Source organism: Pseudochaenichthys georgianus, chromosome 9, assembly GCF_902827115.2.
Source record: "Pseudochaenichthys georgianus chromosome 9, fPseGeo1.2, whole genome shotgun sequence".
NCBI classification, from domain to species: domain Eukaryota; kingdom Metazoa; phylum Chordata; class Actinopteri; order Perciformes; family Channichthyidae; genus Pseudochaenichthys; species Pseudochaenichthys georgianus.
The window spans coordinates 47,505,621-47,564,022 of NC_047511.1; the positions used below are offsets into that span (position 1 = coordinate 47,505,621).

Here is a 58,402-nt window from a genome sequence, read left to right on the forward strand (position 1 = left end):
CCAGGTCGGATGCGTAAGACAAAAAACGAGACTTTCAAAGGAGGTATAATTTAATTTTGGTTTAGTATTAATAAGTAATGATGTTACGTATTGCGCCGAGGCTTCGGAGCGTGTGTCGAGTAATCCCCGAAGCTTTTTGTGAAGCTTGTATCGAGGCTTGTATCGTTTTGGGCCAGTGACGTCATCGATGACAAACGAAGCCTCGCTGCCTGTTGACACAACGTGACTGCTTCACGAAGTGATTCAGATCGATTGAACCGTTGAACCACAATGCTCATAATACCCATGGATGTATAACAAGAACCATATTACCCCTCCTGTACCCGGGCCCGGTGACACGATGGAATTAAGAGAGCTCAGACCCTCACTTATATAGAGGTCGGAACATGTCATAAGTATGCAAGCATAAATAAATGTAGAAATAAAAACATCAATAAAAACATCAATAAATACAGGAATACATATCTTGCAGTGTTTTCAGGGAACTTCAGTGTGTGTGCTGTGGCTCAGCTGGAAAGCAGTTGACTCATGACCGCAGGATCCCTGGTTCAACGACTGAACAATACGTATTTTTTTGTTGTTTATAAAAGCTACAGCAAAATGAGACAATGTAGTTAATAAATGTATTCTTTGATATGGTTTAGCCTTTCTCAGGCTACAACACGTTTATGAATATTATTAAGGAATACTTTTTATACTGACTTTCGTCTCGACAGTGTTCTTCAGTATTTTTGGTAAGAGGAATATTGAAATGATTGCCAACGGAGAGAGTATGGAGATAGCAGCAAAGTCTTTGTATGTATTTTCTTCTTGCTGTGACTTCAGAGCAGTTGGGTGTTTTTTATGCTGTTCCACTGTAACTGTAATTAAAGCATTGTCTCCAGAAATTATATGTTTAGGACTGGTGTCTCAGCATTTATAGATATGTTCTATTTCTATTTTTAAGGTAATTTCCCTGCAGCTCTGTGCTGCCATTTCTCTCTCTGGTGTCACAACTGTCCACTAGAGAGCGCTGCAGCTCCTGAGATGTAACACTGATGCTGCAGAAAGCTTTGTTACTGCTGTTGAATACATTCCAGTAAGTTCAAACATATTATTAATGCCACTATTCAAAGAAGATCTGTTTGTTTTATGGCACCCGTTATGCCATTTTAAATCAACACAGTGCCCTCTTCTGAAGGAATGAACGTCCCACATGTTGTTTCCCTTTGTGGACATTTTATGTTGTGCTTATCTTAAGAAGCTGTTTGATCTCATTATTCTTAAAACTGTGCAATGGTTTTTGTTGACATTTTGTCTAGAGAAAATAACGTGTATCTTTGATGCTGAAATGTGCTTTGCCTTAGTTTCAAGAAAATAAAAGGTATAAAAAAACAAACAGTGTGTGACGGGCTCCTTCCCTCTTAGTCTTCTTCCTCATTTATAAATAGATATCACGTGCACTTCATGACACCTACTGAACAATTTCATAACAGCTGTTTATATCCTAAAGCAGTGGTGGTGGATAGTAACTAAGTGCATTTACTCAGTTATTGAAACATTTTTAGGTCATTTACTTGAGTATTTACTTTTCCTGCTACTTTATACTTATAATCAAATAATTGTTCATGTATAATTATAGAGCTTTATTGGCCCCTAATGGAAATGTACAAGCTACCCTGCAGTATATAAAGGTACACTTGCTTCCTATTTATCAGAGGCAACATTTGAGCATTAATGGATTAAGATTTATGATTTTAAAGTATAACATAATATTACGTTTTTCAGGTACTTTTACTTTTACAAATATAAGTATCATTTGACGACTTAAGGATAAGTATTCAGCACTTTAACTTAAATAAAAACAGTGATACCACGGTGTGTAGAAATGATCAACACAATACAAATAAGTCCAGCATTTAAATGTGATAAACACATGAATGTATCAATGATTATAATCAAAAAATATCATATCATATCATTCTGAAATGGGTCAATCTGCATATTGAGTACTTTTACTTTTGGAACTTTAACTATACTTTTGTAATTTTACTTCAGTGACATCTTGAATGCAGGACTTTTACTGTAACAGAGTATGCCTACACTCTGGTACTTCTACTTTTACTGAAGTATAAGATCTGAGAACTTCTACTTTTACTCAGGTACAAGATCTGAGTACTTCTACTTTTACAATTTGCAATTTGGGGTTAAGTGTCTTGCCCAGGGACACAACGACATGCTGACTGCAGTGGGGTTTGAACCTCTAACCCCCTGATCCGAATACCAACGCCCAAGATCTGAGTACTTCTATGTGTACTAAAGTACAAGATCTGAGTACTTCTACTTTTACTCAAGTACAAGATCTGAGTATTTCTACTTTTACTCAAGTACAAGATCTGAGTACACTACTTTTACTCAAGTACACGATCTGAGTACTTATTCCACCTCTGCAGCTTAAAATAAGTCGATCAACCATGAGGATGCAAACTCCGAACAGCACGAATCCAGCAAGAACATTAGCTTCAGATATGCCAAACATTTGTAATTGCTATACAGATATTTGAGTTCTGTACCTATGACCTGTTTAGCTTCATGATATTTATTTATTTCCACTTTTTCCTTTATGAATATTTTCTATTAGTTATAATAGTTTTTTTGGAAAGGGTGATATTATTATTTATCCAGTAGTAGGCGGTAAGGCAACATCCGGATGCCAATCGTTCTTAAAACCCAAAAAGAAGAAATCCTTCCCTCTTTTATTTTGACGTCCTCAAACCGCACCGGAAGTGAAGTTCCCAGCCAGCGGCCGGTGTAGGTACCAGATGTGTTCGGGGTACCAGATGTGTTCGGGTGTATTTCCATTGCATCCGTCATCCGTCATATTTTACGGCAACTCAAGAGGGCCATGACGGTCAAATTCCGAACATTTAAACATAGCCGACACTTCATTCTTTACTTTCATTTCATTTCATTTCAAACCTTTATTTGATAAATCCCATTGAGATCATTGATCTCTTTTTCAAGGGAGACCTGCTCAAGTAGTTCCACATGAAACATAAAAACATAAACAGAACAACAAAAGGACATCATACAGCATCATTTACATAATTATCCACATAAGCAGGTACCAATAGCTTCCGATTGACTAGCATCCAACCGAGCTTTAAAAACATTTAGTGGCACCAGATTGTTCAGTTTCCATTTAATTTGCAGACTATTCCAAGACAGAGGAGCTGCGCATCTAAAAGCTGTCTTCCCTAAGACAGTCCTAGCAGTTGGCACATTTAATAAAACCACTGCATTCGATCTCAGGCAGTAGCCACTTACAGTTCTCCGAGAGATCAGGGAGCAGATATAAGATGGATGTTTCCCTAACAGGCAACAACTTCAAGTTTTGTTCCTTGCGTAGTTACAATATCTAAAACAGGCTCTGGTGTCTTTTTTGCTTTTGAAAAGAGCATTACCTTGGTTTTATCCACATTTTAAAGAAGCTTTAATTCAGAGAGCTGAGTCTGAATAGTGTTAAAAACAGCCTGTAATTTAACAACAGCCTCTTTAATGGAGGGACCTGCAAAATACATCACAGTATCATCCGCATAAAAATGTAAAGTAGCTTCATCCACATTATCACCTACGCTGTTAATATATATGGAGAATAAAAGTGGTCCTAAAACAGAACCTTATGGTACACCATTAGAAATGTTTAACCACTCAGAAGACAGTCCATCAAAATGAACACATTGGGACCTTTCAGAGAGGTAGTTCACAAACCACCCCACTGCAAGGCTGGATATGCCAATACTGAGTAGCCTCTGCTTTAAGATGCGATGATCAACGGTGTCAAACGCTTTGGAAAGGTCAATAAACAGAGCTGCACAACTCTGCTTATTATCTAAAATACTAGTAATGTCATTCACACTTTCATTGTGGCAGTGATGGTGCTGTGTTTCTTTCTGAATCCTGACTGATGTTTAGACAGGATATCATTTATAGACAAAAACTCCTTTACTTGTTCACTCACTAGGCGTTCAAGAACCTTAGCCAGAACTGACAATTTAGAGATTGGCCTATAGTTATTTAAAATAGTTTCCTCCCCTCCTTTCAGTAAAGGCAAGACATAAGCAGACTTCCATACTTTTGGAATTGCATTTGTGCTGAGTGAGAGGTTCAAAAGAGAAGTAAGAGGTGGAGCAATACAATCTGCAGCTATCTTTGAAAACAAAGGTTCTAAGTTGTCCGGGACAGCCGGTTTCCTAGGATCTAACTTGGATAATGCTTCATGAACAATACCAATAGTTAAAGGAGTAAAACTGAAAGGGTTTTCCAGACCACATTGTTCAGAGTCAAGGATTGGAGCGTTCACAGAAGCAGAAGTACAGTCAGTGACAGAATCAAACATAGAGCCACAAGACACAAAATGCTTATTAAAGCAATTTAGCATAGTATCCCTGTCTGATATAGTGCCAGATGCTGTGGAGAGGCACGGAGGTAGCTCATTTGGGATATCACCAGTGGAAATCGATTTTATGGCTTTCCAAAATTTCCTAGAATTATTCAGGTTTTCTGTGGTAACCGACAAATAGTACTTTGACTTAGCACTTTTTATTTGAGATGTGAAGCTATTTCTTAGCTGCCTAAAACGTAGCCATTCTACCTCTGAGCCTGATTTCCTAGGCTTAGCCCAAGCATTATTTCTCTCATGAAGGAGACTGGACAGCTTAGCAGAAAACCAGGGATTGTTTCGTCCCTTCACTCTAAATTTACGCAGAGGTGCATGTCTATCTATACTTTTCATAAAACCAAGATAAAAATAAGACCATGCAGTTTCTACATCAGCACACAGATTGATTTGACCCCAATCAAAATCAAACAGATCATGTAAAAAACCCTGCTCCACAAAGTGTGTTTTGTCTCTCTTTGTGATGATACGTGGTTTAACCTTTTGGACCTTAGTGTCCCTAATTGTGGCTACAACACAGTGGTCACTCACATCATTAGCAAATACTCCCACAGATGCGTATTTATGTGGAACATTTGTTAAAATTAGATCAATTAAGGAGGATTTATTTGGGGACTTAATATTTGGGTTAAACCTTAAAGAGGTACACAGGTTTTTAAAATCCTCTGACACAGACGTTAACCAGTCCCAATTAAAATCACCAAGCAGCACTATTTCCTTGTAGGAAAGTTGTGATAACAGTTTTGCCAATGACGATAAAGAGTCCTTGACAGCCGAAGGGGCCCCGTAGCAGCCCACCACCATGACCGGTTGACACTTTGTTACCTCAATATTCACAGCTAAAAATTCTAGCTGTTTACTAACAGATTTGGAAACCATATTGGTTACACAAAACTTATTTTTCACATAAATGGCAACGCCACCACCTTTTTTAGCCCGGTCAGTACGATATACACTGTAACCATTTATGTAGGCCAAAATGGATTTATCTAGCCACGATTCTGATAAGACAATGACATCAGCATCAGTCGAACTCGCCCAAATACGGACAAAATCTAATTTAGGTAACAGACTACGCACATTTAAATGAATTAAACCTAGCCCAGATCTAGATATAAGATCAGCAGGAGTAGCTATTTGACTTTGTCTGTTATTATATGTAGAAGATTATACTTTTTCTTCGTCATGTTGTTTCCATAGCAACAACTTCAAACAGGCATAGCCTACACTTCATTCTTTACTTTGTCCGTTATTATATGCAGAAGATATTAATTTTTTCTCCGTCATGTTGTTTCCATAGCAACAACTTCAAACAATAACAACTAACCGCTAGCCGCAAAGCTAGCATCACAGCCACTGCTCCGTTTTCGGAGACTTTGCACACGTTTTTCACAAACATGTTCACACGCTAGGAGTACTTACACTCGCTTCGTCTTGATCTGTAGATGTGATTTTATGTGTCGTGTGTCCCCCAACTCCTCTCCAAAGTTCAGATATTTAATAAAATACTCCAACCCAGTCTCACTGCATTTCGTGTTCACCAACACGATTTTTAATCTATTGATTCGTGTTCACCAACACGATTTGCCCCTTTTTTTCGTGTTGCACAGCACGATTTTAAAAGCAATGTATTTCTACTGCCTGCAGCACGTCTTTTTCTCCGGTCGGGTCGTGGGAGACCGGAAGCTCTGTGGTTCATAAAAACATGTTCTTACTCAATATCAAGCCACAATTATTGCTTTTATTTGAAATCGTATAATTTCGGACTTTTGTTGCCGTCTGTGAGGAAAATAAATGGGGCTCAGAGCCTCAGGATACTGAAATCTGTATTTTTAAATATTTTTTCCTTCTAATTTGTTATTCTTTTCAAAATAACACACTGTTATTTACTCACCAATAACACACAATTATCCTTGCTTTTATTTATTGGTTTAATTCCATAATCTCGGGCTTTTTTGGTGTCCGTCAGGAACTGAATTTCAATCGTTTCTCAATCGCGAGTAAAGCTGCTCCAGAGCCACTATTTCAAGCATAATGCGTCATCGACTGCCGCCGTCGCCGAAGTACTGTTCCAATTTCCAGTATACTTGGAAATCTACCGAGCCTGGCGTACTTCTTTTGGAGAAATTTCGAGGCTGCACATGTGTAGACTCCGCGGTCTTAAAAATCCCCACGATGCTTAGCACACCAATTTCCCCAAATCTGTGGCGGAAAATGTAAGGTTATATGATGCACACCTGCACACTTGCTAGCCTGTTCCACTCTTTGTTTTCCGAATGCCAGGAAGTATTATTGCCTCGCTTCTGAAGCAAGACGCTCGGAAGACATGTGCTACCAAGCAAGCGTACTCAAAATTGAGAAACACCCACTGTCACTACCCAATCTGCAGCTCTGCCCGATCTGCAGTGCGCATGTGTGAGATGTTCCGCCATATTGGACAACTCCGGACGGCAATCCAAGTAGGACACTTGACACAGTGGCTTTTTGGCAAAGCTAAAAAATAAAACTCGAGAGAGATGAGTTATTGTTATTACAATGTGACTTCACTATTATTTAAGAACTCTTTTTATTGGGTTCTTTTATTTGGGGTTAAGTACATTGTCAGAATAAGTGAGCAATGCATTTAACTTCTGTTAGGCAGCCATATGCCATAAATGTTTGCATACATTCACAGTAAATATGTATTCAGTATGATAGAGGTTACGGCAATAGTATATTTTGACATTGAAAAGGTTTACAACTATGTGGAGGGATGGGTTTCTCATCAAATTAAGTGAAATGGGTATTGGAGGGAGAATGTTTAAATGGACAGACGTGGTTCTACGGAGGCGCATAAGGGTGCATTGCACCATCAGTTGAGTCGTTATGCACCCTAATTTGAAAAATTAAAAGTGAATTTTCTTTTTTTTATTAAAAGTGAAAAATATTACATATATAATAACAATAATAATAATAATAGTAGTAATAATAATAATAATATAGTTGAAATAAAATAAAGTGTAAATGTGGTTAAATAACATTGACTGCTGCATTTATTTGGTCAATTTAAACGGTAAGTAACGTTATTATGTCAGGTGCGTGTGACCTGTGCCCCTGCGCGTTCGTCATTTACAAAGTGCTTACACAGCAGTCAATGATGGACATCAGAAAATGGTTAAAACAACCAGCCTTTATCATCAGCAGTAACACTGCATCTACTGCAGGTAATAGCAGTTCAGATCATGGGGACATTACGTTACCCGCGGCCACTGTCGTGAACACTACCGTCCTCCCGCCCGACTCGCCGGCTTTGCCTGCCTCGGCGGAGCAGCCGTCTTCGTTGCCCCAAACACCAGCACCCCTCGGCGGCCCGCAAGTGCAAGAGAACCTCGGCAAAACAGAGCCTTCCCAGGTATATTTAAAAAAGTACCCAATTCGCCTGTACAGTGGGGAAAGGCGCTCATTTAGCAGCTCATGGTTTCAAAACAGAGATTGGCTGGAATATTCCTGTAAAAAAGATGCCATCTTCTGCTATGCATGTAGACATTTCGGTCTTGAAAGGGGAGTGATTTGTAAAATATCCATAAAGAAATAGTAAATCTGCTTACAGTTATGTTGGGTGTTGAGAGATGTGTCCATAGATCTCTTCATTTTGCTCTCAAAGTGCACCAGATTGATGCTTTCAACTTCAATATTTGAAAACAAATCTTCCCGGGGGTGCCCCCCGGACCCCCCTAGAGGTGGTGAGGACCCACCTAGAGGGTGTTAGGTCCACTCCCCACTTGTAAAAATAGCACTTTACCACTGCACCCTGTCATGTCTAGGAAACTAATAGTGTACTAGTGGTACTCGTAGTGCCCCGAGGTGGTGTTGAAGGCGGTCTTCCACTCATCCCCCTCGCGAATACGTACCAAGTGGTACGCGTTACGCAAGTCCAGCTTCGTGAATATGGTTGCTCCCTGCAACAACTCAAATGCAGAAGAGATAAGAGGCAGTGGGTATCGATTCTTGATTGTAATGTTATTAAGACCCCGAAAGTCGATACAGGGCCTTAGGGTCTTGTCTTTCTTCTCTACAAAGAAGAACCCTGCGCCAGCAGGTGATGAGGACGGGCGAATAATCCCAGCCGCCAGAGCGTCATTGATATAAGTCTCCATGGAAACTCTTTCCGGAGCAGACAGGGAGTACAATCGACCCCTGGGAGGGCTGGTGCCGGGATGCAGGTCGATGGCACAGTCGTAGGGCCGGTGTGGTGGTAGGGAAGTAGCCCTCGACTTGCTGAATACTTCCTTGAAGTCCAGATATTCCGGTGGAACTCCTGTAACATCCAGAACTTGGCTGGGGTTCCCCGAGCGTTGAGGCGCGGCAGCCTGTTTCAGACAGATCTGATGACAAGAGGGGCTCCATCCCAAAATGGCTCCCGTCTCCCAGTCAATGTTAGGGTTGTGGCGGCGGAGCCATGGGTAACCCAGGATAAGCGGGATATGTGGAGACCGGAGAACATGAAACTGAATAGTCTCGTGATGGTTCCCAGACAGGAGCATGTGAACGGGTACAGTCTGATGAGTCACTGTCCCCAGCAGGTGACCGTCTAAGGCGTTGGCTGGAACTGGGCGAGATAAGGGAACCCGGTCTATACCCAACTGCAGTATAAGCTCTTCATCCATAATACTCGCGTCCGAACCAGAGTCAATAAAAACTGCAAGAGCCTGAGAGCTATCCGGCAATAGCAACCTGGCGTGGCTCAATGGTCTCTGAGTGGGAACAAATCCAGGGGTTTGGCTCACCAGTATGTTCCCCATTACTGCTGAGCCTTGCCTTTTACCGGGCAGTGAGAAACGAAATGGCCGGCCCGGCCGCAGTAGAGACACAGATTACGACGTCTGCGATGCTCACGTTCCTCCAAAGTGAGGTTGGTGCGACCCACTTGCATGGGCTCATCCCCCCCTGGTTGCGGCTCTGGAGTGAGGTGAGGAGTCGCAGCCAAACTCGGACGTCGGGGCGCCCAGGCATGTTGAACTTCCGCCGATCGTCGCTCCCGTCTCCGTGTCTGGATGCGCCGATCCATGCGGGAAGTCAGTTCAATCAACCCATCCAGTGAATTGGGCAAATCAAACGACACAAGCTCATCTTTAATGTAATCCGTGAATTGACCGTGAACGCCACACGAGCAGCCACACGAGCAGCTTCAGAAGCGAAAGTGTGTGGCTGCAGTGCAAACAGGATAGAACAGTTCGTAAGAAACGGGCTGCAGCCCTCCGGTTCCCCGGCGTAGCGCTCCGGAGTTCCCACCCGAGGCTCCGGGGTAAATCCCATCAGAGGTGATGCAGAAGCGGGTGTCGACGGCATAGGAAGAGGCGCTGGAGCGGCCACTCTTGCCACTAGCTGCTGCACAGTAGCCGTTAGCTGCTGTAGCTGCGCAGCTAAATAGGTTAGCGTCTGGTCATGTGAAGATGTAGCATGATGAGCCTCGGTGGCCAGGGCGGCTATCGAGGCTTCCTGCCTCTGGAGAGCGTCCTCAACTCTCTCGAAACGTTCTCTTGGTGAAGAGGAGTGCGCTGGGTCCATGTTCTGGCCAGATTGTTCTGTCACAGTCTTAAGGAGAACCCAAATGCAGCACTCGAGAAACCAAGGAGAATTGGTAATATCCTTTATTGGAGATTCCACTGGATCGGAGGAATACCAACCGGGCAGTATAACGCACCGGAGGACAGCGGGCAGAAGGTGAGTCAGGGACAGGCAGAGGGTCAGGGAGTAAGCGAGGCGGTCAGCGTGGATACAGGCAGGGTTGGATAACAGGCCAGGCAGGATAGTCGAGGGACAGGCAGGATCAGGAAACAGGCAGAGCAGGCAGGTCGGGGACAGGCAGGGTCGGAACCGGGTAGGCAATCTAGTGTTGAACGCGGGAGAGACAAGCATGAGGCAAAGTACAATCTGGCAAAGAGTGTGTGTCAGGTGCGAGTTTAAATACTGGCAGAAGCTAATGGGTGCAGAAGAGAAAGAGAGTGAGTTAACGAGTGGGTGTGGAAAACAGGTGAGACAGGTGAATGGAAAACTACTGGTGAATGATGGAGCAGACTATGACACTCACCTGCAGGCTGCTTCTCCTCCCACGACTCCCCCGGTTCCGGCGGCGACCGGTTCCGATCCCAACCGGTCTACTGAGCCGCACAGTACTTCCATGCGTCTGGCTCCACCCGAAAAATACTCCGGAGACTCGGAGGGCTGCCGGACGTTCATTGTGCAGTGTGAGTTACACTATCACCACCAACCGGCTGCTTTTCCCACGGACAATTCCAAAGTGGCTTTCATGATCTCCCATCTCTCCGGCCGAGCAGCAGCGTGGGCTACGGCAGAGTGGTCCCGAGGCTCCCCCATCTGCGGGTCTCTGGAAAACTTCATAGACACTATGAGAAAGATCTTCAATCAAACCACGCCGGGCAGGGAAGCAGCTCGGGCTCTGATTAAGCTGAAACAACATCAGCGGAGTGTGGCTGACTACGCCATCGAGTTCCGGACTATGGCAGCCGATAGCGGCTGGAACTCCGCTGCATTGTTTGACGCTTTTGTCAGCGGTCTCTCGGATTCCCTACAAGACCAGCTGGCGCCTCTCGATCTGCCCGCTGACTTGGACTCTGTCATATCCATGGCAATACGGATAGACAATCGTTTGACGGAGAGGAGAAGGAATAAATCCAAGGATGCGGTTGATCCGCCTCCCCAGAGGAGACGCTCGCCGCTGGATACTACTTCTTCTTGGAGGCCCCGTCACCCCTCACCTGCGTTCCGGACAACAGCGCCCCCTGGCTCCGTGGAGGAGCCAATGCAGTTGGGCCGCGCCAAGCTTTCGATGGCAGAACGTCAGCGTCGATTAAAGGAGGGTCTGTGCTTCTACTGCGGGCAGCGCGGACATCCACAAGCGGCTTGTCCGGTAAAAGAGGAGGCTCACCAATAAAGAGGAGTACGTTGGTGAGCCGGATCTCTTCCTCTGACTTTCCTCCTCGCACCCTGACCCGCATCCAGGTAAAAATCAGAGACAATGTGGTTACTCATGGTGCACTCATTGACTCAGGGGCAGACGAAAGTCTGATGGATTGGGGTTTAGTTAAAAGATTGGACATAAAAACTAAACCTCTACCCCAGCCTCTTGAAGCGAGTGCTCTCGATGGGCGGCTATTGTTTAAAGTGACTCACCAAACAGAGCCTTTAGAAATAAGATGTGATGATAACCATCACGAGACAATGTCATTTCACTTGTTTAATTCAGCCCAACATCCACTCATTTTGGGGTTTCCCTGGTTGAAACTTCATAACCCTCACATTGATTGGCAATCTGGGAGGGTGGAGGGGTGGGGAAAGAATTGCAGAGATCACTGTGTTAAGCAGGTAGCGGAGATTGACAGAAGAGGTAACACTGGGAGGGTTAGGCAGGGAACTATCCCAGAAATATATGTTCCTGATGTTCTTTCAGTCCCTTCCTGCTACCACGATTTAAGTGAAGTATTCAGTAAATCCAAGGCTCTGACTCTTCCGCCTCACCGCTCCTATGACTGTGCTATCGACCTGATTGCTGGGTCTACAATTCCTAAGGGTCGACTATATGCTATTTCAGGACCTGAGAAAGAGGCCATGAAGGACTATATTGATGTCTCCCTCAAAACAGGCCTTATTCGCCCTTCCTCATCACCAGCAGGAGCGGGGGTTTTTTTTTGTTGGGAAAAAGGATGGGTCTCTTAGGCCCTGTATTGACTACTCACCTCTCAATGACATTACGGTTAAAAACCGGTACCCCCTTCCTCTCATCTCGTCAGCCTTCGAGCAGCTTCAGGGAGCCAAGGTTTTCACCAAGTTAGACCTGCGTAACGCTTATCATTTAGTCAGGATCAGGGAGGGCGATGAATGGAAGACGGGTTTCAACACCCCTTCAGGCCACTATGAATACCGTGTAATGCCATTTGGATTATCAAATGCTCCTGCTGTGTTCCAGGCTATGATCAACGACGTGTTGAGGGAGTTTCTGAACCGTTTCGTTTTTGTATATCTTGACGACATACTGATCTACTCCCCTGACCTTGACACCCATAAACAACATGTCCGCCAGGTTCTACAAGAGCTGCTCAAGTTGTTTGTCAAAGCAGAAAAATGCGAATTCCATGCAGAGACAGTCACTTTCTTGGGCTTCATCATTTCGCCAGGTCAGGTTAGGATGGACCCAGAGAAGGTTAGCGCAGTAGCTTGTTGGCCTACCCCTGACTCTCGTAAGAAAGTGCAGCAGTTTTTAGGCTTTGAAAATTTTTACAGACGTTTTGTGCGGAGGTTCAGTGCTATTGCAGCCCCTCTTCATGTCCTCACGTCCCCTCAAGTGCCTTTTTTGTGGTCTCCTCAGGCTGAGGAGGCTTTTTCTCGGCTTAAAGGAATGTTCACCTCTGCTCCCATACTCACCTTGTCGGACACCACTCGTCAGTTTGTGGTAGAAGTGGATGCCTCCAACGAAGGGGTGGGAGCGGTCCTCTCCCAGCGACTACAGAAGGACAACAAACTTCACCCCTGCGCTTTCCTGTCCAGGAAGCTCTCCCCAGCAGAGAGAAATTACGAAGTGGGAAACCGTGAGTTGCTGGCCGTGAAGCTGGCACTGGAAGAGTGGAGGCATTGGTTGGAGGGAGCCGAGCATCCTTTCGTGGTTTGGACCGATCACAAAAACTTGGAGTATATAAGAAAGGCCAAAAGACTGAACTCCCGCCAGGCTAGGTGGACCTTGTTTTTCAACCGTTTTGACTTTGTTCTTTCCTTCAGGCCGGGGTCTCAGAATGTCAAGCCTGACGCTCTGTCCCGTCTGTTTGACCCTGTGCCTGCAGTCAAGGAGCCGGAACCCATCATCCAATTAAACCGGGTGGTAGGAGCGCTGACTTGGTCAGTAGAGAAGGAGGTAATACGAGCCAATGCTGGAGCTCCTGCACCAAGGGGTTGCCCGCCTAACCGGCTTTTCGTTCAGGAGACCGAGCGACCACAGGTGATCCACTGGGCTCACACTTCGCTGCTCACCTGTCACCCTGGAGTCAAGAGAACTATGTTCATCATAAAACAACGTTTCTGGTGGACATCCATGGAGAAGGAGGTGAAGGAGTATGTGGAGGCGTGCCCTGTCTGCGCTCGAAACAAGACCTCTTCCAGGGCGCGAATAGGACTATTACAACCACTCCATATTCCCAACAGACCCTGGTCAGAGATCTCCATGGACTTCGTCACTGGCCTGCCCCTCTCTAGAGGTAAAACCACAGTTCTTACGGTAGTGGACCGTTTTTCGAAAATGACACATTTCATTGCTCTGCCCAAGATGCCCTCAGCGAAGGAAACGGCTGAGGTCACGATGCATAATGTGTTTCGGCTTCATGGTTTCCCAAAGGATATTGTCTCCGACCGGGGCCCCCAGTTTGTGTTACGCTTCTGGAAGGAGTTCTGCTGCCTCATCGGTGCCACGGTCAGTCTCTCGTCAGGATACCATCCGGAGTCTAACGGCCAGACAGAGCGCCTAAATCAAGAACTGGAGACCTGTTTGCGCTGCTTGGTGTCCCAGAATCCATCCTCCTGGAGCGAGCACCTCACCTGGGTTGAGTATGCGCACAACATCCTCCCTACTTCTGCCACGGTCCTGTCCTCATTTCACTGTGTTTATGGCTACCAGCCGCCACTGTTCCCAGCCACGGAGAGGGAGGTCACGGTCCCATCTGCCCACGCGCTGGTCAGGCGTTGTCGGCGCATGTGGGCTGCGGCTAGGAAGATCCTCTGCAGGAATTCACAACTGGTGAAAAGAGCAGCAGACCGAAAACGCCGACGAGCTCCTGTATACCAGCCAGGCCAAAAAGTCTGGCTTTCTACACGAGACCTTCCCCTCCACGTACTCTCCCGTAAATTGGCTCCCCGGTTTGTGGGTCCTTTTCCCGTCACCAAGGTCATCAACCCGGTTTCATTGAGACTACGGCTTCCCAGGTCCATGAAGGTACATCCCACCTTCCATGTAGGGAAACTAAAACCCTTGAAGGAGAGCGCTATGGTTCCCACCGCCAAACCCCCCCCGCCCCCCCGGATGATTGATGGAGGTCCGGTTTACACCGTCAAGAAGATATTGGCTAGTCGGAAAAGGGGTAGAGGGCGACAGCTACTGGTTGACTGGAAGGGTTATGGTCCTGAGGAGCGGATATGGATTCCTTCCCGCTTCGTCATAGATAAGAGCCTCATTGAGGATTTTGACCGCCTCAACTCAGAGGAGCCTGGGCCGTCAGGAGCCGTCCCTAGAAGGGGGGGTACTGTCATGTCTAGGAAACTAATAGTGAAAGTTTATTCTTTATGTTAGTTTTGTCATGTCCCTTTGCCCTGTGCCTTATGTTTATTCCCTTAATTAATCATCCCTCTCATTTCAGGCCTCCACGCTCCCCGCCCCTTTCTGTCTCCTGCGTCCTTGATTGTTTTCCCCGCCCTGATTGTTTCCACCTGTGTCCCCTTTACCTGTGTATATATTGTGGTAGCTTCCTCCTGTTCATTGTCAGTTCGTTGTCTTACTATGACCCACGTTCCTGATTACCTCACGGACTTCCCACGGATCTACCTCATTGATCACTTGCTAGTTTTCCTCGAAAGAGTATATTTGTTTTCCTTGTTTTGATTACTGTGCTAAATTCCAGTAAAGTCTTTATTTTTGAAAACACTATCTGAGTCGTGCAATTGAGTTCATGCCTCAGAGTCTCTCCGTGACACACCCTCTATAATCTCAGATGCACCCTGAGTAATTTTGTTCTGGAACCGGGCCTGAACTGGATCATGGCTTTTATATCAGATAGGAAATTCAGAGTTCAAGTAGGGGCAGAGGTTTTGAAAGAGTTCAGTATGGAAAATAATATTCCCCAAGGGAGTTCAATCAGCCCGATATTATTTAACATTATGATAAACGATATATTCAGTCATTTGGACGGATGCTTCAAATCTGCGCTGTATGCAGATGACGGGGCCATATGGATAAGGGGAAGAAATGGTCCATATGTGTTTGAGAAGATATGCAAAGCTATAAAGAAAGTGGAGAAGTGGTCATACAAATGAAGCTCAGCGTAAGTTCAACCAGGAAGACCTTCTTTACTCATCGATCTCAAAAAGAACGTCTGATCAATGATCGGTGTACACAGCAGAAATGCTAGCAGTAACAATAGGATTACAGTGGGTTGAAGAGGTCAGACCAGATAGGGTGGTGATATGCACAGATTCATTATTCATATTAACCCTTTTCTTGCGTTTCGGGTCAAAAGTGACCGAATGACTTTTGTTTTAATCATAAATATTGTGTTTTTCATCCAATTGCCTCAATACTTTATGGTATCCTCCACACTAGGCCTCTGAACATACACACTTGATGATCACCACTTGCATTGAATTTTGAGTGATTTTTTCAACAGTGAATCACACGCACATATTACGGGAACCTCTCTCTTTCTCGCGCTGTATAATACAAGGTATCATACCTTCTCACAGGTGCGAGCTCTGTGCCCCTCGAGAAACACAAACATCTCACTTTCTCTCGCTAAATGCGCCTCCCTTACTGTCTCTCAAGCAGTTATAATTGTGCCTTGCTGACATTTTACTCATTGACACAATGAGCAGGCGACCAATTAGGCGATTTTCTGAACGAGGGGCTTTGGACACATTTTTTAACCAGATGAAGAGGAGATTGAGGAAGATGTCTCAGAATTGGAAGACAACAGCGATCCAGACTATGAGCCTACAACAGACCAGGAAGAGCCACCTGAGGGAGAGGCCCCTGAGAGAGAGGAGAAACACTAGCCAGGCCTGCCAGAAGTGCCATGCCTACGTCTGCAAGGAACATTCCACCACAATTTTGCATTGCCAACTATGTGCGTGAACATACGTGAGCACGCACGCACGCACGCACGCACGCACGCACGCACGCACGCACGCACGCACACACACACACACACACACACACACACACACACACACACACACACACACACACACACACACACACATTCTGTTTCTCTTTCAATACATGTTCATTGAGGAAAACAGTATCAGTGTCTTATTTTATATTCATCACAGTGAATGCTGAACTTGATGGGCCTACCGGTGGGTCCGGACCATGACATGAAACACTGGCTTGTTTGTATCAAATCAATACATTCCAATACATCATTGGAACGGGAAGAGTCTCTGCTACAACACTAACTAAAGCATTTCCATCTCCAATAAACACAGCTTACATGGCAAGCATTTCTATAATATAAAGTAACGTAAAATAAGAACTATCTTTGACCTTACTGCAAAAGATAATATGAAATTCACCTCTGGTGTCATTATGTCAGTCACCCCTTGATTCTACTTGCTTTGACTGTTCAAATGAGATATCAACAATCAGAATTGGATAAGGGGTTCCAGAGATATCACTGTGCAAAACACACCGGTCAATTTTGACCGAAAATAGCATGGGAAGGGGGGTATGACCTAACGCAAGAGAAGGGTTAAAAAGCATACAGTCAACAACAACTGTCAGAGAAGACATTCTCATATAACTTAATCATAGCCTGTTAAGACTTCATTGTATTGTCATACTGATATTCTGTATAAACTGTGAAGTCCACTGAGACAAATGTAACATTTGTGATATTGGGCTATATAAATAAACATTGATTAATTGACTTCACAGAAGCGGATCTTCAGTTCTGCTGGGTGCTTGCACATGAGGGGGTGAAAGGGAACGAGTGTGCTGATAAATTAGCAAAAACTGCACTTCAAAAGGAAATAACATTACCAGTTAAACTTGGAAAAGGAGAAGGAAAAGCAGTAATTAAGAAAAAAGGGGTGGAGATCTGGCAGAAAAGGTGGGAGAAAGACCAGAAAGGCAAAGAGTATCATAAAGTTCAAAAGAAAATCACAATTAATATTTATAAAGAAAGAAATTGAAGGGAGGAAATCATGATAGCTAGACTCAGACTAAATCACACAGCATTGAATGGTACGCTGTATGTCATGGGGAAAAGTGACTAGTGTGGGAAATGTCGAGTAAAAGAAAAGTATAACATATCTTATTACTAGTGATGTTACGTGTTGCGCCGAGGCTTCGGAGCGTGTGTCAAGTAATCCCCGAAGCTTTTTGTGAAGCATGTACCGAGGCTTGTATCGTTTTGGGCCAGTGACGTCATCGATGACAAACGAAGCCTCGCTGCCTGTCGACACAACGTGACTGCTTCAGGAAGCGATTCAGATCGGTTGAACCGTTGAACCACAACACTCATAATACCCATGGATGTATACTAAGAATCACATTATCCTTCCTGTCCCGGGCCCGGTGACACGATGGAATCAAGAGAGACCCTCACTCATATAGAGGTTGGAACATGTCAATAAGTAGCCTATAAATGGATGCAAGCATAAATAAATGTAGGAATAAAAACATAAACAAATAAATGAATAAATACAGGAATACATATGTGTCAGTGTTTTCAGGAAGATTTAATGTGTGTGCTGTGGCTCAGCTGGAAAGCAGTTGACTCGTGACCGCAGGGTCCCTGGTTCAATGACTGCACAATACGTATTTTTTGTTGTTTATAAAAGCTACAGCTAAATGAGATAATGTAGTTAATACATGTATTCTTTGATATGGTTTAGCTTTTCTCAGGCTACAACATGGTTAAGTTTATGAATATTATTAAGGAATACAAATCCCTCTTTGCAATGTTTACCAGCCTCCTTAGGCTTTTCAATCACAATCATTCAACTGGAATAAATACAATATTGTTAATAGGATTTTATGTTCGTTGTTTAGAGGTATTCTAAGGCTTTACTCATTGGGAACTCGGTATGAGATAGAGCACACTGTTGAGATGTCCAACCTGCCTGTTTTACACACTTTGACCAACAGGGGGTTTGTGTTCAAATGAAGCCCATGATGAAGCCTCATGAGATGAACCCTTTTGCGAACCAATTGGCTGGAAAGCTTCAAAGCTTCATAAGGCTTCATCTCGCCATCACTACTTATTACATTGTGACATCTATAAAGCGGAAAGAGGAAAACTAAAGGATAAAGTTATGGAGGCAGAGAGGGAATGGAATGTGTTTGGTTTTCTGGGAAAAGAAGGGGAAGGAGTGAGAGCTACCAGAAAGGCACTGTTTACCTTTCTGAGGGAAACTGGGGTAGGAAAAATAATTTAACATTAGGTTAGAATAGACCATGGATAATAGTTTAAAAAAAATAAAATTATTTAATGGTTTCTTATTTAGATTTTTCGCAATTTTGTTGTATTAAAGATTGAAATACATGATGATTCACACTCATGTACAGTAGGTGGCGGTATGCAACTAAAAGCTGTTTGCGATCCGCCATTAAAAAAGAGAAGAATAAGAATAATCTCTTTCTAACCTGGATCGAGGAGGCGTCTCGTCGCTACGGTTCTCTCTCTCTGTGGTCCCGATAAAGTGTGTGTGAGCTCCAGCACTACAGATCCATCATCTGTGTGTCTGGATAAACCTCCGAATGGACTCGGTGCTCTTTTTTCTGGAGCGTTTACCTCGGACTATAGGAACTAGTTTAGCATGCTAGCTGGAAACAGGTTAGCAACACTAGTCAGATTGAGAGTTTGATGGAGAGAGAAACGTGTGTTTAACGGAGTTTGCAGGAAAAGGTGATCTATTAAACATGAGTAAAGTCCAAATGCTGCTGTCGTTGAAGAAGCAGCGACTCACTGCTGCTGCTGAAGAGATATTTGCTCTGTTTGAAAAAACGATAGCAGAGCTCGAGGAGGAGCTGTCTCTTTCCAAAGAGGAGAACGAGAGACTCCAGAAACTACTGGACGCTGTTTTACAGCCTCAGCTTCGGATACACAGAGCAGGTATGTTCCCTTTACTCTTCATTAACACTTTAAACCAGGGGTGTCCAAACTACGGCCCGGGGGCCAAATGCGGCCCGCTGGCCATTTTGAATTGGCCCTCAGCTAATTCAAAATGTATAATTTTAAATATGGCCCACAAATAAAAGTTGTGCTTTTCTTATATTGTACTTCTTAAATATATATGTACACATATATTACACAGTATTATTCATGTGTTAATTAGCCCACTTAAAACAAATTATTCAGTCAATTAATGTTGATAACATTTTCTAACAAATCTTAGTTGTGTGGGGACATATTATGGGACATAATTCACCGTGGTATTATTGTGTGTTGCAACATGGACCAGTGAGTGAAGGTACCGTGTGTAGGTTTTCATACTAGCTTGACATGTATTAGCAAGCAGATGTAAGTACACGAAAAGGTAAGTACCTTGTCTTCATACTAATATAATATAAAGTGTGGAGTTCCATACTGAACACACCGCCTCTGACTCCCTTTCATCGGCTCTACACTGGTGACCCTGACATTTTCGTGATAGATTCCGAAGACTTAATGAACATGGCTGATCGCGATGTTTATGTTAAACCGCCGGAGTTTTGGGAGCATGCCGCTGCAGCGTGGTTCACACACGTGGAGGAACACTTTGCTTGCGGACAGGTCCTTGACGGGGACCTGAAATATTTTCACGTGGTAGCAGCGCTGGGGAGCTCCACCTCGTCCAGGTTGGTTGGATTTATTGCAGATCCCCAAGCCATGGCAAATATGAGGCGATTAAGGCCCTTCTCCTTAAGACATTTAGCTTGGGGCACGCCAGATTCTTGACATTCAAGGCCTAGGAGACAGCATGCCATCTCAGCTCATGGAGAAAATGCTGAATCTGCGGTGGGGAGGAGGATCCCCAGATTTTGTTTAAAGGAATGGTATGCTCATGACACTCATTTTTAAATAATTATCATCCGATAAAACAGACCAGTCTCTGCCAGTCTCTTTTTTTTTTTTTTTAATCCGATGACATTATCAGTGATTTTAAACTGATTATATACCGAAATAACATCAACACTGTGGGCGCCGCCATTTTCCGGACGTGACGTAAACCATGCGTTTGGTTTTCGAAGACACGTTGATCTCCATGTTATTTACTGTAGTTTCTCTCTTCAAATATGCCTCACTGTATCGCGAAATATTGCCACAATTCTGATAGGAACAATCCACGGAATGCTTAGTTCCATCTGTTGCCAAAAGGTAAGCGTAAGAAGTACATTCGGAGGCAGTGGTTAGCGAAATGTGGCCGGCCCGAACCGAAAGATTCACAGGCTCATGTATGCAGCGAACATTTCAAATTTCCGGACGACTACTCTGAGAGTATGATAAAACATAACATGGGATTTATGGAACAACCATTACTTAATGGAGATGCAGTACCATCGGTCTTTCTGGTGTCATCACCGACCAGGACACCAGTTCGGCCAGTTGAGAAATCGCCCTCTGCAAGTGTGAAGCGACGGAGGAGCAGAAGTAGTGCTCGGAGTAAGAATAAGGTATGTTATAGCGCATTTCCATTGCAGCGGCTAGCCCCGTTTTAACGTCCTTTAGCGTCCAGGCCAGGACAGTTTTTGGTGGCCTTTCCATATAGCGTAGTACCGGCTAGTGTGTATTTTCCCCCAGTTTTTTCCGGCCCCATAAAATCGTGATTCTATGGCCAGGGACAACGAAGCTGAATATGCTAAACTAGAGAGGGAATTGCTAGCAAGGGTGGTACTACATGCATACATATAGTATCTTATATCATCTTACTATTATACACACATGCATTTCCAAACATTTGGACTACCTATGTTGCAAATGTATTATCTCTTCAATTTACACACGGCATCTATTGCACGTCTGTCCGTCCTGGGAGAGGGATCCCTCCTCTGTTGCTCTCCCTGAGGTTTCTCCCATGTTCCCTTTAAACTGGGTTTTCTTCGGAAGTTTTTCCTTGTACGATGTGAGGGTCTTAGGACAGAGGGTGTCGTATTGTCATACTGATATGTATGGCTGAATTCCCCGATCCAATCTCTTCACATTGGTCAAAACTTGTTCCTCTGCTGACGAGTCCGAACTGAAATACCCCGCCATGTTTCCGTGTGTTGACAAAGTGAACGCATGGATGACGTCACGACCATCACGTGACTACTGAAAATGGCAAACATGGCGGCGGCCAGACGGAATATACAGGTCTTGATAAAAAAGAGCTATAAAATCATTATTTACCGGGGAATATCGCTGATTTCTTCAGGGTATGGTTTAAACATAACGTTTCACTAAACGCGTGGACCATTCCTTTAAGGAGACGTTCCTGCGCCACTTGCCTTCCCGGGTTCAGACAGCGCTATAGCCAACACGTCCATTACTGAACCCCGCGCCTTGGCTGAAGAGGCCGACCGTTTTTTCCTGGCTACCCAGCAGACTTGTGCAGAGGCGCTAGCTGTAGCGCTCAGTGCCCCCTCACCAGTTAAGAAAGCTTGTGGGGGGCTGGACGCGACGGTGCCAAGCCGGTGTGGGGACACAGGAGTGTTTTTACCACGTGCGGTTCGGGGCCAGGGCGAAGAAGTGCATCGCTCCCTGCAGTTACAAACCTCCGGGAAACGGGAGAGCCGGTGCTCAGTAGTGGCCCTGAGCGTTGGCGGCACGAGCAGGCTTCTCTTCGCTAGCGACAGTATCTTAGGAAGCTTGTTTCTTTGTGACACGGGCGCTCAGCGGAGTGTGGTTCCTGCGTCGAGGGAGGACGTCGCTCGAGGGGGACACGGACCGCGGTTGACGACGGCTAATGGCGGCCCCATCCGCACGTACGGCGTGAGGCCTATGTGTTTGTGCAGTGTTTCCCCTACCATTGTCTTGGCGAGGCGCCGCGCCCCGCCCCGCCTGAAATTCAAGGTGTTTTTCAATTTTAATTTTTTTATTCAAAACAAATATATATAAAGCAACTGAAGTAATCTATCTGCGGTCACTTTTCACATTGAACATGTGCTCTTTTATTAAATAAACTAAACACCTATGTTATTTATCCAATGTATGTGCATGTTTCATGGTCCACTGCTTTGCGTATTCACATTCTCCCTCCGCTCTCTTTCTATTTCCGCTCCCCCCCCCCCCCACACACACGAATGCACACGCTCACAATCAGAGACAAGAGCGTAGGAAAGGAGGAGAACAACAAAGTGTAAAAAAGTAAAACAAATCTGCATTATTGCCCCGAGCTCTGCTGTCTGGCCGTGTGTGTCCCCCAGTTTCACATTTGTTTATTATTTTTTTTTTTTAACCTCAAGCCGTTATCGTCATGGGAGAAGGACACACACAGCCTGCCCGGGTGGACGCGCGCGAACGCGACAACGAACGTGACCACTAACGGGACAAAGAACGTAGCATGCGCATTCTAAAAATAGCTCACAGATGGTGAGCAGGTACAGCGGTTTTGAACTACAGTATTGAATTTGACAGAAAACAACAAGGAAGCACCAGCAGAAGAATAGTCTAATGAGTTGGGTGAAAAAAAGACGGGAGATGTGAGTTGGTTTATTCAGTAAATTAGCTCAGGATAATTGGACGTTCTGTCTACACCTCTTGATGTGAGGCTAATGCAGGATTTGCTAGCTTGATGCTACCGGCATTTAGCGGCAGTGACTCAACAAATTGCCTCTTAAAATGTATCGTCAGCAATGTATGACAAGCAGACTGTTTGTTTAATGTAAGACTCACACCAATAGCTTAATATGATCATAACACGATTGCTTTCATATCAGAGATCAGATGAGGTGGAGCTGCCTCCAGCAATATAGGATGAGGCAGAGAGAAGCAGCAGCAGCACAGGGTTGCAGCAGGTATGTTATATGCTGTAGTCAGTCAGGTGATTTAAATGTATCAATGAAAGGAAGAAGTGTAGGCTACATCAGTGGTTCCCAAACTTGTTGTGCCCAAGGCACACCAAAGGACAAGTAAAAATCTCAAGGCACACCTATTGTGCAAAATAGCCCTTATAACACGTGTTATCACTCATATCATGTAAAATATCTGTAAATGTGCATAATTATTTACTAATGCCAAATCAAATGTGACAAAGACAACTATATTACTCATGAAATATTTATTAACAAAATATTTCAGAAATTAATTTGAAACGTTATCAAATTAGGCTTCATCAAAGCAGCAACACACTCATTTAAACCAGACAGGTCACAACATTAAAAATGAGACAAAGGAAATTCAGCACAGAGAACTGTCAATGCAAGGAAGCTGCATTGTCCATGGTCCTGAACTACAAATTATAAATGTAACATTTCAGCAGAGATGGGGTCGTTACTAAAAAAAAAGTAATATTACATATTACTTTAAAAAAAAAAAAGTAATATATTACACTACTTCGTTACTCTCTACATAAAGTAACTCGTTACTTTACTCGCAGGGCCGGCCCGCCCCTCCCTGCAGGCAGATCACGCAGACTGCTAAAGTTTCAAATGTTCTCTTTAGTTCAGTTTCCATTGTCGCATAAGACTGATCCAGATCCTGAATGTTTTCCTATCTGACAATGGCTGTTCTCTGTCTCCTGCTATCTGTATATTTTGCGCAGTCTATCTCTGCTCACTCTGTTGCGTCGGCGTGTTCTCCTGTGTGTTGGCCATGTGTTGCACTGGAACCAGACACCGCAAAGACTTCAGCCGAGCACGTACGAACTGCGCATGCGTGAGTGGCAATAACTCTCCTTACCAGCAGGCGGCGGTAGTGTGTATTCGTCATTCAAAACAGGCAACAACCGGAAGACAGAGAAGAAGAACAGACTGTGATATAAACAAACAACAAATAGCGTGTGCGGTAGCTCCACCTTAGCATGTGTTCTTTGCAGGTGCTTGTTGAGGTTTGACATGGTGTTTACAGCAGTGGATAACAGCTTCTGGCCTGGACACAGTTTGCACCTCACCGTCACATTCCTGTCTATTCTTCAGATGAACTCAAAATAATGGGCATACCTCCACCCCTCGAGAGTTATCGCTGACTCAGCCATGTTTATGTAGCACTGCATGTGGAGATGTGGACGCGCAAGTTGCGCAGATTACGTACATATAAACCTACAAAGTACTGATATAGTAAATTAAAAAATAATTATTTTTGTGTAGTTGTATATTGCAATAATAACGTATGGTTGTCACAAAATCCCACGGCACACCCGGACTTGCCTCACGGCACACCAGTGTGCCGCGGCACACCGTTTGGGAACCGACTGGGCTACATGATAAGAAGGGAATAGGCAAGGCAAGGCAGGCAAGGCACGTTTATTTATATAGCACTTTTCAACGCAAGGCAATTCAAAGTGCTTTACAAAAAATGAAAGACATTAAGCATTGAAAAAGAAAAGCTAATAAAAATAAACATTAAAAGGAAAAATACATGGATAAAAGTTACAGTGCAGTACAGTAATAGTTCAATTAAAAGCAGCGACAAAAAGAAAAGTCTTCAGCCTGGATTTAAAAATAGTAAGAGTTGCAGTGGACCTGCAGGTTTCTGGGAGTTTGTTCCAGATATTTGGAGCATAATAACTGAACGCTGCTTTACCATGTTTAGTTCTGACTCTGGGGACAGAAAGCTGACCAGTCCCTGAAGATCTGAGAGATCTGGATGGTTCATAATTTAGCAGGAGGTCAGTAATGTATTTTGGGCCTAAACCATTCAGTGCTTTATAAACCAGCAGCAATATTTTGAAATATATTCTTTGACACACAGGAAGCCAGTGTAAAGACTTCAGAACTGGAGTGATGTGATCCACTTTCTTAGTGTTAGTGAGGACTCGAGCAGCGGCGTTCTGAATCAGCTGCAGCTTTCTAATAGATGTTTTAGTGAGACCTGTGAAGACACCATTGCAGTAGTCCAGTCTACTGAAGATAAAGACATGGATACGTTTTTCCAAATCCTGCTGTGACATTAGTCTTTTAATCCTAGATATATTCTTTAGGTGATAGTAGGCTGATTTAGTAACTGTTTTAATGTGACTGTTGAAACTCAGGTCAGAGTCCATGACTACACCTAGATTTATGGCTTTATCTGTTGGTTTGAACATTGCAGACTGAAGCTCAGCGCTAAGTTTTAAACGTTCTGCCTTGGCTCCAAAAACCATTACCTCAGTTTTATCTTTGTTTAATTGGAGAAAGTTCTGACACATCCAGTCATTGATTTGTTCAATGCACTTACTCAGTGTTTGAATTGGAGCATAGTCTCCAGGTGAAATTGTTACGTACATTTGTGTGTCATCTGCATAGCTATGGTAACTTATTTTGTTGTTCTTCATTATCTGAGCCAGTGGTAGCATGTAGATGTTAAAGAGAAGAGGCCCCAAGATGGAGCCTTGAGGAACCCCACATGTCATATTTGTCCACTCAGATGTGTATTTACCTATATAAACAAAGTTGTTTCTGTCCTTTAAGTAGGATTCAAACCAATTTAGAACTGTTTCCGAAAGTCCCACCCAGTTTTCCAGTCGGTCTAGTAATATGTTGTGGTCAACAGTGTCAAACGCAGCACTGAGATCTAATAATACTAACACTGAAGTTCTGCCACTGTCTGTGTTTAAGTGAATGTCATTAAAGACCTTTACAAGAGCAGTCTCAGTGCTGTGATTTGGACGAAAGCCTGACTGGAACACATCAAAACAGTTATTTAAATGCAAGAAATTACTCAACTGTTGAAAAAGAACTTTTTCAATGATTTTACCTAGAAATGGGAGGTTTGATATGGGCCTGTAATTGTTCATTACTGAAGCATCTAGATTATTCTTTTTTAAGAGCGGTTTAATGACTGCAGTTTTCAGGGCCTGTGGAAAAACACCTGAGTGAAGAGATTCGTTTACTATATGAAGTAGTTCTGAGGCCATGCAAGGCAAAACATCTTTGAAAAATCCTGTTGGGATAATATCAAGGCAGCAGGAGGAGTATTTCAGAAGTTGTATAATGTCCTCTAGGTTTTTATCATTAATCTGATGGAATTGTGTCATGATGTCTGAATTGATGTTAAGTGGACACAGAGACAACACATTTGCTGTTCCTGATGCAGAGGCACTGACTGCTTGTCTGATTTTCTGAATTTTGTCAGTGAAAAAGGCAAAGTCATTGCACGCCCTGGTAGATAGAAATTCAGAGGCTACTGACACTGGGGGGTTAGTTAGTCTGTCGACGGTAGCAAACAAGGCACGTGCGTTGTTTTTGTTTTTGGTAATGATGTCAGAGAAGAACGATTGTCGTGCGTTTTTCAATTCCATATTATAAAGGCCAAGTCTCTCTTTATAAATGTCAAAGTGAACCTGGAGATTTGTTTTTCGCCACCTGCGTTCAGCTTTTCGCCATTCTCTTTTTTCTGTTTTCACGGTCATGGCCTTTCTCCATGGAGATATTTTCTTCCCAGTCACTTCCTTTACCTTAGTTGGAGCAATGGCATCTATAACATTTTACATTTTTGATTTAAAATGATCTACTAGCTCATTTACTGAGGTGTTAGCAGGGGCAAGTGTGGAAGAAAAATTCTGAGTAAACATTTCCCTAGTATTTTCAGTTAAATATCGCTTTGTGGTTATCTCTTTTTGAACATTTGTGTGAACAGAAATAGAGCTCTCAAAGAAAACACAGGAATGGTCAGAGAGCGCAACATCAGTCACCACAACCTTAGAGATATTCAGACCCTTTGAGATAATTAAGTCCAGAGTGTGCCCCTTGTGGGCTCCATCACATGCTGAGTCAGTCCATAGCTATCAAGAACACAACACAGTTCTTTAGCCCCTCTATCCTGGGGGTTGTCAACATGGATGTTAAAATCACCAACAATGATTAGACGGTCAAAGTCAATACACACTATAGACGGCAGTTCAGTAAAGTCATCAAAAAAGCTTGCACAGTATTTGGGTGGTCTATAGATATTTAGGAACAGAGCTCGAGAGGAGCATTTCAGCTGAAGGGCCACATATTCAAAATAATCAAAGTTTCCATACGATGTCCTCCTGCATTGAAGGGAATCATTGAACAGAATAGCAACTCCACCCCCTTTCTTATGCATTATTTCCTGACTCATAAAACTAAAGTTGGGAGGGGTTGATTCGATAAGAACAGCTGCACTGTTATTTTGTTCAATCCAAGTTTCTGTTAAAAACATAAAATCAAGATTGTGCTCAGTGATAAAATCATTGATTAAAAATGTTTTTCCTGCCAAAGACCTGACATTTAATAAAGCTAGTTTAAGTTTGTTAAACACACTATCAGTCATGTTTTTTGTAACAAGCTGTGGCTGACATGGAATCACTGCTAAATTAGATAAACTCACACAAACGTTTGGGCGCTTCCTGTTTCTAAGATGATTCACCTGGACCCCACACATATCAGTGAGCGTTTGTTGTGTTTTGTACACACACACATCCTTATCAGGCTTCGGAGACTGCTTTCTTGAAGGGAGGGGAGGTGGTTGATGTAGGCACGGTGATGGAGACGGGGGATATGGTGCGGGGGTAGAGGACATGCTGCCAGGGTGGGGAGGTGGTTGACGTAGGCGCGGTGATGAAGACGGAGGAGATGGTGCGCGTCTCCGCGGTGATTTTGGTGGGCGTCGTTGAGAAGCGGGGGAAAAGGACATGGTGCCAGCCCTGCGTATCGCCTTAGTTTGGTCTTTGAACTCCAGGAACGGAGTATCCTCAAAGGCGTTGACAGGGGGGGGGGAGTGACGGGCGGTGGAGACTCCTCCGTGTGTCTCATATGTCTCCCATAATCAGAACATTCCGCAGGCGGGTGTAGTGATAATTCTTCAGGGTTGTCTGAGCGATGTGTTGTGTCTTTCTCCTGTTTTGATTCCTCTTGCCGCTTGTCCTTGCCAGAGGGAACAGATTGATGACGCAGGCGCAGAGTCACCTACAATCAGAGTTTCAGGCCCAGTCGTTAGCTTTCCCTCTAGCCTTTTACTTTTGGAGTAGCTATTGGTCCTTACCCTGCTATGTGAAGAGGACGGGTTATCCAGGTCATCAGAAAGAGATCTCTGGCTCTCGGTCAGCGGAGCGTATCTGTTCTGGATTGGCACACTTGGTGGTTTAGGAGGATTTTTTGTAGTTCTCCCTTTAGCAGCTGTCCACAGCTGTTTCCTAGTATGAATAGGGGTTTAAGAGGCGCTCTTCCTGGGTGATAACAATGCAGGCCAGCCGGTCGCATCACAGATTTCTGAGCACTGGGCTCTGCCTGTTATCCGTCCTCCCAAATCCCATGAAAATGATTTACTCTTAGGCTTTGCTCCCAGAGAGTTCCAGGGAGGACTACCACTTGTAGATTTATTACGCGGTACACAGCCCTCCTGTTCCTTGGAATCCTTGTAGCTGCTAACTAGCTGTGCGTTAGCATACCTTTTTCTACATCTCTACATCTTTAGAGAACATCTACATCTAACTCACAGGTTTATCATTACTTTGAGAAAAAATATTATTAATTTAACCCTTTTTAGAAGGGAAGATATGGTCATTTGTTCTGGGAATGTTATTTTCGAGCCTGAAACCTGAAAAACAGGCTTGGGACCTAACAGGTTAACAGGTTGAATACCAACAAACTATGTGCTATATGTGCAATATATATTTATGCCGTTAATAACTGTGCAATATATACCTGGCTGCTAAACTCTAAAAACTGTTACAGGATGTGTATTTTGTAAATTGTCTTAATTTTTTTATTATTTTTAAAATTATATTCTTAATTATATTATAACTTTTTGTTTTTACTTTAATACTTTTGACAAATAATCAAGAAACATCATAAATAAAACACTGACAGGGAAAATGTTATAGCAGTATAATTTCTTTTACATAAGAAGGTGTTAATACCTGCGTACTTTTACTTAAATAAGGTTTGAATGCAGGATTTTTATTTGTAATAGAGTATTACCATTCTATAGGCGTAGTGTATCTGTTAAAGATGCCAAATACAATTCATTGTTTACATTACAGCTAGTGCTAAACCAGAAGAAAACCCCCTTTTTCATTTTTAACTGGAAGTGGAAAGGGGTTGGGCTACATGTGATGAATTGAGACAACAAAAATATACAATAGGTGGGACTAAGAAAGATAATATCAAAGTGTAAAAACAAAAGCATTAATTAGGGCTGCAACATGTCTCCCATTGTAATGGTGATTACATTTTAAAATGCTAACACTTAACAGTTTTTTTCTGACTGCGTTTCCTGTTTGCTGCAGATGTCAAGCTGCTTGAGGTGGTTAAAGTAGAGGTTCTCCCTGACCAGCAGGAGTGGAGCACCAGTCTGGACCAGGAGGAACCAGATCCCCTCCCACACATTAAGCAGGAACAGGAGGAACTCAGGATCAGTCAGGAGGGAGAGCAGCTTCAGGAGCTGGAGGAGGCTGATATCACCAAGTCCACTTTCACTCCTGACCCTGTGAAGAGTAAAGATGATAAAGAGAAACCTCAGTCCTCACAGCCTTGTCAAAGACAAACGGAACACATGGAAACAGAAGCTGGTGGAGATGACTGTCGAGAACCAAAACCAGCCAGGAACTCAGATCCAGAGAGTAGTTTACAACCAAAGACTGAGGACGACACTGGAGACTCTTCTAAACCTGAACCTGACACTGAAGACAGTGCTGATTGGAAAAAGACCAGAGAACCTGCGTCAGGCACAAACTCACTGAAAAATAAACATGAATCTGTCAGTGATTCAAGCCGTAATATTGAAAATAAACCATTCAGCTGCTCAGTCTGTAAGAAAGCTTTTTCACAGAGTCGGAATGTAAAGGCACACATGAGAATCCACACAGGAGAGAAACCATTTAGCTGCTCAGTTTGTGAGAAAGCTTTTTTACGGAGTGAACATTTAAAGGCACACATGAGAATCCACACTGGAGAGAAACCATTTAGCTGCTTAGTTTGTGAGAAAGCTTTTTTACGGAGTGGACATTTAAAGGCACACATGAGAATCCACACAGGAGAGAAACCATTTAGCTGCAAAGTTTGTGAAAAAGCTTTTTCACGGATTGAACATTTAAACACACACATGAGAATCCACACAGGAGAGAAACCACACAGCTGCTCAGTCTGTAAGAAAGCTTTTTCACAGAATATAGACTTAAAGAGACACATGAGAATCCACACAGGAGAGAAACCACACAGCTGCTCAGTCTGTAAGAAAGCTTTTTCACAGAATATAGACTTAAAGAGACACATGAGAATCCACACAGGGGAGAAACCACACAGCTGCTCAGTCTGTAAGAAAGCTTTTTCACAGAATACAGATTTAAAGAGACACATGAAAATCCACACAGGAGAGAAACCCTTTAGCTGCTCAGTTTGTACCAAATCTTTTGCATTGTGTGGACATTTAAAAAAACACATGCAAATCCACACTGGAGAGAAAGCACACAGCTGCTCAGTCTGTAAGAAAGCTTTTTCACAGAGTGGACATTTAAAGACGCACATGAGAGTCCACACAGGAGATAAAATATAGCCTCCAATCATCAGCTCAGCTGAACACATGGAAACAGAAGCTGATGGAGGACAATGAATAAGTCTTATGACAGTTCACACATGAGAAAAATCTGTCTGACTGGATTAACAATGTTGCACAATATTCCTATGCGACTTAAATGAACTCCATCTTTATAAACATAAGTGGACAATATATGTTTGTCATACTGATTTTCTGATACGTTAACTACTGACTGTTGATGAACCATTTTTATTTTGGATTGAGGGCTCCAAGTTTCCATATAGATATAGGATGATATTTTGTTCTTTTTTTCTAAATGTTTTGTATCATTGCTATCCTGTTAATGATCCCTGTTTCACATAAATGTACCTGTTATCTGATTGTTTTTGCTTCTGTAACAGTAAGGGAATACATTTTCCTATTTTGTATCCTGATGACCTAATGCCGTTACATGTAATACGTTACTCCCTAAGCCTGATTTCACCCACCTGCAACCGATTCGCTAATAATCACAAATGTTCATTTATTTGATCCCTTGACTCGACTATGTCTTGTTTAACCTGTTAAGCCCGAGAGACCCCGGTTCCGGGGGCCTCCTGCAATATCTTGCAGAAAACAGTGTCTGAGGGCATGTTCATTTGATAAACTATGAATGTTTTATATCCATGTAATGGAAAGAAACTCATCTAACTGATGATTTAAATGTTTTTGTTTTTTTTAAAAACACACTGCTAAAGCAGAGCCTCTGAATTAGCAAAGACCGAAAAATGCTAACAGATGACTGCACCGAAATTCACTCACAAAACCTTATTATTTATCTTTGCTGCACATCTCAACCCATCTTTTCACATCGTGAGGGGACACAGAATCGATGGGTACCCTCATTATCACTCAAGTATAGGAATTCTCGGAGATAATGACAAGAACACACATCAGAACATATGGACCTAGTTAGCCAAAAATGGCAAAATGGCTCACCTGTGTGGTAGTGTGGTCAAAAGTGGTCTTCAATGGCATTAAAACGATGCTGAAATTAATCCGGAGGTTATTCCAATGTGTCTGTGTCACTTTGACTGATTTCTGATTTCTTAATGCAAACGTTTTGTAAAGTGATGCTCGACCAAAAACGTGCTGTTGGAGTGTGCTCTCTGCAGGACGGTGTCTGTACTCAAAGATTGTTTATGAAATGAGAGCTTCACTCTGTTTTTGTTGTCCAAACAACGGTAACAGAGCGATACGTCTTCTTTCCAGCAGATGACATAAATGTTACATAATCCAGTTCAACTGTTATCCACATTGTAATGATTCAAAACAGCAACGTGTAAGATATAGCTATTTCAACAGAATATGAAGAGGTTACAGTCTTGAGGCCATGTCCAATATGTTTATGTTTTGTTTGATTAAATCTACTGAAATGAGCATTTAATGATTAAATTATTCTTAATTACTTTCATTACATCATGGGTTGGCATTGCAATATTAGAACGCATAAAACCCAACTTTATTTCTTCTAAGTTGTGGGTGTTCATTGTTTAGAAGTCCGCTGTGTTTCATCCAAGCTTCCACTTCGTGCTCCAATAATGCTGAAAGTATATGTTGTATGCTTTACCTGCTCCAGTAACAAAAGTGTAATTCACTGGACATCGACAAGAGATAGTGGATGGATCCAGAGGAGAACCAGAAGATAGCCCGTATAGAGCCTTTAGGTTCTGAAAATGATCAGGGATAGAGCTAGAAGATAGCCAGTATAAAGCCAATAAAGACCAGTAGAAAGACAGGAAGGAGCCAAAATAGTTTGTATTTTTTATTTTGTAATATTCAAGCTCTTCTCTTAAGATATTAGAACTTCCTATCACAACATGTATCCTTTTATTCCAATTAAAAAACTTTACTTTTTTGCTGCCAATTGTTGAGATTGTTTCACAGCTTTATCTTAAATATTTAGACTTTTTTCTTTACATATAGATGACATAGGATGAACAGCATGATCCACTCTGCTGGATTCTGCTCTAAATGAATGCAAACATCTCGCTTTATCGAAACTCCTGCAGTTGTATTGTTCTGGATTCATAGTGAAGTGTATTAGATGTTCTGCACTGTTATTGTTATGTATTTAATATAAAGTGAAATACCCATAACAAAATTCAGAAAAGCAAAGGGACTCAGTTAAGAAAAAAGGTTCTGAACCAGTGAGAGTTCTCCATTTGCACATAAACATGGTCAAATATTTAGAGTTGTGACCAGATGGTGTCGCCCTCTGCACACATTTAACGCTTTGCATTTTATTGATTTATTTTGCCTTTTATACCACACTGCAAGTCATGACATATATTAATGAGACGACTGGAAGTTACACTGCAGATTTAAAGACTTATAAACACAGCTCAAGTTTTTCACAGCGAGAAATATTCAAGCAGAAAAATCAGTGCCTGTTTAATCAAAGGCAAAGCAATCATCTCAGACAACATTTGTGAAGCGGATAAAATCAACTCAGCGTACAAGACACATACATCCTGTGATGTTTGGTCATAATCCAGTCTCTATGTTCACATAGAGAAGGATATCACAGAGCTTTTCCAGCTGCAGGACTACACCCTGCCCTCCGTCCTGGAGTCCTTCACCAGATGGGTAAGACTCTCCTGACCTTCATCTGTCTTTCCTGTTTTCTGGCATCACAAGTCATATAAACATGAATATAACTATGAAACAATAAAATCACTATATTGCAAATCCAGTATGCCAAAAAACAAGAGGGATCCGTAATATCTGTAGAATAATGTATTTGTGTCGCAACCTTTCGAAAACTTTAATTGTGTCAGCTATGTTATTTAGTTTTAATCCTGTGTTACTCATTAAGTAAAGTTAAAATATATCTAAATGTTGTTTCTAGAGTACACATTAACAGAACCGAAGTCCCGTTTAACACCAGGTTTTTATCATACGTTTCAACCTCATCATATTTCTCTCAGCCAGGTTTGATTTTGGGGATGCAAGTCCTATTTTAGCCAAATAACTAGTAACTAGTTTAGTTTGACTGAACTTCTGGTCTCTGTTTCAGTCTGACACATGTTCCTTGTCTCCGCAGACCACGGTGCGTCTGTATCCGTTCCAGATCCGCAGTATCGCTCTCTCCTCCTTCGTCTCCATCATGGGACCCTTCGGAGGATTCTTCACCAGCGGCTTCAAGAGAGCCTTCAAGATCAAAGTAGAGATTTCTGACATGTTTGATTACTTCAAAACACTCCAACTATCCCTTTTAATGTCTGTTGTCTTTGCTCCACTTTTATTATATTCTTAGCAGCAGTCTGATCACATGTACTGTTGTTTGTTCTTCCAAGATTTTGCCAACACGATCCCGGGTCACGGTGGCATTATGGACCGGTTCGACTGCCAGTACCTCATGGTCACATTTGTTAATGTCTACATTGCCAGCTTCATCAGGTAAACATGCATCTATGGTTTGTTAATATGTTACAGTGACAGTGAAGGAATCCATCATCAAAGTTAATGGTTATTTGTTTTATTTCCGACTGTTAGAGAAATTATTTTATTTCTCCAAGAAAACAAACTATTGGTTGAACATTAAATTAGCTAACTTGCAACCCTGTCTCCTAAAAATTACGTTCCCACAGAACTAAACTGCATTCTCAATTACTTTTAGCTAGAAACTTATTTTCTCGCATGTTACGTTCGTTATGAACGTATATTAAATACGTTTATTTTCTACATATCTTTGCCATTTATTGTCTTGCTTATGATAATGATAATAATCATTTATAAATATCATTTTAGAGCACACGTTTGAAATCAGTAGGCGAGGCTGTAATTTCGCCAGCTGTTACTCTCATGAGCGAGGCAGAAAATAATAGTTTTTAACATGCCAAAAAGCTGCTGTGTCGTTTATTGCACCTCAAACATTAAAACAAATCCAGAGTTACGTGTTCCTGTATTTCCTCTAAGAACAAAGGACAGTAAAAGAAGATCTCTGTGGCTTCATGCTTGATTGCCGTTCAAATTACAGCGTTGGTTTCCCCAAAAGTGGGGAATATATTATATATTATTCAAAACCATTCCATTTATTTTAACGTAAATTACATGCCAGTGCTTTATCTTTTTATTTATTTGTTTTTATTTAAAATCGTATAATGTCGGACTTTTTTTGCCGTCTGTGAGGAAAATAAATGGGGCTCAGAGCCTCAAAATACTGAAATCTGTATTTTTTTAAATCTTTTTTTCCTTCTAATTTGTTATTCTTTTCTAAATAACACACTGTTATTTACTCAACAATAACAGACAATTATCCTTGTTTTTATTTATTCGTTTAATTCTATAATCTTGGGCTTTTTAGACGTAAATAAAGTCACTGGACACAGACGTAGGCCTATAAGGGACATTTCGAGAGATACTCATCACTGTCACTACCCGATCTGCAGCTCTGCCCGATCTGCAGTGTGAATGTGCAAGATGGTCCACCATATTAGAGAACTCCGGACGGCAACCCAAGAAGGACACTTGACACAGTGGCTTTTGGCAAAGCTGAAAAATAAGTTATTGTTATTACAATGTCACTTCACTATTATTTAACAACTCTTTTATTGGGTTCTTTTATTTGGGGTTAAGTACATTATCAGAATAAGTGAGAAATGGATTTAACTTCTGTTAGACAGCTATATGCCATACATTTGTGCATACATTCACAGTAAATATTTATTCAGTATGATAGCTATCTAACAGAAGTTAAATCCATTTATCACTTATTCTGACAATGTACTTAACCCCAAATAAAATAACCCAATACAAAGAGTTGTTAAATAATAGTGAAGTCACATTGTAATAACAATAACTCATCTCTCTCGCGTTTTATTTTTAAGCTTTGCCAAAAGCCACTGTGTCAATGTTGTCCTACTTAGGCTGCCGTCTGGAGTTCTATTTCGTCCCTACTGACCGCCAGAGTCGGTGCTTTAGCACTGGATATGTCCATCACGCGCATGCGCAGCTCGAGTACCAATAACAACAAAGTCACCTGTGACCCACGTGACACCGGCTATATCAGCCGGTATTGTCAGAGGATCTGTTCCTTTCATCTTCTCGCTGCGCGAGGGTACCGTGGCTACGTTTTTGTAGCCTACAGCGTTCAAGTTTGAACGTTTGATCGGAGGGATTTCTCTGCAAACAGCTGTCCGCGTGAAGCTTCGCGACTGACAGTCGGAGCTACGGGTCGTTAAACGCGTCCTCCAGGAGCTGCGGCCGGCTGTGCAGAGCCTCGACAGACAGGTTTGTGTCAGCTTGTTGCTGGTGATGGCTGTGTTTCCACACCCGCTCCCAGCCAAGTTGTCCTGATTACCGTCTTATTGTTTGTGGCTTAGACTTTCTGGTGACGACAGTGTTCCCGCTTCCTCTCCCATAAAGTTGCCCTTATGCTCTTTTGAAAGTTCTGCTTGTGGCGTTGTGCCCGAGCTATCATTAGCATTTGAGTCCCAGCTTTGGCTGCGTCCCTCATTCAATTTAGTATGGAAGCCCAGAGGGTCATACTTTAAACCCGTTTTTCGTTTAGATGCAGAAAGTAAGGTAAGTACTTTCTATTTCTTAGAAGCTATTATCTGGTCTTAACATTTGTGTTCTGACTGGTCGCATGATTGTTAGCAGCAGCCGCTTGGCTAACACCTTGCTGTTGAGCTTAACTATTAACTCAGGGCAGTGCTCCCGCTCCCTGTAGCATAGGGTTTGATTGCAGTAGCGCTAGATCGTTGTATTACTGCTCCTAGTACTAGACTCCTAGCACTAGGATGATATGCAGAGAACATCTTCACGGCGGGTGCTGTGTGCTCGGCATGTGCGGTTACTACTGTAACCAGGCACGGTTCTATGCGGGCTGTTCTCTTTCTTAGAAGCTAATTATCTGGTCTTAACATTGTGTTCTGACTTGGTTGATTGATTGTTAGCAGCAGCCGCTTGGCTAACACCTTGCATGTACGGTTAAGCTTCATTATTTAACTCAGCCGGTGAGGGCAGTGCTCTCGCTGCCGCTCCCGGTAAACGCATGGTATGGTTGCAGTAGCGCTATATCGTTGTATTTACTGCTCCTAGTACTAGACTCCTAGCACTAGGACGATATGCAGAGAACAATCTTCACTGTGTGTGCCGTGTGCTCTGCATGTATGGCCATTAAGGAGGATTTCATCCTCCCAATATTATATTGTCTAGTGGGCAGCCGTTGGCTGACACTTTTAGGCACCGGCCACAGTTACTAACGTTCTAAGCCGTAAGTACTGGCCATAATTACTACTGTAACTACGGTTCCAAGCTGTGTAAGTACTGACCATAGTTAATACTGTAACTACGGGGTTAAGCCGTAAGTACTGGCCATAGTTACTACTGTAACTACGGTTCCAAGCCGTGCACGTACTGGCCATAGGCAATACCGTAACTACGGCTCTATGCTGTGTAAGTACTGGCCATAGTTACTACTGTAACTACGGTTCTAAACCATGTAAGTACTGGCCATAGTTACTACTGTAACTACGGCTCTATGCTGTGCAAGTACTGGCCAGAGTTACTACTGTAACTACGGTTAGATGCCGTGTGAGCCCTGGCCATGGTTACTGCTGTAACTACGGCTCTGTGCTATTCTCTTCTTTAGAAGCTAGTTATCTGGTCTTAAACATGTGTGTTATTTGACTTGATCTCGCTTGATCGTTAGCAGCAGCCGCTCGGCTAACGTCTTGCGTATACTGTTAAGCTTCTTTATTTTACCCAGCTAGGTGAAGGCAGTGCTCTCACTCCCGCTCCCTCTACCGGTAATGCGGATGTAGCTACATCCCTTTTTCTGTTCGGCGAGTAGTAGCACCGCTCTACTCTTCCCGTTCAGCAGGTAGCTGGTGAAGGCTGTGTTCCCGCACCCGCTCCCGGTTACACTGCATCTGGCATTCGACTCTAACTCAACCAGTGAAGGCAGTTCTCACCCCCGCTCCTGGTAGACGCCAAACTGCCTTGTTTTTCTGTTAAGCAGGTAGCTGGTGAAGGCTGTGTTCCCGCACCCGCTCCCGGTTACACTGCATCTGGCATTCGTCTCTAACTCAACCAGTGAAGGCAGTTCTCGCCCCCGCTCCTGGTAGACGCCAAACTGCCTTGTTTTTCTGTTAAGCAGGTAGCTGGTGAAGGCTGTGTTCCCGCTCCCGGTTACGCTGCATCTGGCATTCGTCTCTAACTCAACCAGTGAAGGCAGTGTTTTCGCCCCCGCTCCTGGTAGACGCTAAACTGCCTTGTTTATTCCGTTAAGCAGGTAGCTGGTGAAGGCTGTGTTCCCGCACCCGCTCCCGGTTACGCTGCGTCTGGCATTCGTCTCTAACTCAACCAGTGAAGGCAGTGTTCTCGCCCCCGCTCCTGGTAGACGCTAAACTGCCTGGTTTCCGTTAAGCAGGTAGCTGGTGAAGGCTGTGTTCCCGCTCCCGGTTACGCTGTATCTGGCACTCGCCTCTAGCTCAGCCAGTGAAGGCAGTGTTCTCGCCCCCGCTCTTGGTAAACTGCCTTATTTACTAATCCAGCTAGGTGAAGGCAGTGATCTCGCTCCCGCTCCCTCTGCCGGTAACGTGGGTGTAATTACATCCCTATTTCTGTTGGGCGAGTAGCGGCGCGGCTCTACTCTTTCCGTTAAGCAGGTAGCTGGTGAAGGCTGTGTTCCTGCACCCGCTCCCGGTTACGCTGCATCTGGCATTCGTCTCTAACTCAACCAGTGAAGGTAGTGTTCTCGCCCCCGCTCCTGGTAGACGCGGAACTGCCCTGTTTTTCCGTTAAGCAGGTTGCGGGTGAAGGCTGTGTTCCCGCTCCCGGTTATGCTGCATCTGGCATTCGTCTCTAACTCAGCCGGCAGTGTTCTCGCCCCCCGCTCCTGGTAGACGCTGAACTGCCGTGTTTATTAATCCAGCCAGGTGAAGGCAGTGCTCTCGCTCCCGCTCCCTCTGCCGGTAACGTGGGTGTAATTACATCCCTCTTTCTGTTCGGTGAGTAGCAGCAACGCTCTACTCTTTCCATTAAGCAGGTAGCTGGTGAAGACTGTGTTCCCGCACCCGCTCCCGGCTACGCTGCATCTGGCTACCTACAGAATGGTTCATTCATGTAGCGCCTGTATGGCTTCTCTTGAGCCCGAGGACGGCCACGACCGCTGCCCCTCCTGCCTCGGCCGCTTCTGGCGGTCAGTGGGGACGAAATTCGAGCATCTGAGGGAGGTTCTCACGGTAAACGCCTGCATGAGCTGTAGCTGCATGCCTCGGGTGCTCAGAGTAGCTCGAATCACTGAGGTGGAACGTCTGGCAGCAGCCAACAGACACCTCTCCTTGTCACGTCCTCCTCCAGATCAATTCGGCCGTTCCCGGTGACTTGAGGGAGCGATGGCTATGGGTGCTCCCCCCAATAGAAGGACTAGAAACAGGCTGTCCTCTAAAGTGGATCGGCTAGCTGCCGATAGGGGCATGATGAAGTCACCTCTTGGCCCTTCAGCCTGGGCCTGGTGTAGGGGCTGCTAGCGGGCCGCCTGTCCACCCCCCCCCCCCCTCCTTCGGTTGGCACCCCTCCTTCGGCTGACGCACCTCCTTCGGTTGACGGAGAGTCCTCCGTAGCGTACCAGTCGAGCCAGGGGAGCTGTTTAGATCAGCTGCCCTAGGCAGACCAGGCAGCAGCACTCGGGTCCTCGCAGACCTGTGCCCACTCCCAGCAGGCCCAGGGGCCGCTCTAGCAGCCGCACTCAGCCGTCGGATTACAGGGGTGGTCTGCAGAGGTCTTAGCGGCCCACTCAACCGCCTCCCAATGACTTTCGTGCCCCATGTCGCCCGCCTTCCAGGCGGCCTCGTGCCCCAGAGCCTTACCGGAACCCCCCAAGAGGCTCCAGGGTCCGGGGGGCTGGGCTCTGAAATCCCGGGGGTGGTCGGCGGCTGCTTTCCCAGCAGCAGCTCAGTTTCTGGGCAGTCTGTACTTCCGTCCCTTGGGTGGTTTTCACCTTAACCCAGGGGTACGGACCGCAGCTCCGGCCCCTAGCCTTCGGCTGGGTCTAATTGACAGTCGTCAGCGATTCGGCAGGGGCCCTACCTCTGGGTCAAAAGTTGTCCGTCCTTTTGTCCAAGGACACAATCAACCCAGTAAGACCCTCTGCTTAGCCAGGGGGTTCTACTCGGCATACTTTCTCGTGAGCAAGAAAGTCGGCGGATTTCGCCCGATCTTGGACCTCAGAGGAATCAACAGATTCCTGAAGGTGCTGCCATTCTATATGCTAACTACTGCATACGCACAGGTGGAGTGGTTCTCAACCGAGGGATGCCTACTTCCACGTGGGCCGGGCAAGAGGGTGCCTTATATTCAGTTCCTCCGGCCCTTGGGCAGACTGGCAGCTGCCTCGGCTCCCGCCAGGAGACCATCACCATAGGTGCATGTCTCTCAGGGTGGGGTGCAGTGCGGCAGGGCAGGACCGTTCAGGGTCAGCGGTCTGCCCAGCAGAGTGCGCGCCGGGTCAACGTGCTAGAGCTTCGGGCCGTGCAGCTTGCACTCATGCACTTTCTACCCCAACTGGGGGTCAAGAATGTGCGTGTTCCTTGGGGACAGCATGTACATTGTTGCTTAGACAACAGTCCCTTCTAGATAGTGGACGTTCTCACTCCACTCTGAATTTATGTGGCTGTGATTCTGCCCGACATGTTCGGGTCGACGGCGCCATGGCGGGGTTCCACAGGTCGGTGTCCCTCTTTATGAGAGGGGCTTTACGGCAACGTCCCCCTTGCACCCCGAGGGCTCCGGCTTGGGACCTGCCCTTGCTGCCGGATGCCCTATCATCTCCTCCCTTCGAGCCCCTGGCCCAGGTGGGGCTTAGGTGGCTGCCCACGAAGGCAGAATTTCTGCTTGCCATAGCCTCAGGGAAGCGAGTCGGGGAGTTGCATGTCCTCTCCATAAATAATACATGCCCGAGATGAGACTCTCAGGCGTTGCCCTTTGGGCAAATGTGGCATTCCCGCCCGGGGTCCTTCCACAAACTCACTTCAATCAGCCTGCCCAGCTGGCACGCTTTGACATTCAGGAGTACGGCACATCGAAGTTGCTGTGCCCTGGGGGTGCCCAAAGGGCGTATATCAAGGCTACTGCCTGTATACGGCAGGAGGAGCAACTCTGATTTTGCCCAGGCGGCACTAAAGGAGGTTAGGCCCTCTAACCAGTGGCTGCCCCACTGGGTTGTCGATACCATCTCACAGGCTTACGGGGCCAGTGGCCGCCCCCTGCCATCAGGCTGAGATGCCACTCTACAAGGAGCATCTCAACATATTGGGCTGCCCTGAGAGGGGTGCCCCTGGAGACCATCTGCGCTGCGGCGTCGTGGGCGTCTTCTGGCACATTCTCCAGTTGTCATCAGGTCAATGTCGCCACTCCCCATTCTTTGGGCGTGGTCCTTTTGCCGAGCTCCGCTGCTTCCAGTGGTGAGCAAGGGCTTGGATTCTTCATGACATTGTTGGTATAAGTCATCCAGTGCTAAAGCACCGCCTCTGGCGGTCAGTAGGGACGAAATAGAACGATAGTTACGGCTGTAACTACGGTTCTATGAGTCCCGGATGACCATCAGAGTTTCCTGTCACTCAGAATTCTTGTGTGCTCGCGAGAAGATTCGGGGAACAGATCCTCTGACAATACCGGCTGATATAGCCGGTGTCACGTGGGTCACAGGTGACTTTGTTGTTATTGGTACTCGAGCTGCGCATGCGCGCGATGGACATATCCAGTGCTAAAGCACCGCCTCTGGCGGTCACCCGGGACTCATAGAACCGTAGTTACAGCCGTAACTATCGTTGTCCAATATGACGGACCATCTCGCACATGCGCACTGCTGATCGGACAGAGCTGCAGACCGGGTAGTGACAGTGACAACCACAAACCACCCATGCAAACCACCCACTGAACAGATTACCCAAGATCCTCAGCTTGAAGCTCGTTGATTGGATGTTTTAGCCGCAATGCATGTTGGGATATGATGTTAATGCGATATGATATCCGAAAACTTAAAAAAAAAAAAAAAAAAACTTTATTCCGAGTGTCTTTTCTCTTTGGAAGTTATCACATAACGGCATTGTAATACACGGTTTGGCTTCATTAAATATTACACATCTGCCGTGGGTCTCTATTTATAGAGCCCTGATGAGAAGACTTCTGGACAAACTTGAAGAACTGCCGCCAAAACTGAAAACGTGACGTGGATCATAAATATATCAACAATTAAACAACATCTTGCATTTCTTTTCACAAAATGCGTCTCCTTGCAGTATCAATACTAATTCACCTGACTTTTATATTTGATCCAATTGGTAGATAGGGTGTATTTACACCATAACGGTGCACAGCTGATAGAAAAGGACTTGTAGTTTTTAAAGATATTACTGATTTTCTTTGAATATAAGAATGTAAATACTGAGTTGAGAGAACAGTCAGGGGTTTTGGGTGATGGGAGACACATCTATGTAATCACATTTTCAATAGCTTACCATTAAATGACGGATATACCTTTCTGTCTGTGATGTTTTAGAAATCAGATATTAATGTGTAGAAGTAAAACATGAGAAATAGTATAGCAATATCCTGTAACATTATGTAAAATCATGATTAAAACTAGTAAACTACACATCTTCCTATGTTATACATTCATAAGTGTCCTACACTAATAATACAAAGTTATTATTAGTATGCTGTGTGTACCTTGTGTGCAGCGCCTAGTGGTTAAAGCATGTTATTGAATTATTTTTGTTGAATAATGTTATTTGATGAAAAAAATATTAAGAATACATACTTTCATAGGGGGAAAGTAGAAGGTCAATGATAGAAATATAGCATATCAAAAATCAAGAAGATACTGTAACTGATCTCTACAATAAAACAGTTTAGTGCAGGATGTACAAAGATATTAATAGGAGGAGGTGCAAAACAGACAAACTAATTAACCTTTATTAATACATTTAAGAATACTTTAGGTTAAGGTCTTCTTTCAAATAAGAAAAAAGCTTTGGGGGTATCTATCTACAGATAGATATATTAAGCCTGACAAAGTACTTAACGTCTAATAGATTACTTTCCTGCAATGTTAACTATGTTGAAGCACTAATTTTAACTGATATTATACACATTAATTATACTCTTATGTATGTAGATAGTATAAGAAATGTGCAGAATTGGACAGTTTAATGATGGAGGTATACACACATATTGATAGATGTCTTGTTGTCACACTGTTGCATGACTACACCGTAGTTGTGTATATGATATGTTAATAAACCTTAGAAAATCTTGAAATCTTGAAAGGGATGTGCAAAATAGCAATTATATACAGTTTTTAATTAACTATTAGTAGAGAATAACGAGTAATTAATATACTTTATAGAGATCTGCAGATAAATGTTTAGTCTTCTCAAGCACCAACTATCAAATATCTCTCCTGACTGTTGGCACTTTCCCTGAATTTTACTCAGGTGTAACTAAAGTCTGCTTTAAAGGTTGTTTATATTTCACATCATTAATCAGAATTCGCAAAGTAACTCAAATAAATGTAGTGGAGTACAAATACCAGGTTAACCTCTGAATTGTAGTGGAGTAGAATTACAAAGTAACAATGAGCTGTCATGTGGGTATATATTAATGTTGCCCATTATGGATACAAGCGATTTTCACCCATTTAGTAATTACATGTTTTAAATTTGTACACACCAATGTGTTTCCTATCACCTAAACCTCCAGGGCTGTACACAGTTTAATACTGTCAACTTCTAATTTTGGGAAAAACAAAAACGTCTTTTAAAACTACAATTCCCAGTAGAGACGTGCCATAGAGAACGTGTTGCGAAACACAATAGCCAGCATGTGTAGTTCTCGGGACGCGTTCGAGTCCAGTTTTGAATAGTCTGCCGTGGTTTCGTTCCATTTCAAAGAGCTTGACGCTCGGTGTAACCTTGGCGCACTGCCACTCCAACATCCAATCCCAGAGCTTGAAGATTAATCACGGGGTTTGTCAACGGGACTGTAGTCCCAAACGATAGCTGGGGATTATGGGTAGTGTAGTGTCTTTGGCCATCCTAAACTGAATTTTTTTTCGGATATCATATCGCATTAACAACACCACATATGGCGTCACAGAGATCTTCTGTTACTGTCCTTTCTTCTTAGAAGAAGTACAGAAACACGTAACTCTGGATTTGTTTTAATATTTGAGGTGCAATAAACGACACAGCAGCTTTTTGGCATGTTGAAACTATTATTTTCTGCCTAGCTCATGAGAGTAACAGCTGGTGAAATTACAGCCTCGCCTACTGATTTCAAATGTGTGCTCTAAAATGATATTTATAAATGACTATTATCATTATTATAAGCAAGACAATAAATGGCAAAGATATGTAGAAAATAAACGTCTTTAAGATACGTACATAAGAAACGTAACGTGGGAGAAAATACGTTTCTAGCTAAACGTAATTGAGAATGCAGTTTAATTCTGTGGGAACGTAATCTTTAGGAGACAGGGTTGTAACTTGCTAATAACCATTACAGAGTTATCTCTTCTTGAGTTGTGTTATGTCTTCCTCTGACACTGAATACATATAAAAACATGAAAGTAAAATTTGAAAACTGAATTTAGTTTGACACTTTTCAGTATTGGTCAATATCGCTGGAGGGTGCCTTTGAGACTTCATGATTACTGAAAAAAAGGATTTTAAATGTAACGTCATATTGAGTTTACTATGTAGATCAGGCTCTAAAAATGCTATGCAGTCAAGCTCCAGCACTTTTTTATAAATGAACTCAAAGCAGATATAGCACGTGGTTCCAGCTTGAAGCCTCAGAATGTCACGATCTGTTTTTATGGTGTTTTGTCTTGTCTAGATCTGTCTTTGGTTTTCTGTCTGCGTTGTGTTTTGTCTTTAGATCTGTCTGTGGTTCCCTGTCGTTAGTTTCCCTGGTGTGTCTGATTACCCGATTGTGTTCACCTGTGGCCCCTGTGTTTTCTCCTCGCTCCTCACCTGTGTCTTGTTTGTGTGATTAGTCTTGTGTGTATTTAAGTTCTGGTTTTTCTGTCTGTCTTTGTCGGTTCGTCTTGTGTCATGACTAGTTCGTCGGTGAGTGTTCTGTTTTGTCTTTGTTATATCCTAGCCTTGAAATAAAGGAGTTTTTTCAGTTTATATCTGCATTTGGGTCCTGCTTCCAACACACACAGTAATATTATTAACCGACCAAACATGGACCCAGCATATGCTCCATGGGAGGTAGAACTACAGCAGTTTACCTTCTATCTGGCTTGCTGCTTTGATTGGTGGAAGGGAGCATCCAGTGTTCGGCAGAAGAGGGCCGCTCTGGTAGAGGTGCACCGGTTGGCAGCAGAGAAACTATGTTTCGTTGAGTTCTTACGTGACTGGATTTTGGAATTCCTTGAAACAGGTGATTCCCGGCCTGCTAGCACCAGGCATGCTAGCTCCATGTCTCCCAATTCCCAACCTGGCACCATACGCCTTGGTGGGTTCCGCCTGAAGTCAACCTGTGCTTCTGCCCCAGTTCCTGCTCCTGTCCAGGAGTTGTATTCCGGAACTCGTCTGGCCCACGAGGTCCACGGAGTATTCAGGCGGCTGCTAAGAGGAGATGTTGCAAGGCCAGGCTAGCAGTCTGAGCCCCAGCAGCCATGGTTCCGACTACAGAACCGGCCCACACAGCCATGGTTCCGGCCCCAGCAGCCATTGTTCCGGCCCCAGTTCTGGCCCCAGCAGCCATGGTTCCGGCCCCAGTTCTGGCCCCAGCAGCCATGGTTCCGGCCCTAGTACAGGCCCCAGCAGCCATGGCTCCATGCACCAGTACCGGCCCAAGCAGCTTTGCTTCCATACTCCATTACCTGTCTTACACAGCCAGGGGCCAGGCTTACGATCTGGCCCCAGCAGCCATGGTTCCGGCCCCAGTTCTAGCCCCAGCAGCCATGGTTCCAGCCACAGTTCTGGCCCCAGCAGCCATGGTTCCAGCCCCAGTTCTGGCCCCAGCAGCAATGGTTCCAGCCCCAGTTCTGGCCCCAGCAGCCATGGGTCCGGCCCCAGTTCTAGCCCCAGCAGCCATGGTTCCAGCCCCAGTCCTGGCCCCAGCAGCCATGGTTCCCGCCTCAGTCCTGGCCCCAGCAGCCATGGTTTCGACTCCAGCCCCTCGTCTCCGGCCGACGCCAGCTCCCCGTGTTCCGTCGGAGTACCGGCCGACGCCAGCTCCCCGTGTCCTGACGGCATACCGGCCGACTCCAGCACCTCGTCTCCTGTTGGCTGTCTGTCCGACGCCAGCTGTCCGTGTCCTGTCGGCATACCGGCCGACTCCAGCACCTCGTCTCCTGTTGGCTCCCCGTCCGACGCCAGCTCCCCGTGTCCTTTCGGCGTACCAGCCGACACAAGTCCCCTCTCAAGTCCTCTCTCAAGTTCCCTCTCCAGTCTCCTCTCCTGGGCCTTCTCAAGTCTCCTCTCGAGCTACCTCTCAAGCCTCCTCTCAAGTCACCTCTCAAGTCTCCTTCCGAGTCACCTCTCAAGTCTCCTTCCGAGTCACCTCTCAAGTCTCCTTCCAAGTCACCTCTCGAGTCATCTCTCAAGTCTCCTCTCGAGTTACCTCTCGAGTTCCCTCTCGAGTCCCCTCTCGAGTCCCCGTTCAAGACACTTCTCAAGTCCCCTCTCGAGTCCCCTCTCCAGTCTCCTCTCGAGTTCCCTCTCCAGTCCCCTCTCGAGTCTCCGATCTAGTTCCCTCTTGAGATTCCTCTCAAGCCCTCTCTTGAGTTCCCACTCAAGTGCCGTTGGAAGTTCCGCTGGGGGTTCCGCTGGGGGTCTTGCCAGCTCCTTGTCCTGTCTCGTTGGAGGTCCCGCCGTCTACTCTCCTGCCGAGGGTCCTGCCAACCCTATGTCCTGTCCCGTTGGAGGTTCTGCTGGGGGTCCTGCCAGCTCCTTGTCCTGTCTCGTTAGAGGTCCCGCCATCTACTCTCCTGCCGGGGTCCTGCCAATCCTATGTCCTGTGCCGTTGGAGGCCCAGCCGACTACTCTCCTGCCGGGGGTCCTGCCAACCCTGTGTCCTGTCCCGTTGGAGGCCCCGTCGACTACTCTTCTGCCGGGGGTCCTGCCAACCCTATGTCCTGTCCCGTTGGAGGTTCCGCTGGGGGTCCTGCCAGCTCCTTGTCCTGCCAGCTCCTTGTCCTGTCTCGTTGGAGGTCCCGCCGACTACTCTTCTGCCGGGGTCCTGCCAATCCTATGTCCTGTGCCGTTGGAGGCCCCGCCGACTACTCTCCTGCCGGGGGTCCTGCCAACCCCATGTCCTGTTTCGTTGGAGGCCTCGACATCACATGTCTCACCGGGGGTCCTTGTCCTCTTCCGTGGGGAGTCTTGCCGACACCTGTTCCACCGGCTCTGGTTACTGTCCGGTCAACACCGGCTCCTGCCCGGTCCCCTGAGAGCTGTGGTCTTTGCCCCTCCTTGAACTCTGCCTTGCCCCTGGGCCGTCCGCCCGAGTTCCCCCTTTTTGAACTCTGCCTTGCCCCCGGGCCGTCCGCCCGAGTCCCCCTTTTTGAACTCTGCCTTGCCCCCGGGCCATCCGCCCGAGATCTGTGCTCTTGGGCTGTCAGCTCAGTCTCGTCCTCCTGACTGATGCAATTAACATGAAAATAGACATATATACCCCCTCCACCCACCAGGGGGGTATATATATATATATATATATATATATATATGGCCCCATATATATATATATATATACCCACCCATCTGTATATCTGTAATAGGCCTATAATGATATCTTGACGTTTGTGTTACATTTGAGTCAAAATGTTTTTTATCATATCAACATAACAGTTTAAACTCAAATTAAACACATTAACAGCCTTCAAAGCATATTTTAATGTCTATTTGCATGTTAATTGCATCAGTTATGACTTCAAGAAAGGGCCTTCCTTTGTTTTTTAACGTATACCTTTTTAATTTCAATATAATCACTGCATTCCAGAGGCAATATTGTATATTTACTCACTTTTTACAGATCAAAAACATGTGATATAAATGAAATCATATAGTACTGTATTTCCTAATATATATATATATATACCAACCGGTATTTTAAAAAATATATAAAAAAAGTGCCATCGTATTGACAAATGAACATGCTCTTCCATGTATTTGTTATTGGCAGGATAATATCAATGGTAATGTAATACAGGGAACAGAGCCATTCCGCATACTGTACTTTTGATACTTTGAGTACATTTAGCTGATAATACTTCTATTATTTTCTTAAAGGGGACCTATCATGCAAAATGCACCTTTGTACGTCTTGTATACATGAATATGTGTCCCCGGTGTTCCAGGGAACTCACCAAGTGTCAGAAAACACAACCCTCTCTATTTTCCTCCTTCGCCAAATCTCTAAAAAAGGGGCTGCAACGGATCTGAAAAAAACGGATCCAGATTTCAATACTTTTCTACGTCACAGAGAAGTCCTCGGCTTATTGGTCAACTCTCCACCTATCAGGGGAATGAGCCACGGCCACGTGCATTGCCAAACCTCTCATTCGCATATAGGCTATCGGCAGGCTAAATCAACCCACATCTGTGTTTTTGCCTGCTCTTGCCAGGATGTCTAAGATAGTTAAACGTTGTGCTGTTGTTGGCTGCAAGACTCGGGACAGGGGACTGCATGCAATGCCATCAGTGGAAAAAGAAATGAATCTGTGGCTAGACTTAATTTACAAGGGACATGTGCCAGAAGACCACGGCAGATTTCTGTTTGTGTGTTCCAAACATTTTACGACGGACATGTTTATGAACTTGTCTCAAGTCCAACACGGATATGCCTCCAAAGTAATGCTAAACCCGGGATCAATACCAACCATCCGGGACCAGGCCAGTGAGGACACATCCAATTTTGAAGCTGTACGTTTTTATTTAGCTGTGTTTTTCCTGATAAAGCTATCTCTAGCTTGTAGCATGTAGCATGTAGCTTTGCCGTATCAATGTCGCCTCAAACCCAAATAGTAATCGGTTAGGTGTTTATATATTTTTGTAGCATTTTATTTTGTACGCTCCGCAGTCTTTGCTTTGTCATTTGAATTATCAGGCATTTGCTAACATGTTCAGACATACTGCCGTAATGGCGATCTGTGTGAAGGCTGTAAAGCCACGCCCTAGGCAATAACACAAGTATTTATTCTCCTATTTATTAGTATTTTGTATCCTCTACAATCATATTGAGTAAGTTATAATAACAAACGTAATCTTCTGTAGGCAAGTGCCGTTTTTTCCAGCGTTATATGTAAACGCTTTTGTGATTGTAGTCTGTAAGAACGATCAGATATCATCGATCTGTAAGCTAAGCTACGCTACCCTAATGAGACATGCCGTGTTTTGCAGCGTTATATGTAAAAGCTTTTGTGTGTTTACTTGTTTGCGCACATGAATATAAATGGGGGTGTGTTAGGATACAACACTGTGTATGTATGCGAGGGGGGACACACACCACGAGTAAAACTGAGCTAAAGCCCCGTCGGTCTGTTGTTGTTGACAAGGCCTTACCTCTAGCAACAGGCTAATTAGTGGCTAGCACTCATTACAGTCAGTCTACTGAGCTCAGCCCCTCTCCAACACATCATCTGTATTGAGTCAGAAACACAGCATGCACGTTACGGTTCAAAACTAACTCAGATTGGAAAAGGCTAAGCAAAGAGCTTTGCTAAATAGAGAGTTTTCCTAAATAGAGAGTTTTGCTAAATAGAGAGTTTTAGCCCCATCTTTTGGGATTTCAGACTATATTTATCCAAATAGTATTTTCTCATCCTGAATACTAAGTTGAGATGATTATGTGTTCTTCTTTACAGGCCAGCACCTCACATACTTACTAATTAGTGACAATTTGTACATCCTTTGCTATTATTTACATTTTTTTGTATCATGGCGGAAATGAAAGGCTATACCTGGCAGCCCTGCACTACAATGAAAACGCTGAGCGTGCACAAGCCACTACATCCATAAAAAAAACCTAAATGTAGCCTACTTGTATTTTGTATAAATGACACTAAATATTTTTACAGAAGCTTTGTGAGCTGGTGCTGGGGCTTCCTTGGACGCAGGATCAGAGTGGTGATTCCGCCCTGCGTTGTCCTCAGGATACGCAGGGAGTTTCCTGATCTGTGAAATGTCGATGTTGGGTTCAGACAGCAGCCAAATTGAACCGTGTAGCATACCCGGCGATGACCTCCTCCCTGTCAGGTCGCTCATAATGGTGCAGGGTCCACAAAGACTTGGTCGAAGATGAGGTCCATCAAGTTGGCCACGTAGGGCTGTGCAATGGTAAAAAAAGCACAACAAAAAATGTGGTTTAGATTAGTATATGCATGTAACAAACTGAAACTTCTTTCTAATTTTTTTATTTTATATTTGTAAATAGTTGTATAATAAATATTTTAAACACTTACGGAATGTGGGGTCAGTCTGGTTTTGCTCTGCATTCTCCCTTCCTGGCCTTTGGGAACTGCAGTTTATACAGAGGGTTTCCAGTGGGGTTTTTTAACCGTTGATTTTGACAATAAAGTTCCAAGTTGATATCAAAATGTGTCGTGATTATTCATGTTTGGATGGGTAAAGAATATTCTGATTTCAAAAACATAAGGTTGTGTGTGGACTTTTTTGTCTTACACATGGGTGTGTTATGCCATTGCTGTGTAGTATATAATATAATAGTACATGTACAATGACAGAATGAAAGATTGCATAAAGCCATATACACCAGTATTTATTTCCATGAACAATATTAGCATTCGTTTTACAATTTCAGTCAAAACAAACAAACCGCTCTATTTGCCTCAACTGTCGTCCACCATGTTCAGCTCTGTAAATATGCAACGCATTCTGCAGGGAGAACACATTTAGGCACACAGGCTCCAATCCAGGATGGTCCACCATACAGGTTACAGAGTCCTCAAGTTACTGCATCCGTCTTGACACATTGTGATAAACATATATTGAATGACATGTGAAAAATGTATTTAAACAGACAACTTAGTAAAGCTATCAAAAATGTTACCTGCAGCACACATTCTCCGTTCAGAAGGCATCGTGGCGCAATTTGCACAAATAAGTCAATAACTGAGCTTTTAAAAACACATGAAACTACACACATTGCTGACAACTTGTTGTTGGAGTTATACTTTGTATCATCCTAAGTTATTCAACTTTCCAACGGTTGTTGCACGATGTTGGAAGAAAAGGACTGTAAACTATTAATAAACGCAATGAGGCCATTGTATATATGCTGACAATATGAATGTCTCCCTTTATAAATATATATATATATATCGCTGTTTTTGCGTTACAAACTGTACACATTGCATTCTTGCTAATTAGCCAAACTATGAACGGAATAAGGAACAAGCATCGTAACAGAGTAAAATAAATAGGGACAACAGCTTGTCAGCTAACCATTCAGAAACGTCCTGCTGCAACCGAGATTTTTGCACCTCCACCAAAACCTCCGCTGCTTCAGGGTCAGTTTCTGGATCAAATTGATAATATGCTTGAACACATGCATTGCTCTGAGATGACATGTTTATTCCACACTCGTAATCACAGCAAGCATGGTAACGTGACTCTCGCCGGCTCATGCCTGCTCTTCTGCAGGGGGGCGTGGTCAGCTGCTGCTCAGAATTTTCAAAGACGGGCTTGGAATAAAGCGAAAATGAGCGAAACGAGGCATGTCTAAAAAATGATCTGTTTGGTATTTTGAAAAATAAAATGTATAAATATACCTTATATAGGTATGGTCATACACTATATCATTTAAATATAGCATGATAGGTCTCCTTTAAGAAACACTTTGAATTCAGGACTTTCAATTGCATTGAACACAGGGACAGGAAGCAACAGACAAGACAGGACAAAATAAAACACAGACAGATCGTGACAACTAATACATTTTGAGGCATTAGTGAACTTAATATAGCTGATTGTAACAGTTCCCCCCCAGCAGCTGTCACTCATGACCCCATCTCAATTCCCAGCGGCCTTCAAATTATGGCCTGCTTCTTTTGTGGAACCTCACAACCTCTTCATCCTGAAATATATTTGACAAAGAGAGGTTAAATGTGTTAAACCCCGAGCCTGTTTTTCAGGTTTCAGGCTCGACAATGACATTCCCAGAAGAAATGACCATATCTTCCCTTCTAAAAGGGTTAAATTAATAATGTTTTTTCTCAAAGTAATGATAAACCTGTGAGTTGGATGTAGAAAAGTCAGAATCAATATAGATGTTTTTCAGATTGAACATGGTAAAAAACTGTAAGTGATAGTGTCCGTCCAAAAAATATTACCTAAAAAACTAACCTTGGATGATGGGTTAGTAGACTAAAAGCTTTAGGAATCCAAAGTGCAACATATAATAAGTACCCTGTATCAAGATTGATGCAAAACAAGTGATATTTAACCTTTTTAGACAGATTTAGCAAAAAAAAACCTCTTCTGGGGCCATTTTGGTGGATTTTCCATATCTCTGGCCCCCCTTGCTGGATTTTGCAACACACTCTCACTCCCTAAGTGTCCAATAGCCACGTTTGGTCAGTGTCCGTGGCGTCCAATTATGACACTCCTAGGCTCCTTCAGCGTCATAAAGGGACGCAAATAGCTTTCAACTGATTGCAATGTATTCCCATCTGCGTCGGGATTTGACGCTCATGGAAGCACGGCATTCGTTTATGTCGGCTGCCCTTAAAGGTAATGTGAGCGTCCATTCCCAGGAGTAAAGGATGGCAGAAGACACTACACTACCCAGAATCCCCAGCTATCGTTTGGACTACACCATGTGCTCTGTTTGACAAACCCCGTGATAGTCCTCAAGCTCTGTGATTGGAGAGTGTGCTCCGAGGGTTAAGTCGTTTCTCGAACAGCACTTGAAATGGGATGGAACCACGGCAGACTGTCCAAAACTGGATTTGAACGGGTCCACCGCGTCCCCCCTCCCCCACCCCGTCCCCAGAACTACACATGCTGGCTATTCTGTTTCGCAACATGTTCTCTATGGCACGTCTCTACTGGGAGTTGTAGTTTTAAAAGACGTTTTCGTATTTCCCATAATATGAAGTTGCCAGTATTAAACTGTGTACATCCCTGGAGGTTTAGGGGACAGGAAACACTCACATTTAAAACATATAATTAATAAATGGGTGAAAATTGCTTGTGCCCATAATGGGCAGTATTAATATATATACCCACATGCCAGCTAAGGTCAGAAGAGCTTTATTTAACAGCTGGTCTTATGTGTGTGACCCCTGTGATAACATTACATTACATTAATTGATAAGCCTGAAACATGCACTTGTCAAGGTTCAGAGGCACATTTTGCAAATATGGCATTAGCCATCGATCAGCTTAAGATAAGATATACTTTATTGATCCCAAGTTGGAACATTTGCGTTACATCAGCATGTGTAACAGTTAAATATGCAGTTGTGTTTATTTGAAAATCATTTAGTATAATCACACAAATTCTGTGTTTTATATTCAACAATTCTGTGTTCTTTATTTATTGATTGTTCAATACCTGACAAGGCCGGAGATGAAATATCTACATAGATCTTATAAGAGTATAATACATTATGTATAATATCAGTTAAAATAAGTGCTTCAACATAATTAACATTGCTGGAGGTATGCACAAATATTGATAGATGTCTTGTAATGCACTATTGAGGAACCTGCAACCCAAGTTTTTCATTCAGTGCAGAACTACACCATAGTTGTGTAGGCCTATATGATATGTCAATAAACCTTAGAAAATCTTTAAATCTTGAAAGGGATGTGCATAATAGTCATTACATACAGTCTTTAATCAACTATTAGTAGAGAATAACGAGTAATGAATAACTTTATAGGGATCGTATTAATATCTAATAATAAAAATAATTAAATGCAATAACATGCTTTAACCACCAGGTGTCCCTTTATATTAGCTGTGCACCTTTATGGTGTAAATACAGCCTATCTACCAATTGGATCAAATATAAAAGTGAGCCGAATTAGTGTTGATACTGCAAGGAGACGTATTGTGTGAAAATAAATGTAAGATGTTGTTTAATGGCTGATATATTTATGATCCACGTCACGTTTTCAGTTCCTCATGTTTGTCTTCTCATCAGGGCTCTATAAATACAGAACTACGGCAGATATGTAATATGTAATGCAGCCGAACCGTGTATTACAATGCCGTTATGTGATGACTTTCAAAGAGAAAAGCAAGCACACTCGGAATAAGGTATTATTATTATTTTTTAAAAATGTTTTCGGTCTGTTTCCGGTATTTGTTAATGACGATGTGCTGTGAGATGTGAGACTGGAATTGCACAGGGGGAAAATAACGTAGGCTATCTTTAGATGCGGATTTTGTTATGACTAATATGTAACTAATATGTTTAGGCTGTGGACCAACACTATACATTGACGGGGAAGGGCGTAGCAATAAAGATAACACCATTAAACAGTTACACAACATAACAGAAATAATATCGATAGCAGCGTCCCTAGCAACCACCTTGGTAACAATGAAAACATCGCGATTTCCTAAAGTAATCTTCGTAATAACTAGCAAACTAAAGATCATGTACATCCACTGCACACATAATCTGAAATAACAACTCATATTTCTCGCATCAAATGACATCAAAACACATTTTAATGGCCAAACTAACTTTAAAATAGGCATTTGCTACCGAGAATAAAACTAATGTTTTCTTTTTCTGCAGGGAAAAATTTGAAGATCATGTGACATAGATGCCAGCCATTGGAATGAATGGTGAAAAAAACGGGGTTTGTCAAACAGAGCACATGGTGTAGTCCAAACGATAGCTGGGGATTCTGGGTAGTGTAGTGTCTTCTGCCATCCTTTACTCAGAAAAAATATTTGTTTCTCCGAAGCGAAGGGGAAAAATACAAAAGCATTGCACACAATTTAAACCAATCAATGTTGTGTAATTAACAAGGACAATTTGGTGTTTTTTAGTCGATGAGTAGTGCAGATATCACATGAGCGTCAAATCCCGACGCAGATGGGAATACATTGCAATCAGTTGAAAGCTATTTGCGTCCCTTTATGACGCTGAAGGAGCCTAGGAGCGTCACAATTGGACGCCACGGACACTGACCAAACGTCGCTATTGGACGCTTAGGGAGTGAGAGTGTGTTGGATTTTGACATGTGACATATCTTTCTAATCATCAGAGCCAATGGAATCGAGGGGAACTCAGACATAGTCCTTATTTGGTAATGTGTGTGTGTTAGACTGTCGCATAGCCAAGACCAGAAGAAAGTAGCCACTCTGGTGGCTACCATTAGCAGCTAACTTTTTCTCTGCGATTTTTACATAAAAATGGAATTATGGATTATAAATGAAATAATTTTTTTATACAGAGACGTTAAAAACCTATGGATTAACCGATTCAGCCGCGTTTTTTCTCGTTTTAATGCCATTGAACACGTCTTTTGATCAGATTGACAGCTACGGTGAGAAGATCTCCCTAGAAGGATACTTTTATCTTGAGTTCTGTGCCAATGTCCGTTAGCATTTTTCGCTAAGGGGTCATTTAGATGCTTCTTATGAGACTTGTGTTTTGTTTTGTTAAAAATGGTTTGTATCGTCAGTTAGCTGAGTTTCTTCCCATTAATCTGGTATAACACATTAATAGGTTCTTAAATATTAAGATCCCCTGAGACACAGTGTCGTGAAAAAAAAAAACAGGGTCCCCGCTGGCGGGGTCGTGAATGTTGTTTTGGATATAAATAAATCACAGCATGTCTCAAACTATGATCAATAATGGAGTGCATAGCATGCTGAAAGCATTATACATCTGTATACATTATTATAAACAGAAAAATAGGACTACTATATAATGTATATCCAATATTTTACCATCAAAACAAACACCCCACAGTTGTTCGAGAGCCCTTGTCTTGGTAGGCCCTGTAGTGTGAAAAGTCAAAAATGACAAAGTGTCAAAAATGACAATTACATCATACTCTTCAGTAGAATACTTTTAACATATCTAACCTGGACATCATCCACACCAAGACTTGCCCAAGGCCCTCCAGACCTCTTTTTGTTTCCCGTTTCGCTTGTGTGAGCAAACGGCTGATTATCAATAAATGCTCGTTACCAAGTACCGGTTATTGCGTGTATTCTTTCATGTTGCGGGTCTCAGCACGAGCCACTACCGTGGAGTAGAGGTTGGTGCCGTAACAACATGTCCAAGACACTGTGAAATGTACTTTGCATTTCAATGGAGTAATACAAAGTTTAAATGGGCATTTTCTTTGTTTTTCTTTGTTGATTGAGCGGATTGAATTGTGTAGCTATGTTAAAATCCCAGTTATCTAGTCAAATGTACAATATATTATCGTAAATTACTGGCTACTGTGTTGCATTACCTCTACAGTAATAGTGTGAAAATACAGGTAATTACTGTAATGTTTGTACAGCAAGGTAACATAATACCACAGCTCTGTACTGCTATATCACAGTAATTCCATGGGCATGGCAACTGTAAGCTCTGGGAGGGAAAACAAATGTTTTGACCGTTGGTGCTCATCCTAATTTTCGGCCTTGATGTAACAACATTCATAATTAAGTAAATGTAACACCCTTTTTCACCCCGGTTACACTTTTCATTTGCCCTGTACGATGGGCGCTGCAAGTGATGAAGATGGGGGATGTTGGCTTATCTGGCACCCGCAGCTCACAGCCAAAGTGCGAGTGAGCGAGGGAGAAAGGGAGGGTGCACTGGAACCGGCGCTGTTGTTATTAGCATCTGGTGGTAGCTGCTCTAACGGAAGAAGAAGATGTTTCTACAATGATGTGGAGGGAGATCCTCTCCAGTCAGACTGAGGCTGATAACTACAGCTCAGTGAGGTAAAGTTATGCTGTTGTGGCTGAGGCCTGGTTCCACCTGCTCTGCTCTGCTGTGCTGCTGTAGCTGAGGCCTGGTTCCACCTGCTCTGCTCTGTTGTGCTGCTGTAGCTGAGGCCTGGTTCCACCTGCCCTGCTCTGCTCTGCTGCTGTAGCTGAGGCCTGGTTCCACCTGCTCTGCTCTGCTGTGCTGCTGTAGCTGAGGCCTGGTTCCACCTTCTCTGCTCTGCTGTGCTGCTGTAGCTGAGGCCTGGTTCCACCTGCTCTGCTCTGCTGCTGTAGCTGAGGCCTGGTTCCACCTTCTCTGCTCTGCTGTGCTGCTGTAGCTGAGGCCTGGTTCCACCTGCTCTGCTCTGCTGTGCTGCTGTAGCTGAGGCCTGATTCCACCTTATCTGCTCTGCTGTGCTGCTGTAGCTGAGGCCTGGTTCCACCTGCTCTGCTCTGCTGTGCTGCTGTAGCTGAGGCCTGGTTCCACCTTGCTCCGGGAACAGCGTGGATACTGTTGTGCTGGACTGGGGAGAATGGCGGGTGTCGTGTTTCTGCTGTGCCTTTTCTTGGCTGTGCTGGACAAGGAGAAGATCGCTAGTCGTCCTGAAAAATCTACTGGATTCGGGTATGTTCTGCCTCCCGCAGTGGACATCCCCTGTACAGTTTCGGAGGTGTTGCACAAACAATTGCTGGTTGCACTGTCGCGGACATTCATTTCGGAAAATGTTTGTCTTTCTCACATGCCTGCCACGATGGTCCTTCAGAATTGTTTTTTAAACTCTAATCTCACTTTCGCGAAGTTTGCTGGTGACTCTAGAACAGCTGACAATGTATGTGTGTTGATTTAAGAGGAAAAGGTGCTTGGTATTTTTATTGTTGTTACTATCAGGAAATGTACAGCCAAATCCAGGTCCACCTAGCAGTATTAGTCAAATAGCTACTCCTGCTGATCTTATATCTAGATCTGGGCTAGGTTTAATTCATTTAAATGTGCGTAGTCTGTTACCTAAATTAGATTTTGTCCGTATTTGGGCGAGTTCGACTGATGCCATTGTCTTATCAGAAACGTGGCTAGATAAATCCATTTTGGCCTCTGACATTTACATAAATGGTTACAGTGTATATCGTACTGACCGGGCTAAAAAAGGTGGCGGCGTTGCCATTTATGTGAAAAATACGTTTTGTGTAACCAATATGGTTTCCAAATCTGTTAGTAAACAGCTAGAATATTTAGCCGTGAATATTGAGGTAACAAAGGGTCAACAGGTCATGGTGGTGGGCTGCTACGGGGCCCCTTCGGCTGTCAAGGACTCTTTATCGATTGGCAAAACTGTTATCACAACTTTCTACAAGGAAATAGTGCTGCTTGGTGATTTTAATTGGGACTGGTTAACTTCTGTGTCAGAGGATTTTAAAAACCTGTGTACCTCTTTGAATTTTACCCAGATTATAGACAGTCCTACTCGCCCAAATATTAAGTCCCCAAATAAATCCTCCTTAATTGATCTAATTTTAACAAATGTTCCACATAAATACTCATCTGTGGGAGTATTTGCTAATGATGTGAGTGACCACTGTGTTGTAGCCACAATTAGGGACACCAAGCTGTCAAAACCTAATACTAAGACGTCCTCCAGGAAACACAACAAAAAGGCAAAAGAGCTCTGACACAGCAGAGACATCCGGA

The 58,402-nt window shown here is 43.8% G+C and overlaps 1 protein-coding gene across 1 annotated transcript; it reads left to right on the top strand.

Moving 5' to 3' along the window:
• The first annotated feature begins 18,831 nt into the window (after positions 1–18,831).
• LOC117452248 (zinc finger protein 501-like) lies at positions 18,832–32,158 on the top strand. The gene is made up of 2 exons (XM_034090757.2): positions 18,832–19,305; positions 29,543–32,158. Exons 1-2 carry the CDS (start codon positions 19,113–19,115, stop codon positions 30,805–30,807), a joined length of 1,458 nt encoding a protein of 485 aa, XP_033946648.2. The 5' UTR covers positions 18,832–19,112; the 3' UTR covers positions 30,808–32,158.
• The last annotated feature ends 26,244 nt before the right edge of the window (positions 32,159–58,402 follow it).

Bases quoted from the DNA above. Each gene is read 5' to 3' on its own strand.
- LOC117452248 (XM_034090757.2), top strand. From the start codon at position 19,113: ATGAGTAAAGTCCAAATGCTGCTGTCGTTGAAGAAGCAGCGACTCACT. The intron at 19,306-29,542 runs GTATGTTCCCTT...TGTTTGCTGCAG, and splicing joins GCTTCGGATACACAGAGCAG to ATGTCAAGCTGCTTGAGGTG.